Below are 72,089 nucleotides of genomic sequence, written 5' to 3' on the forward strand. Positions count from 1 at the left end.
CTCCATTGTATGTTTTTTGCTTCTTTGTCAAAAATTATTTGTCCATATTTATGTGGTTTTATTTCTGGGTTCTCAATTCTATTCCATTGGTCTATGTGTCTGTTTTTCTGCCAATACCATGCTGTTTTGATTATTGTTGCCCTGTAGTACAGGCTAAAGTCAGGGAGTGTGATACCTCCAGCATTGTTCTTTTTTCTTAAGATTGTTTTGGCTATTTGGGGTCTTTTGTGGTTCCAAACAAATCTGATGATTTTTTGTTGTATTTCTTTAAAAAATGCCATTGGGATTTTGATGGGGATGGCATTAAATCTGTATGTTGCTTTGGGTAGTTTGGCCATTTTAACTACGTTGATTCTTCCAATCCATGAACACGGAATGTCTTCCCATTTCTTTGTGTCTTCAATTTCTTTTAAAAATGTCTTATAGTTTTTAGCATATAGGTCTTTCACATCCTTGGTTAAGTTTATTCTTAGGTATTTTATTCTTTTTGCTGCAATTGCAAAAGGAATTGTGGGGTTTTTTTATTTCTTTTTCTGATTTCTGATTTCTGATTTCTGATTTTCTGAGATTTCATTGTTAGTATATAGGAATGCAATGGACTTTTGTATGTTGATATTGTAGCCAGCAACTTTACTGTATTCATTGATTGTTTCTAATAGCTTTTTAGTGGAGTCTTAAGGGTTTTCTATGTATAGCATCATGTCATCTGCAAAGAATGACAATTTAACTTCTTCATTCCCAATTTGGATGCCTTTTATTTCTTTCGCTTGCCTGATTGCTCTGGTAAGGACTTCCAACACTATGTTGAAAAGCAGAGGTGATAGGAGACAGCCCTGTCGTGTTCCTGAACATAGAGCAAAGGGCTTCAGTTTTTTACCATTAATTATGAGATTAGCTGAGGCTTTGTCATATATCGTCTTTATTATGTTAAGGTATTTTCCTTCTATACCTATTTTATTAAGTGTTTTAATCATAAATGGATGTTGTATCTTGTCAAATGCTTTTTCTGCATCAATTGATATAATCATATGATTTTTGTCCTTTATTTTGTTTATGTGATGTATCACATTGATGGATTTGTAGATGTTGAACCATGCTTGTGCCCCTGGGATGAACCCCACTTGGTTGTGATGAATAATCTTTTTAATGCGTTGTTGCATTCGATTTGCTAGAATTTTGTTTAGGATTTTTGTGTCTGTATTCATCAGAGATATTGGTCTGTAGTTTTCTTTTTTTGTGTTGTCCTTACCAGGTTTTGGTATCAGGGTGATGTTGGCCTCATAAAATGAGTTAGGGAGTACTGTCTCTTCTTCAGTTTCTTGGAAGAGCTTGAGCAGGATTGGTATTAGATCCTCTTAACACTAGATTTGATGTCAGAAATATGGCCTGGGCTGCCTCAGCACTGAGTGAGAACGGGTCAGAAGAAGGTGTGCTTCTGCCCATGACACGCTGGGTCACTGCCCATCCCATGGGAATAGACTCCCATTCTCCTTTCTTTGTGGGGACTCCACAAGCAAATTGAGCTCCCCTAAAACCCTCCTCCCCCTTCTTGAGTGAGACAGGCCTGGATGCAAGAATTGCTTCATTGCTGGGTCAGGCAGCATACACTCGCTCTGTGTCTCACGCTGAGCTGAGCTGTGTAAGAACAAAAGCAGAAGGGACTTTGTTCATGCCCATAGGGACTCCATGCAGAGACATGGAGCTCCAGAGGTCCCCGATGCAGGTTGAGGAGGGCTCAACCAAGTACCTGCGATTTTCTGGGGGCATCTCTTTCCAGGCTCAGACATCTGGTGGCCACTAGACATGCACTGGCTCCAAGAGTGGTACTGAGAATGTCCCCTTTGAGCCCAGAAAGGAAATGAACTTTCAAGATGTATGTGTTGAATGTTTAACAACTGGCTCTTGGGGATGGGGGATGCCCTGGTTTTGTACCATTTGCAAATTTCTGTGGTGTAAATAATCCCAACATGGCCAATTTCAAGCTACCAATGTGATATCAACTGGCTTACAAAATTCCTGAATATTAATAATGGGCTGTCATGAGTAATAGCCAGCGCTAGCTCACTGTTGGCACTAGCCCAACACAGTGTTACTGAGACTGACCTGAAGACACAGAGCACTGGTCCAGAGCCAGATAAATGTGGAGAGGCCTCCTACCCAGGCACTTGGGATGCGTGAGTTTCAGGCAGGTTACCTAATCTTTGGAGCCTTAGTACACTTATCCAGAAAACCAGCATGAATAGTAGTTATTCTTTCAGTTGCAAATGGCGGAAACCACCTGAAGTAGTTTAAGAGAAAAGGGGGAATTTATTGGTTCATGTATGCAATCAAAGGATAGGAGCGTCATTGGAACTTGCTCTGTTTCCCTGTTTCTCGGTATTTTTTCTTTCTTAAGGGGAAGGATTCATAATCCCAGCAATTTCAAACTTATATTCTCACAGCTCAGTGATCAAAGATGAAAGGCTCTCTTTCCTTGCTCTGCTTTGGAAAATCCCAGGGATGTCCACCTATTGTGTCATGTTGGTTCACACGTACGTTCCTGGAGCAGTTTCTGTGGCCAGGCTGATGGAAGACCATGATTGGTAGCCCCTACCTTGTGGTCCAAATGAATATTGCCCTGAAGAAGGGTGTGCCATTCTGAGCAGACATTACTCCCATTGGCCACCTCGCAGGTCATGTGCTGGTTTTGAGGGGTTGTTATGAACCTGGAAGAGATAATATAAGGAATGGAAAGGGCTGTACTGCAGTAGGTATTCGGGGAGTGTCAGTTCCCAGCTCATCCCGTCCTTCCTCGTCCTTCCTGCTTTCTCCCACTGAAGTCCCAGTGAAACTCTGACAGATGGAATGTGGGCCTCTTGATTGGGGTTCAGATCACCCACCTACCTTTTAGAAATAGTTCTTTGGGTTCTGTCGATGCAGTACTAAGGAGACTGGGCCAGTGCAGAACTGGGAGGTGCGAGGAGCTGGCATTTGTGCATACCCACCATCTTTTTCAGTATCTTTTTCTTCAGCCTCCTTGGCACTAATTTATATACTGAGTCCTGTTCTTAGAGGACTTCACTCTCAGTCATTACAATCTATAACCCCTCCTATGTGGATTACAGTCACATCTCCTAGAAGTGAGAAGTTGTAGAACACTCTGCCAGTGCCCTACCACCTCTCTTGGCTTGTACCAATCCATGTATACCGCTCCAGCTTCCAGCTGCTACCAGTGTGGTACTTTGCTGTCTAGGGGTTTCCCCTCACCACTGGAGCACCCTGCACTATCTGATGGCAGGTTCAGAGCCTCCGAGGAGAATCATGCAACCAATGACTGAGGAGCCTTGTTGATGGATGCCCTGACCCTTGCACCCTTCAGGTGAACTATGTCCGAGGGGTGTGTTTTACATGAATCCCCAGTTTCCCAGATGGGATGAAGCTCCATCACCCACATTAGCAGCTGGCTAGGTCCCAGACCCTTTATTAGCTGCCTTCCTTTTCTTGTCTCTCTTCCCATTCCATTACTGGCACTGTCTGCACCTCCCAGGTACACCATTTGCACTTGAATCCTTTTCTTAGGTCTCCACTTTAGGGGGGAACCCAAACAATTATAGGGGATTTCTGAACAGCCAAAAGAATGATTGTTGGAGAGTAGAATTCCAAATTCTATTTTCTGAACTGGAAATAGCATAGTCTGACACACTGACATGAATACGTAGGAACAATGAAACAGAATACAGCTACCCCCTGTATAACACGGTTGTTAGGTTCCTAAAAATGCCGTGTTATGCGAATCCATGTTATACGAAACAAAGACCTAGTACAAAAAAGGGAGTTAGATTCCAAAAATTTTAAAAACATACTATTATATTTTTGTAATTAAGAGAAATATCTTTATGAAAGTAATTTTCACCAAAAGTATAACATATTAATATATATTAAATAATGTTTTCTTTGTCATCACTACGAAGCACCATTAATCGAGGGCGTTTTCTTTTTAACAAGATATCTTCATCCTCTGAACTTAACACTCCATGAACAAAATGGATTTAAAATTCTAATAAATTTTAAAATTCTGCAGTCAAATCTGATATGACATCCAGCTCAAATGAAAAATTTCAAATGAGATATCTTTTGCTCTTACAAGCTTTTATTATGTTCCGTGTTATTTGGGGATTTCCCTAATTTCAAATGAGATATCTTTTGCTCTTAAAAGCTCTTGTTATGTTCCATTTGTTTGGGATTTCCCTAATTTCGCATGAGATACTTTTTGCTTTTTAAAGCTCTTATTACACTCTGTGTTGTTTGGGGATTTCTCTAATTCTCAAACCGTGTTAGAGTGAAACCGTGTTCTAGGATGCAGTGTTGTACAAGGGTTTTCCCCAATTCTCAAACCGTGTTAGAGCGAAACCATATTATAGAAGTGCTGTGTGATATGGGGGCTACCTGTACTTGAAATGGAAATTACCCAGCAAAATCAGACAGGTTTGGCTGCCATTCTGATAACACTTAATGGGAGAACACTTTGGGGTGGAGATGGTGCTCCAAGCCTCTTAGGGCAAAGGAAGCATGTGGCTTCCTATCAGAAGGCCAAGGTCGTGCAGGGGAGGACAACCCTATAAGACTTGGATCTAGGCCCCTACATGGTGTTAGTATTAGGATTCTCAGTAATTCTTTTCGCTTTTCCGTTCCCGAATCCCGAGATATAAACTGTTTTCTGTTCTCTACGACGAATCGTTTCCACAAAGTGACGGCTGATACTACCAACCACCTGGGTTCAAGGAGCTGATTTTCCCGATTTCCCAACCAACTTTTCTCGGGACTTGGGAACTGAAAAGTGAAAAAAATTTCCAAGAACAGGCAGGAATTCCTGTCTGGAAACCCTAGCAATAAATAGGAAAAATGTGTAAGAGATACGTTGTGAGTAATACGTTTATTTCCCATTGTGGGTATTACTGGGTTCAAGAAGCGGATTTTCCTGATTTCCCGACCAACTTTTCTCGGGATTCGGGAATGGGAAAGCGAAAAAAATTCTTGAGAATGGGCAGGAATTCCCGCCTGGAAACCCTAGTTACTATCAGCTCTGACAGGGCCTCTGGAGAACATTGTAACTCTCTCTCTGTGTCTCCCCAGATTCTTGAATAAAACCCATGTACACCTGGGAGCCATTCCCAGGGAGGGCCAGACTCCCCTTGTTGGGAAGAAACAGTTATTTCTTGGTAAGATGGAAGGGAAAGGAGAAGATGGGAATTCCGCTGCGAGTCTCTTTGCTAAGCCCCTGTGTTTTGGGTTTGTGCTAGGAGCAGGGAGGGATTTGGGAGGAATATGACTTGCCCTCATGGCATTCCTGGTCTGAGTGGAGATAGACAGGATATCCACTAAATGCAGAACAGAGTTGCATGAAAAACGTCCTAGGATATTTGGTCTAACAAAGTGCTGAGGGAGCACAGAGAGGAATGACCAACTCTGATTCATGGGACTGGAAAAGACATCCTGTATTTGTTGAACGGATGTTAATCTTCTAGCAGAAGGTCAGGTGCATAATAGGAGGCTCATAAAAATTGACTGACATCTAGGGTCCTTTCTGTACTGAACATTCTAAGCACCAGCGCACAGAAAATCTAGTAGATGTTTGATAAGTATAGCTACAATTATGTGCAAAATGAAAGGCAGAAAGCCAAGGGTGTATTTGTAGCCGAATTACAGAACACAGGGAGGGTCTGGCTGGTGTGATCTGGATTGGCTGTCCTTGCTGCCAGAAAACCGTATACAGTTTCCCACTCTCCATCTCACTTGGCACTGTTGGCTTTGGCTTCCTAATCCCAGATTGGGGGTGGGGGGCAGTGCAGGAGGTTACCAGGAAGGATCCAGAACACAAGTGTCATTTTTAGTACCAGTCTCTGCAGCCTTTGCTGCCGTGTTCACTGCAGTCCAGTGCCCTGCAGAAGGGACTGTTTTTAGATTATCGGCTCCTGCAGGGCAGACTCAGACACCAGACACATTGGCAAGGCCCCCTTTCCTATTTATGGGGGAGAGAGTATGCTGTGGTACCTGGTGGGTGGGAACCGTTTCTAGGGTATACAAGGGGATGGGAAGGAAAGAAGGAAGGGAAAATGGCAGATACTGTGAGCCTAAGTCCAGGACCACGATGTGAGGCCCTGTAAGGCAGCGTGATCCATCTTCATCTTGAGATTTAGGGGAGCACTTGCAGCCTGCACCCTGGGAATGCTCCCCAACCCTCCCACACAGCAGGAAAAATGCAATGTGTGTTTGCTGCCTGTCTGCAGAATATGGAGCTGTAGGTGGGTGTGTGGGAGTGGGGTGGGGGATGGTGGTGCCAGGGAGGGCCCTCTGAGGAGCCCAGAAAGCAATGATTTGTAAGCTCTGGGGTGTGTGTGTGTGTGTGTGTGTGTGTGTGTGAGAGAGAGAGAGAGAGAGAGAGAGAGAGAGAGAGAGAAGTAGGTCATGACAAAGCAACTTGGGGAAAATAGGCAACACTTGTCTTGAGTAACTTTTACACTAATCAAAAGTAATTTAATTCATTTCACAAATGTATTTATTTGTAAAATCTGATTTACTTATAAAATGGATTGTTGTTTTGTTTTTGTTTTGCTTTTTTCATTTTTTGGTGGGTTTGTTTAAGAGACGTTAGGGAATGAAAACATTCGCTAGGACAACCAGGCTTCCCTCCTTCCCCTCTAAAAGAAAAAAAATGCTTAGAAAAAAATTTTCCTTTCCTATCTCTTCCCACTATCCCACTACCTCTCATCATTGCAATTACTTTCTCTCCTTCCCTTTTCCTCCTCCTTGCCAATTTACTCTGTTTAATAATTTATTCATTTATTCCATTAGTCAGTCAGTCAGTCAGTTGGTTAGTATAGCTACATACGTCCAGCATTAGTATCTATGGGTGGAAGCTATTAAAGGAACAAAATTCAGTCTTCATTCAGTCTAAGGAAGAGTTTTCTAATAGTTAATTTCACTCCTAAATGGAATGCATTTTCCATCAGGGAAAACGGATCATTTGGGCCGACATCAGCCAGCGGGGACGCTTATGGAGGATTCTTGCATTCTGCCGGACTTGGCCATGGCAACACCTGAGGTGCCTCCCAGTGCTGAGATTCCACGATTTTGTGGTTACAGTTTTTAATGGAATTGAATAGACACCAAGGAAGAACCATGGTCACTAAATTGGATTTGCCCCCCTCAACTCCCAAGTGGTCAGTTTCTACAAAGTAAATGTCAGAGCGGGAGCCAGGCCTTCTCTCCAACATTTGATTGCTTGACGCCATCTACACTAAGCTGCAGACACCGAGAAAAGGGCAGTGTGAACCCCAGGGTGGAGACACGTTGTGGAGGGGTGTAGGGTCTGTGATGCTGCTGCTTGTACTATGTCCAGGAGTTGGCACCATTTGTTCCCCAAAAGGGTACTGAGTCCTCACTCATTAATGATGGGAAATGAAGGACAAGACAAAAAAGATAAAACTGAAAACCAGGCGATTTTCTAATTGGAGACCTGGCAGCCTCTGGGAATCCCACCGGGCAGAGTGAAGTGAGGGTTTCACTTCGGATCAACCAGATTCGATCTAACAGGCACGTCTTGTGCATCCCCACTAGATGAGGCTGCACTTAGGGAAGCTGAGAGGGTGAGCTCCACACCCTCCATAGGAGCCAGTGACCACCTGGCAGGGTCAAGATGACTGACAGCAGGGCTGCTGTGCATGGGGGGCAGAGGAGGGTCCTCCTGGAGCCAGAGACGTCTTCCCTTTCTCTTGTTACCATTCTAATCAGAAATAGGAAGATTCTGCCATACATTTCTATGATTAACAAGGAGAATAATAAATTCTGGCTTTACTAATCCTGCCACAGATGAAGAAATTCTCTGTGGAGCCCACCCTTGTCTAGACGTCTGTTCATGAGTTCAGTGTCAATCGCTGTCTCCCTTTTCCTCCCTGTCAGAGTGCCCTTCTGTAAAACTACTGTCAGTCAGGCAGAATTGGCAATGGAGTGTCTGTCAGAAAGACTGTTCTTACAATTGAGACTTGCCTGTTGGGAGTGATGAGGTAATTTCTTCTTAAGCTTCAGGTATCCAAGGAGGAAAAAGAACAACAAAACAGGGCCTGTTAATAAAGGTGTGTCAGCCACTGGATGTTTGCTGTTATTAAAGAGACCTCAAGGAAGCCTGCCTCTGGGCTGAAAGCAAACCTTTGTCAAGGATTTCATTTTGGAAGGTTCAAAAGACACCAGAGGGAGAGTAAGAACAAGAGGCAGGAAGAGGCATGCACAGAGAGGGGAAGAGATGAAGGGAGGCAGGAGGCAGGAGAGTCGTGCCTCGCTGAGATGTCACAGTAGAGAGTCACAGATACAGGCTCCAGCATTTTGATCACTGGAAAAATGACTGTTAAGGGTTGATGCAATGGAAGAGAAAAATTGCTGGATTTTTTTTAAAAAGATGTGCCTTTCCTCCTGCTGCTGTGTTCACCTGAAATGGTCTTTTCTGTCCACCTTTAGCCCATCTGTTCTACAAGGCTCAGCTCAAATTCCCCCTCCTACATGAAACCTTCTTGGGTATGTCTAGTTAGATGTATAATTGCTTTACCTTCTGCAGGTCAATAGTATTTTTTTACTTAAATTAAAAAAATTGTAAATGATGGTAAAATACACATAGCATAAATTGTACCATCTTAAATATTTTTAAGTATGCAGTTCAGTAGTGTCAAGTATTTCACATTGTTGTGCAACCAATCACCAGAACTTTTTCATTTTGCAAAACTGAAACTTTATCCTCATTACACAAGGCCTCCTCATTTCCCCCTCCCCATTTTACTGGCAAACACCATTCAACTTTCTGTCTCGATGCATTTGATTACTTAGGTACCTCATATAACTGGAATTATACAGGATCTATCTTTTTTTGTAATTGGCTTATTTCACTTAGAATAAGTCCTGCAAGTTAATTAACATTATAGCACGTGCCAGAATTTTCTTCCTTTTTAAGGAATAGTAATTTGATTTTATCTTTCTAATGGCATTTATAACATGCTGTCTTATTTTCAAGTGATGTGTGTACATTGTATTTCCCCTATAGAATTCTGGATTCCTTGAGGGCAGTTTGGGTCTCTCTCTGCTTTGTCCTATTGTACGTATTAGCCTAGTGCTTGGCAGAGGGTTTATGCTAAGTATTTGTTAGAAAGATCAAAGGACAAATCCTACCATATTGTCTTGAGTGGGCTCTTCTAGACCTCCAGGTCCCTTCACAACCACACTTCCCCAAAAACTCAACAGTGGGTAAAACCAGTCCACACCATCAAGTTGAGGCCAGCAGGAAAAGATTGGCATCAAGAGTTTCAAGCTTATCTTCTTACCCCACAGTCTTGAATCAGTCCTGTATCTTTCCCTGGCTTGAGGCTTCTGCTTCCTTCTGGGAGTCATCTCCTTTGGGACAGGAAAGTGGACCCAATCTTAAAAGACACAAAACCAGGGTGGAAAGAGTAAGGAGAGAGGAAGATGGTTCACATAAAAATGGAAGCTAATATTTAGATTGAGATTGCCCATCCTGTTAACTTTCTGATTGTGTCATCACTTTTTGTACATATCTTCTGATAAAGGTGGGGTGGTAATAGGGGCAGGGGATGTGAATGGGGTAAATACCCACTGCTTCGCCAGGCTTACCTGAGGATTCGATAAGACTGTGAATATTAAGTGCTCAGTCCGACACACTACAGTGGGAAAGCATGTGAGAATTTCCCTCCCTTCTTCTCTGGAGTTGACCTGATGGCCCTCTTCTCAAGGCTGTGGCTGAATTGGTTCCATTAGGATCCATGACTCCGCACCAGCCACATTCGCTGCACTGGCTTTATCTTTTCCTCAGCAGCCTACAACCCCCATGGAAACTCCATGGCAGTTCATCCTTTGGGGCTACCTGGACTCATTAGAGGACAGCATTTTTGTGGGCAATAGGGTTCCTTTCAGGTTTCATAGAATCTTGTTGGAAGATGGAATGTTCACACCCATAATAGAATTCTTAGAAGAACGAACCACCACAGTTAGGTTTATCTGCCAATTGATTTACCTCTAGCCAGGCAGAAGGCTCTGTACGTGCTGTTGGAGCTATTGGAACCTACCTTACAGAGGATCCTTCATTTTTCTGACCCATATTACCTTTGTTCTAGAAGCCTAGTCCCAGGGACTAACAAATGGATAGGTGCTCAGCCAGTCCATAACAAACGGAAATAGAGAGCAGTTTCTGTAAGAGCCTAACAGAGCTGGTGTCCTCATTGATCCAGGATGCCAAAAACCAATAGCTTGTTTTTGAGAAAAAAGTACATGAAATGTATTTGCATTACCTTGTTCCTGTTCATCTAAGCATCATTGCATTTATCTTCTTGAGCACAAAATAGCTGTCCTTTGTTTGTCACTTCTCCTCCTCAAACTTTTCTCCCTTTGACTTCAGAGAAGGAAATGACTACTTCCTACCTACTTCCTACCTACTTCCTACGAGGGGAAATTAGCCAAGCTTGCCTGGAGGTGGCATTTGAGTCTGGCTTTAAACGATGGGTAGGTTTGAAAAATGTAAGTATTTGAAAGCAGACATTTATGGCAGAAGGAACAGCAGCAGCAAAACACAAAAGTGAAAACTTATAGTGGCATTAATGGAGAATCATTTGGGGAATAAGATGTATGAAAGGAATAATAAAATAGATGACATTAATTAAACACCATGGTAGGCATTCTCTAAGATGGCCCCCAGTGAGCTCTGCCTCCTGACATCCACACTCTCTGTAACCTGTCTCCTGGCGTGTGTGCTGGGTTTATTGACTCATCTCTGATGAATAGAATATATCAGAAGTAATGGGGTGCCCTTCTGAGTCTAGATTATAAAAAAACTGGGGACGGACGGGTAGCTCAGTTGGTTAGAGCGTGAGCTCTGGGCAACAGGGCTGCCGGCTCGATTTCCACATGGGCCAGTGAGCTGTGCCCTCCGCAACTAGAATGAAGTCAATGAGCTGCCGCTGAGCTCCTGGGTGGCCAGATGGCTCAGTTGGTTGGAGCGTGTGCCCTCAACCATAAAGTTGCTGGTTCAACTTCCACAAGGGATGGTGGGCTGCGCTCCCTGCAGCTAACAATGGTGACTGGACCTGGAGCTGAGCTGCGCCCTCCACAGCTAAGACTGAAAGAACAGCAACTTGACTTAGATGGAGCTGATGAGTCCTGGGAAAAACACACTACTCTTCCCCAATAAAAAGTCCTGGAAATACGCGCTGTTCCCCAATAAAGTCCTGTTCCCCTTCCTCAATAAAATCTTAAAAACAACAACAACAACAAAAACTGGCTTCCTCCTTGGGCACTGTCTCTTGCTCTTGTTCTATCATGGATTCTGTGCCCTGAAGACAGCCAGCTGTCATGTCGTGAGGGAGCCCTATGTAGAGGACCACAAAGTGAGAGACTGGGGCCTGCCAATTACCAGTGCACAAGCCTGGATGTGTCCCGCCCCCATAGCCATGCCTGAAGGTGAGACCTCTTTGCTAGCTGCTTGACTGCAATCTCTTGAGAGACCTTGAGGCAAAAGCATCCAGCTAAGCTGTGCCCAGATTCCTGACCCACAGAAGTTGCGAGATAATAAATGTTTGTTGTCTTAAGACCCCAAATCTGGGGGTAATTTGTTATGCAGCAATAGATAACTAATGCAAGCACTTACTCTAATGTGCTGGACACTATGATACATATTTCATGTATCTGATGTAATTTCATCAACAATATTAGGTGGGTAATATTATCCCAATTTTTTTTTTCGGTTGCGAAGACTAAGGTTTAGATATCTTCCCAATACCTGCTACACATCTAGTAAGTGGAGGAGCTGAGATTTAAACCGTGCTATCTTACACCCATGTTGTGCTCTTAGCTTAGACACTATATATTCTACTAGGAGTCTCTGTAGGCTACAGTTTGGTCCACTCCCACTGCCCCTCTGGGTTTCTATGTCCCCCAAGGTCTACCCAGTCTTCATGTCTCAGCAGAGTTTGAAACTGGACTTGAGAATTCCTTTTAAGTTTTTTGAATAGACTCTCACTTTCTACACTCAGTTGACTCTGCCAGGGTGTGCCATCCACTTGTGGCTCCACGCCTTCTGAGAGCAGTAGCCTCCAGCCCCCAGGAAACCCAGACTCTTGTTCCTTCTCTTCTGCCACCCTTTCCCTGGGCACCACCTGTACTTTTAGAAGTCAAGGCTAGTGGTGCTACCCTTAGGGGGGCAACCTTTCTTTTGCCCTGGGCTGGAGGCTGTTTACTTGGAATCACCTCACATTTTTCAGGACCCAACAAATACAACTTATCCATTTAGTTATATCACAAGGCTGGGAGAACCCAGAGGGAGAACTCCAGGAGATGGAAAGCTCTCCCCTGTATGTCCTTCCCTATTCTCTGATAAGAAAGTAGAAGCTTTGCCCCACCTTACACTGTTTCCTCCAGTTAATGGGACACTGGTTTGTGCAGGGCATTCCTGGGAGATTTACACTTGCCACCGCTCATCAGTCACATGCGGTAGTCTCTCCTTGGGCATTTGCAAGGAGGCAGGAGGGGCAGATGTGTGGGCTTCCACGTGTTCAGTCCTGAGTGACTATGATACTCCTTCTGATCACAATATCTACTGGCAACTCAAAGAGACCTTTGACACATTGGTTGGGTTTCAAGAGGTCTGTAGATGAATGATTATCTTTGGCTAATATTAAAACAAACAAATGAATCAAACAGAACCTTAAGAGTTAGAAATGACCTTTCATGATTGATAACACATTCTTCACTGTTGACCTACTATTACATTGTGCCTTTGTGTGTTTTTGTGTTGTTGTTGTTGTTGTTTTTGTGTGTGTATGTAAGCTTATAAGCCCAAAGGGAGCCACTGCTCTGGAAGTTAGCCCCAGCCAACTGAACTTTATACCTCAGTTCCCTGTTAACCCTTGGTGGGAATGAGCAGGGCCCTAAGATTCAAGAAGAATGTACAGTGGTTATATCAAGATCCAAAGGCAATCTCTATCTGATGGCAGAATTGAGCTCTTGTCCCACCTCCACGACCTGCTCTCTGGGTGATCCTGGGCGGTCACCTCCCCTCTGGGAATTTGTTCCCTCGTACATTAAACCAGGATGCTGGGGCAGGTCAACCCTAAGTATGCTTCTAGTCTTGTCTGTGGTTTTATGGGGTTTTTAATTATTTCTAGGGCTGGACTACAAGCAAGGCACCCTACCCTGCTCTATTTCTCTTTCCTTTGCTCACACAGGCTCCCCAGTCCTGCTGCCTCTTCTTAAAGCAGTACTGGTTTATCTGAAACAGGATTTCACAAAGAAGTGCTCTGTGACTCAAAGGCTAAAGCACTTCAAGTCCAGCACCAGTTGAATAAAGGAACAAAATCTTGTGGCTTCCCAGATAGTCCTTAAGAAGCCAAGAGTTTCCTTTCAGAAGCAGAATGTACTGGCCACTAAACACCCACAATAGACCATTCCACACCAACTGGAAGGTGGGGAAAAAGGAGTATAGTGACTAACATCTAGCTGGCTCCTTCCTTCCAGGAACTGGGTGCCAGGCTGGAGACACACACAACAATCCCATGAGAAGGCTCCATTTTACAGAGGTGGAAAATCAGCAAATGCAAGAATTGAGATTCAAACTCAAGTTCATGACAGAGGAGACATTAATGAATTCCATAAACATTTATTAGTGTGAAAGGGACCTCAGTAGATCATCTGAGTTGGCTTAGAGGCAGTTTATCAGCAGAGAAGTAAAATAATTTACTCAGTCACATAGCTAGAGAATGCATTTGCTTTTCATTATGCATTAAGACAATATTCTCTAATAGGACGGACTCAGAGCCCTTTTAAAATAAGTTCAAGAAAATGTAAGTTGGAGCAGTAGGTTATTCTGCCTTCCCTCTAGTTTCTAGCAGGATTTCCTCTGCTTTCCAAAGGATATTCTTTGGCCTCCGCTCCAGGGGACAGGCCTGTTATTGAAGAGCCGAGAGTAAACACCCTTCCTTCTATCTTATCAAAATCCCTCTGGCCTGGGTTTATCAGAGGTGACTCACTCTCTGGAGCCCTTTGTAATGCCCAGGGCTGGGATTGCAAGGCTGAGAGGAACTCGCTTCTTTACCCCCTCAGAAAAGGACCTCTGAAACCTCCACTCTTCTCTATCTCCCCCAGCCGGAAGCTCAGCCACCTGCATTTGGGGGAGCTTGGCTCCACAAGCTGTTTCCAGACTTTCCCTCAAGCCCTTCCCTGTCAGTGACGTTTAGGGGCACATGATCCCAAGGAAATCAGAAGGCTGGGGCTACATGGGACCAGGACTGGTAGGTGCAGAAAAGAAAGCAAACTCTGTGAAATGGGAGCCAGATGGTGGGTACCCCACCTGAGGCAGGCAGGGTACACAAGTAACGTTTTCTTTCATTCTAGAAGTACTAGATGCTCCCACCTTCAAGAAATACATTTTTGAGAGTATGCGTAAGACAAAAGATCATTTGGTTCAAAAAGCTCAAAGCCCTTAATTTGCCTAGTATTTTCACCATGATCATGGTCTCTTGGCAGACGGGAAGAGCAGGCCAGGAGAAAGTCACACTGCTTTCTAGCTCCCAGCTGGGCAAGTGCAGGGCAGGTGCAGGGCAGCCGGCTGCAGCTCTTCTCCCTGAACAGGGCTAATGCATGTGTTCCTCCCCCTGCTTCTTTCCTTCCTTCCTTCCTTCCTTCCTTCCTTCCTTCCTTCCTTCCTTCCTTCCTTCCTTCCTTCCTTCCTTCCTTCCTATTGAGTGATGAACCCCTGCCAGACACTGTGCAGGGTGCAGGAAAGTCGTGGAAGCAGAGACAAAGGCCTGGCCCTGCCCTCCTGGCCCCTTCAGTCCAGTGCAGGACAGACATCATACTAAGACATGGCAGCTGTGAGGAATGCTGCAAAGGAGAGGTTCATGGGGGCCTCAGGGATGAAGTGACTGGTCCAAAAGGCCAAGACAGGCGTTCCCTAGGAAGTGATATTCAGGCTCCTATCTGAAGGGGCAAAAGGCGGGGAGGGAGTGGGGGCATCCCAGGCGGAGGGAAGTGCATATGCAATGGCCCTGTGAGAAACCTGCAGGGAAAGAAAAGGTCCAGCGTGGTCCAGGGCAGAGCTTAAGGGGGACGAAGGTAGGAGTCGGGACTGGAGGGGAAGGCATGAGCAGTGCCTCTGGGCTGTATCCACCATTTTCAGGGTCTTGTCTTTATGCTGAGAGCAATGTGAAGCTTGTGAAGGTATTGGAGCAGGGAGACATTCGGAGAACGGGACATACACCGGGGCACTGAGGCCTGTGAAAACAATGGACCCAGGTCTCTTCACCTTCCATGTCAAGCACTGTCAACAGTGCTCAGCCACCAAGCAGGGAAATGGAGCAGGAAATGGTGGAGCTGGAGGCAGGGCGGGGACAGATGGCAGGAGAAGGGGCCTTCAGCATGACCTTCTCCACCCTGTCCAAGTGAAGCCCAGGTCCTTCACCCCCAGCCCACTGAGCACTCAGCAGAGGCTTCCGTGTGCCTCCTGTCCCGGTTACACCCCAGGTACTGTGAGTCAACCCTCTGCATGGTGAGTCAGGGGAAGAGGTGAGAACGTGAGTGCTGAGGAGGCGGGAAAGGCAGGTGGGCACATGGCAGGCACCCAGCTTCCTGGGGGGGGCAGCCCCACCCCCATGGCCCCTCTCCAAAGGAGCCTCTCCAGAGAAATTCATTGGTTCCATCCCCTGCATGAGGCCTCTTCCCAGTTTCCCTCTCCCTTTTTCCTCTCCCCCACTCTCCCTCTCCCTCAGCTGGCTGTCAGCAGACAGCTACCATCACCATGGCTACGCTTGCTCCTGCTTGCAGCTCCACAATCAGCAGGAGTCAGAGCAGGGGGAGGGCAACTGGTCTCATTAGTCTTCTTGTTGAACTAGGTCCTTTTAAAATCAGCTCATGGCTGCATACTGCAGATTCAAGACCTAGCCGCTTACCTGGAGGGCTCACCTCAAACAAACACAAGACAAGAACAACTAAACAGAACATATACACTAAGGGACCTTATTTGCACCATGAAAGGATGCACTATGGCTTCACTTCTAAGCCCTGGCGCATAACAGTGTGTTAGACATGACTGATTACCCAAGATTTAAGGCCCACTCATTGGGTGACTTGAGGTAGGCTTGTAAGGCTTTGGTTGTTGAGGCAATTTGGGGCCAGACAGACCAGGATTGAAATCCTGACCCTGTCACTTATCAGAGGGATGAACTGGAACAAGTTATTGAAACGTGCTGGGCTTCGGTTTCCTCATCTGTGAAATGGGGATAATACCTACCTTGTAGGTAGTGGTGAGGATTAAAGATAATTTATGCAAACCATTTGGCACATAGTAGGTGTTAAAATAGTTATTGCGGCTCATGTTATCATTACAAAGTTTCGAGCACTTTGAGATGCTCCACATGTGTTTGTTGATTTGAGGGTAGCACCAAATGCAGTTTTTCCCAACACTGACTTCAAGGCTGCCAGGATCTTGAGTTTCACGATGGTGGGCAGAGCAATTTCTACTCCTCCTCAAAAGTCTTTTACATGCTGGGAGACATATGTAACCCTGAACCACAGTATACGAAGATAGTGGAAAGGTGAAGGAATTAGCAAAGAGGAGGAAAGTCTAACTGAGTGCCTGGGGGCAGGAGTGGCATACCCCAAAGAGAAGTAAGTTGCTATGGCCCATAGAACCTTAGCAAGCCTCAAGAATTGGGGAACCAGATGCTGCGAAAGCAGATGATGTGGGGTCTGAAAACAGAGGGGTGGTTTAGAAGTATTTATAAAAGGCAGGAAGACTTGGGGGCCCCAAACCCTACTTTTCCTGCAGAAGAAAGGTTTATTTTCCGTAAAAACTGAACCAGAGAGACTCTGTGCTAGTGACATTAGGTACAGAGGGAAGGTGGAGCAGAGTGAAAGTTTTCACACTGAGTGAATTCTTCTCCCTTCCCCTTTGCCCACCTAGCCTCAGAACAACAGATTCTTTCCTGCAGCAACTGACCCACTTCAGGAAAAAGACAGACATATATTGACATTTGGAGGCTCCTGGTGTAAACTCCCATTGTCTGCCTAGTCACCCTAGAATAAATCCCATCCATGTATATAGAACTTCCAGTCAGCTCATTAGGGCCTCATCTTTAAATATGAAGGGTAGTCAAGGACCGCCAGGGAGGAAAGCATCCAAATAAAATAATCACACAGGAAAACAAAATCTATGAAGGAAGCGGAGACAATGAACAAGCAGCAGAAAATGAAAATATCCATATTTTCAGTCTAAATTTCTATTCCCAGCCACACTATCAATAAGTAGGAGGATAAAATAAAGACATTTGAAAACATGTAAAATACAAAAAAAAAAAAAAAATTACATCTGATGTGCCCTTTCTTGGGAAGCTATTGGAAGATGCTCCACCATGATGAGGGAGTGATCTAGAAAGAGAAAGGCTTGTGATTCGACAAAGGAGAAAGGCAAAGGGAATTTCTAAGGTTCTGGTGAAGGGAAGTCCCAGGGTGACAGCGATGGTGCAGGCTTAGGGACCAACCAGTCCAGGTTAGAGCAGAGCCCTGAGGACTCCAGGAGGGAATCGAGACTCAGTTTACAGAGTTGTTGGAAATACAGAAAGGCTAAAATGTTTAGAAAAAACAAAGCAAATGCAAAATATGAAGGAACTAGCAACTCCAGGAAGAAGGAAATATTGCAAAAAAGAAATGTAATCTCAGTTTACTATTTGGCCCAGTAGTGACTAATGTTTAGTTTACATAATCATAATACTGAAAATACTACGTGTGGATCTAACCAAAAACCGATAAACAGTTATGTTGGAAGGATAAAAAGCTCATAAAGGGAGGAGTGAGTGTTGTAAAATATTCACTTACTATAGTGGAAAATATTTAAAATAAGTGACTCAAGAACTGTATACACCTATTATCTAAAAATGTGAATGTAAATACAAAAAAAGCTATGATTGTTGCAAGGGGTTGTCTCTGGGGAACAAAAGGAAGATCAGGTAGGAAGGAGGTCAAGAGGCTTTTACAGATGATATATTTTGATAAAATATAAATAAAAATTAATTAAAAAACCCAATAAAGGGAGGAAGGCTAAGCCTGCAATTAGTTAAATGATGGCTTTACCAACTCCAAACACACTGAGGATGCTCTTCAAATCCCTCAGTCATTGTCAGGAAAGACGACGTCAGTGGCAGACACATGCACCGTATGAGGAGAATTTCTGGAACTGGGACTGACATTCCTACCATGTCTCCCCGAAAATATGATCTAGCCAGACCATCAGCTCTAATGCGTCTTTTGGAGCAAAAATTAATATAAGGCCCGGTCTTATTTTACTATAACATAAGACCGGGTCTATAATATAATATAATATAATATAATATAATATAATATAATACCGGGTCTTATATTAATTTTTGCTGCAAAAACACATTAGAGTTGATGGCCCAGTTAGGTCTTATTTTCGGGGAAACACGGTAGTAATAAGTAAACAATAGTAACATCTAGCAAGGGTTCCCGTAGGTTTCCAAGGCACCCTAGCAAGTTAGGTACCATGTTATTCTCTGTTTTCCAGGAAAACACCAAAATTCAGAGAAGGTCAGGATTTCATGGAAGTCTTTGATATAGTAAGTGGCAGAGGCAGGACCTAAAGATAAGTCCTCTGTCACACATTCCCCGCTCTGGCTTCAGTAGGCAGTAAACTGAGAGGGTTGGACTAGTGTGTAGATTATATTTTCAAAGATGGATTAATCCCTCCTGCTCTTCTTCCACAGCTCCATGAAAATATGGAGTCTATTTCTCCATCCCTTGTATCTGGGCCGGTCTTGTGACAGCTTTGATCGATATAAAACTGTGTGAGTGATGCTGGGTGACAGTTCTAAGGGTAGGTCATAAGAATCATTGCAGCTTTTACTTTGGTTTTATGGGATGTTCTCTCTTGGACTCTCCCTCTTGGAAAGGAGCCGCCATCCTGGGGGACGCCTAAGCCATGTGCAGAGGTCATCTAGGCACTTTAGTTAACATCCCAGCTTAACTGGCATCGACTGCCAATCATGTGAGTGAGCTGCCATCTTCGACATCCAGCCCAGGTGAGCTTCCAGCTGACTCTAGCGCCAGTTAGTATCTCTCACACGAGAGACGCCAAGTGGAACAACCTGACTGATATATCAAACCACAGCTCTGGGAGAAAGTAATGAGATTATTAATTGACATCATCAAGTTTTGGGGGTGATTTGTTACATGGCAATAGGTAATTGGAACATCATCTGACACCAAGGTCCATATTCTTTCCTCATCACCACCCTATAAGTTTCTTAGCAGAGACATTATTGGAATTTGGGTGGGGGGATTTTTTATTTTGTAGGACTTCCCTGCATACTGTAGGACCCCTAACACCCCTGGCCCTTGCCCATGAATCTGATACCCCTCCCCCGCTATGTCATGTGGGGCGTCCTGCAGGGCCTCAGCTCCCGCTCCCCACACAAGAACACGATATGGTGAGGCCAAAAAGGAACACCCACGGAGCCATAGGTAGGGGAGTCACACCACTATAGTCTCACTGGAGGCTGGAGTCACACAATGTGCGACCTGCTCTCTGTTTTTCTGCCAAACGACCGACTCTCTGACTTCCCTCGACTCTCCTCGACTCCACTCCCCAAGGCAGCCGCGGCAGTTATATTAGTGGCCAATGGCTCAATGGTTACAGCTGACAGCCAGCCAGCCACAGCTAACGGCCATCTACTACCCAAGCCAGCACCTTTCCACGTGAGGCTGAGAGCCTGGAAACTGCTCTCTGGGGCTCTGTCCCCATACCCTAGCATGGTGATAACTAAAAATGCCCTCACTTTCCCCCAAATGACTCCCAAATACCATCCCCAGGTGAGATCTCCAAGTAGACAAAGTCACATTGGGATGGTTTACAACTGAATTCCACACATGCAAATGGAAAGACAGGGCAGTTCTGTTAGTGAGAAAGGCTAGGAAGGGAAAGCACACAGGGTATAGTTACCAAAGTCTAACGGTGAGGGGTCTCGGCAGCTCCCCACCCTGACATCTAAGTTGCTGGTTGAGACCTTTTTGGCCCTGGACTCCCTAAGCCTTGCAGTTTGGTGTTAATCATGCCCATGGTGGGAAAGGCTGTGGGAATGACAGAACCACAGAGCACTGATCTGGGAGGGAACCCAGAGATCAACTAGTGCAACCTCTCACCTTACTGCCTACTGAAGCCAGAGTGGAGAATGTGTGCCAGGACTACGCTCCAGGACCTCCCACTCCAAGCCCCGTGTTCTTTCTACTACTCAAACAAGGAAACGGTTACAATTGACGTTATTTAGATGGTAGAATGGACTAACTTATCTTAGGCATACAGAAAACAGTGTCCAAGTTGGCCCAACACCATTGCTGGTTGTATTAATTCGCCAGGGCTGCTGTAACAAAATACCATATACTGAGTGACATTAACAACAGAAATTGATTGTCTCATTGGAGGCTAGAAGGTTGTGATCAAGGTGTGAGCAGGGTTGGTTTCTTCTGAGGACTGTAAGAGAGAATCTGTGCCATGTTCTCCTCTAGCTTTGGGTGGCTTGCTGGCAACCTTTTGCATTCCTCTCCCTTCCTCTTCACTCCCTATGTGAGTCTGTATCCAAATTTCCCCTTTTTATAAGGACTTTAGTTATATTGGTTTAGGGCCCACCCTATGTCTGCATAACCTCACCTTAACTTACTTTTGCAAGGGCTCTGTTTCCAAATACTGGATTAAGACCTCAACATGTGAATTTCGTGGGGGACACAACCCAAACCATAAAAATGGTGTTTGTTCCATGAACTCATATACTTTCTGTTTCGCATGTGAAGTGTTACCTTGGATTTCCTAAGCATCTTGTTTTGACTCTTGGCTTAAAACTGAACAATGCTGTGGATTCACTGGAAAAATCGTCTTAACCATATGAGCCTGGGGATCTGTCTCTATTCCTGAGGCAGTATGTTGCAACCTGAGATTTGCTTTGGTAACTACAGAAAGTCTTTGATGAGGACTCTAACCTGCTTCTGTGGACACACAGCTGTGACAAGGTGTGAGTCACGTTTTGCCATCCAAAGGATCCAAAGAATGATTTTAGCAGGCTGAAAACACCTGGGAAATGTAGCCAGCTGGGGAATGAGGAAAATTCCAGCATGAGAAGCACAAGGTATTTATGACAGACCATGGGATATAAGAGAATATGAAAAAGGACTGATGTTATTGGAAGTCTAAAGGGAAGTATTCAGTCATTTATTTCTTCATACATTTTTTTCAACACATTCTTGTTCTTTTTTTATAAAGAAAAATGGGTTATATTTTTATCCTTATATCATACAGAGTTGAAGTATTTATTTCCATTTTGAAAAGTTTACTTTAGTAGCAGCATAACACATTTTAGGGGAAGTATACTTGAGTTAGACTTGTCCAACATATTCTTAAATGAGCACTCAATACGAGCCAGGTACTGTGAAACTTAAAATCTAGTGCAGAAGAAAAGTAAACATACAAGCAATTTCTGATGTGATAAATGATATGAAGGAAACAGTGTGCAACAATAAGGAACAAAAACGATATCTATTTTTTAAAGTAGTCAATGAGACCTGAGGTAACAATTAAGTTGAGACTGAAGGATTCAGGCAAGCGCCTTCCAAGTGGTGGGAACAGTTTGTGCAAAGGCCCTGAGTTGGTGATGAACTAGGTGTGTTTATGGAACTAAAGAGGCAGATGCGCAACAGATGGCACATGTGCAAGTGGAGACAAGAGATGAGGTTGGAGAGTGGGGTGGGTACCAGGTCGTGCAGGGCTTCGTGGGCCCCAACAGGGTGATCAGATTTCACGCAGGTAAAATGCAAAGCCACTGAGGAGTTTTAAGCAAGAGAGTGACATGATTCGATTTCTTTTATTTTGTTTTTAATCATTCTCTTTGCCCATCAGATTGGCAAAGATTAAATTTGAAAATACTCGATGTTGGCAAAGATGTGGGAAACAGACAAAGCTATATATTGCTGGTGGAATTATAAATCCTAAGGGGAGTAATTTGGCAGTATTTATCAGAATTAAAAAGGCACTACTTTATAAATGATGTAATACAGAATTATACACCTGAAATCGATGTAATTTTACTAATAATTGTTACCCCAATAAGTTAAAAAAAGAAAAAAAGGCACTACTTTGACTCAGCAATTTTATTTCCGTGAATTTATCCCACACATATATGCTTTAAAATCAATGTATACTAGATTATTCATTGCAGCATTGTGTATGATTGCAAAAGATTGGAAAAGGCCTAAATAGCACTAAATGCCTAAATCCAACAATATTAACAAATAATGGCTTGGATGATAAATCTTGGGCAACTGTGGGGCAGAGGGAGTTCTTTATGTACTAGCATGGGTCAGTCTCTGACATATACATGCAGTCAATTTTAAAAAGCGAGGTTCAAAGCCGAGTGTATAATGTAGCTATCATTTGAGTAAGAAAAGGGTGTGTGTAAGAGAGAGTGAGAGCGAGAGCGAGAGTGAGTGAGCGAGAGAGAGAGAGACAGAGACAGAGAGAGAGAGAGACAGAGAGAGACAGAGAGAGACAGAGAGAGAGAAAGAGAGAGTTTGGGTCCTCCAGGAAGCAGACACCAAAATGAAATTAGAAGTGCAAAAGATTTATTGAGGAAAACAATTTTAAAGGAGAAAAGGAGAAAGAGCAGGAGTAAGATAAGAAGAACTTTCATGTCCCAATGCCTGTCTGACTCCTGTGAAAGGAGAAGGTAAAGTAGGGAGGATTGGGTAAGAAGGGCCTCAGACTTCAATGCAGCTCTGAGGAAATCTCAGCCGCAGAGCAAAGGAGTCTTGTGTCAGTCAGAGCTGGTCCTGCTCAAGTACCCATTCTGGACCCTGTCATTGCCAGGGAACAACCTGGGAAACCGTGGCCTTGGCTTTACCGCTGCAAAACATCCCTAAGTTTAGCAGCTAGAGGCTGTCACCTGACAACACTCTTTGCAGAAGGTTCTCTCTGATAGATAGGTCTCAGATTTTATGCATGGAATGGTGAAGAAGGATATAAAGAAACTGAAATGCTTGTTACCCCTGGGGAGAGGGGCCCAGTGGCCAGAGCATAGGAGTGGGAGGCAGACTTTCACCGTATACTCTTGCACCACTGGAATTTTCCTTTTCTTTTTTAACTTTTAGTTCAGTGGCATGTAGTGCATTCAAAATGTTGTGTAACCACCACCTCTATCTAGTTCCAAAACATTTCATCACCCCAAATAAAACCCTTACCCTATTAAGCAGTTGTTCCTCATTCCTTCTCCCCCACTACCCCCAAGCCCTTGGTAACCACCAACCTGCTTCCCATCTCAATGGATTTACCTATTCTGAATATTTCACATAAATGGAATCATATAATATGTGACCTTTGGTGTCTGGCTTCTTTCACTTAGCATGTTTTTGAGGTTCATCCATGGTATAGCATGCATCACTTCATTCCTTTTAAAAAAAAAATTTATGGGAAATATTGGGGAACAGTGTGTTTTCCAGGACCCATCAGCTCCAAGTCAAGTCATTGTTTTCAATCTAGTTGTGGATGGTGCAGCTCACTGGCCTATGTGGGAACTGAACTGGCGACCTTGGTGTTATGAGCACCGTACCCTAACCATTGAGCAAACCGGTTGCCTGCTGGTGGCTCAGCTCCATGCTCAAGCTCTAGTTGTGGAGGGCACAGTTCACTGGCCCATGTGGGAATCGAACCAGCAACCTTGTTGTTAAGAGCTTGAGTTCTAACCAACAGAGCCATCCAGCTTCCCCTTCATTCCTTTTTATGGAGGAAAAATATTCCATTTTGTGTATATAACATCTTTTGATGGACATTTGGGTTTTCCCCACTTTCTGGATATTGAGATTAGTGTTGCTATGAATATGCATGCACATGTATTTGTTTTGAGTAACAGTTTTCAGTTCCTTTGGGTATATACCTGAAAGTAGAATTGCTGGGTCATATGATAATTTCATGTTTAATTTTTCAGGAAATGCTAAACAATTTTCCACAGCAGCTGCTGCATATTCACTTTCCCATCAACAGTGCATAAGGGGAGGATTTCCAGTCAAGATGGTGGAGTAGGTAAATGCTGTGTCTGCCTCCTCATAGGACCATGTCTAAATTATAACTAAACTACAGAACAACCATTATTGAGAATCTCCTGAAGTCTTGCTGAACAGAAGTCCTACAACTAAAGACATACAGAAGAAGTCACCTTGAGACTGATAGAAAGGCCAAAGACACAAAAAGGACTAGTCCCACACCCATGTGTGACCATTAAAAATTGGGAGAAATATCTCAGCTGAGGAGGTTCCCCCTGGAGGAGCGAGGGCTCTCAGCCCCACACCAGGCTCCCCAGCCCAGGGTTCCAGTGCCAGAAAGAAAAGTCCCCACAACTTCTGACTGTAAAAACCAGCAGAGATCGTGGCTGAGTGAGACAGAGGACTGCTGGAGTCCTTGGAGCTCCTCTTAAAAACTTGCTGACAGACTGACTCACTCTGAGTTCCAGCACCGAGGCAGTAGCTCAAAAGCTCTCAGCAACATAGGGGGAGGAAATGAATTGTCTGGCTACAGTGTGAAGGCTGGAGAAGCAGCTTTCTCCCAGACAGAAGTGCTTGTAGAATCCATTGTTTCTTTGTTGAGCCCTCCCCCAACTGAGCATGTAGATGCAGGTGTCAGCCATATCTAGGTCTCCATCAAAATGGCTAACACTGTTCACCTTGCCCTGGTGACTCCCTGAGGCCCTGCCCCACCCAACTAGTGAGCCCACTCAAGCCATTTCCAGTGACTTTTCCATACAAGCAGCCTGTCTTGGTTCAGGCGGTGAACTTTCCTAAAATCTCTTAAAGGTTCACAAAACACCAAACAAGCACCATCTAGCCTCAGTGTGCCCCATACATCTTGCTAAGCAACCCCATGCCTGGCACTAGGGGCCCATGGCTTCGATTTGCAGCTTGGTCTCTCAAGGCACCTCTAAGCCCATCGTGGGTGGTGGCCATCTGCAGATTGCTTTGTGACTCATTCCAGGTGGCCCTGGGCAGTGCACAGGCTGCATCTGAACTTGGCCTGCAGTGGGGCCCCTTCCAGGAGGCCCCAGGGCCAGCATGCCTGTGGCTGGCTTTGAACCAAGCCAGAGCATCATCTGATCACCTCCAAGGATGACACACCCAAAGGGCAGACTGGGTAGTCACCAGAGCCCTACTAAAGCAAATCCTGCTTCATAGGGTCAGCCCTTGTACAATAGCTCCTCAACTGTAATCACATCTAGTACTCATAACCAATCAGCCTCCCACTGATGTGCAAACAGCAACTAAGGCTCAAATATAACAGGAGGGCACACACAATCCACACAAGGGACACACCTGGAACACCTGGCTCAGGTGACAAGGGAGACTGTGCCAGTGAGTCCCACAGGACACATATTACATAAAGTCAGGAAACATAGCAGCCCAGCCCTACCTAATACATAGAAATAAATACAGGGAGGCAGCCAAAATGAGGAGACAAAGAAACAAACAAAAGATCAAAATAAAGCTCAAAAAAAGGAATTAAACAAAATGGCGACAAGTAATCTATCAGACACAGAGTTTAAAACTCTGTTTATAAGGATGCTCACCGATCTCAGTGAGAACTTCAACAAAGAGGTAGGAAACATAAAAATAGAGATAGAAGGGGTGGCCGAATGGTTCAATTGGTTAGAGTGTGAGCTCTGAACAATCGGGTTGCCAGTTTGATTCCCACATGGGATGGTGGGCTGCGCCCCCTGCAAGTAAAGATTGAAAATGGCGACTGGACTTGGAGCTGAGCCACGCCCTCCACAACTAGATTGAAGGACAACTACTTGGAGCTGATGGGCCCTAGAGAAACACACTGTCCCCCAATATAATTTAAAAGAAAAATAGAGATAGAAAACATAAAAAAAGCCAGTCAGAAATGAAGAATACAATAACTGAAATTAAAAAAAAAATACATTAGAGGGTATCAACAATAGATTAGATGAAGCAGAGGATTGAATCAGCAATTTAGAAGACAAGGTAGCATAAAACACTCAAGCAGAACAGAAAAAAAAAAAAAAAAAGAATCCAAAAATATGAGGATAGTTCAAGGGCCTCTGGGACAACATCAAGCATACCAACATTCACAACACATGACTACCAGAAGGAGAAGAGATAGAGCAAGGAATTGAAAACCTATTTGAGGAAATAGATATATAAGCCCAGGAAGTGCAGAGAGTCCCAAACAAGATGAACCCAAAGAGGCCCACACCAAGACACATCATAATTAAAGTGCCAAAGTTTAAAGACGAAGAGAGGATCTTAAGAGCAGCAAGAGAAAAGCAGTTTGTTACCTATAAGGGAGCTCCCATAAGACTGTCAGATAATTTCTCAACAGAAACTTTGCAGGGCAGAACGGATTGCTGTTAAATATTCAAGGTGATGAAAAGCAGTGACCTACAACCAAGATTACTCTACCCAGCAAAGCTTTCATTTAGAATCAAAAAACAAATAAAGAGCTTCTCAGACAAGAAAAAGCTAAAGGAGTTCATTACCACCAAACCAGTATTAAAAGGAAGTTACAGGGACTTCTTTAAGAAGAAGAAAAATATCCAGTATGAATAATAAAATGGCAATAATTACATACCTATCAATAATTATTTTAAATGTAAATGGATTAAATGCTTCAGTGAAAAGATAGGGTGGCTGAATGGATAAGAAAACAAGACCCTTACATATGCTGTCACAGGGGACTCACTTCAGATCGAAGGACACACACAGACTGAAAGTAAAGGGATGGAAAAAGATATTTCCTGAAAATGGAAACAAAAAACAAAACAAAACAAAAAATGCTGGTGTAGTAATACTTACACCAGACAAAATAGACTTTAAAACAAAGGCTATAACAAGAGACAAAGAAAACACAGTAATTTCACTTCTGGGTATGTATCTGAAGAAACCCAAAACACTGCTTTGAAAGGATGTGTGCATCCGTGTGTTCATTGCAGCCAATACATGAAGGCAGCCTGGGTGTCCATCAATGGATGAATGGATAAAGAAGAGGTGGTACACACATAAAATGGAATATTACTCAGCTGTAAAAAAGAATGAAATCTTGCCATCTGCAACAACATGGATGGACCTAGAGGGCACTGTGCTGAGTGGAGTAAGTCAGACAGAGAAAAACAAATGCCATATGATTTCACTCATATATGGAATCTAAAGAACAAAATAAACAAACAAACAAAACAGAAACGGACACATAGATAAAGAGAATATTTTGATGGTTGCCATGTGGGAAGGGGTGTAGGGTGGATGAAAAGGGTAAGGGATTAAAAAATACAAATTGGTAGTTTCAAAGTAGTCACAGGGATATAAATTATAGCATAAGGAATATAATCAATAATATTGTAATAACTATGTATGATGTCAGATGGGTACTAAACTTATCAGGGTGATCACTTTGTAAATTATATAAATATCTAATCACTATGTTATATGCCTGAAACTAATATAATAGCATATGTCAACTGCAACTGAAAAATTAAAAAAATTATTTTTAAAAAAGGAAAAACACTTAGTACAGTGCTTAGCACATACTAGATGTTAAAAATGGTTCTGTTATTGTTTGTGAGGATACCAATACCCAGAGAGATTATATGGAATGTATTGAGTAAGTGCAGGAGAAGGTGTTTTGGAGGAGATAATTTGGGGAATGGGGAGGCAGCAGTCTAGTCTAGTGGTAAATACCATGAGCTTTGGCACCTTCGTCTATTATGAGCTACATAACTTGGGTAGTGATAACATGTTTTGAGCCTCAGTTTCCTCATCCAAAAATGGAACTAATAATAATACCAACTTCACAGGGTTGTCATGAGAAATAAATGACATATAAACCATATAAAACACTGAGCATAGTGCTTCACACAGAGTAAATGCTTAATAAATATTAGATTGTTTTTAAATATCATGTTCCCTTTGGAATTTGACACCCCAAGTCAGAAGCACAACAGTCAGCTGGATGCCAAGATATTGGCTTGTGGAACATAGTACATACACTGTTTTGTTAGGGTTCTGCAGAGTTCTATGAACCTGGAGAGAAAGGAACCAAACTGTAAGATTCATCTTCCCCAAGCTCCTCAGTGCTCACATTCAGCGTGTTTTGTAGGAGATCAAAATAACTCTGTTTATTGCAGCGTTATTTATAATAGCCAAGACATGGTAACAACCTCAGTGTCCATCAATAGATGATTAGACAAAGGGGATGTCGTACACATATTCAATGGAATATTACTCAGCCATAAAAAGATGAAACATTGCTTTTGCAGCAACATGGACGGACCTAGAGGGTATTATGATAAGTGAAATAAGGCATAAACAGAAAGACAAATACCATATGATTTCATTCACATGTGGAATAGAAAACAAAAAAGTAACAAATAAAGAAACCAAACAAAAACAAACTCACAGGTTACAGACAATAGAATGGTCCTTACCAGCGGGGAAGGAGGGTGTGGGGAGGGTAAATTGGGTAAATGGGGTCCAATATGTGGTAATGGAAGGAAACTAGACTTTTGGTGGCGAGCACACAATAGAGCACACAGATACAATTATAATGTTGTAAATGTTGCACAGTTGAAATGGGTATGTTATTAACTAGTATCACTTCAGTAAAGTTAATTAAAATCTTTTTTTAAATAGTGCACAAGGGTTCCAATTTTTTCATATCCTTCATAACACTTGTTATTTTCCATTTTTAAAATAATACCCATCCAAATGGATGGGAGGTAGCATCTCATTGTGATTTTGACTTACAGTTTCCTAATGTTTAGTGACATTGAGCTTGTTTTCATGTGCTCATTGTTCATTTGTATATCTTCTTTAGAGAAATGTCGATTCAAGTTCTTTGCCCATTTTTTGATTGGGTTGCTTGTCTTTTTGTTGTCATTAGAGGTCTTTCTATAATCTGGATACTAGATCCATATCACCATTGGAATTTTAATTCATGTAAATATATTACCTCTTCCAAAGAGAAATACAGTTAAAACAGCAAAAGAACAAAACGCTCTTGGGCTACAGTGTGGATGACAGGTGAGAGTGGGGGCCAGTGGATGCAGGAGGAACAGTTCAGAAGCTGCCGTGGTGCTCAGGCTGGAGATGCTTGCGTGCTGGTGGGGGCAGCGGAGACAGGGAGAAGTAGGCGACTGTGAGATGGGAAAGCTGGACGGATAGAAGGGTGTGAAGAGAGAAATGAGGAATGAGGGACAGCTAGCCCCATTTCTTGCTTGAATTTCTGGACGGGGTGGGGTTCTATTTACCTAGAGGAGGGGAAGGCTTGGGATGGGGTGCAGGAGGGAGGGCACTGGGGGTCTGGTTGTGAACACATGAAGTACCCGTGAGTCATTGAAGTTGACTCATCTGTGAGTCTGGAGTTAAGGCTTCCTGCTTGATTCTCTCTCTTCAAAATACTGCCAACGTCTGTAAAGGACAACTGGCCATTTTCAAGGGATGAGAAGAGGCGAGGGCATGCCTGGCTGGGCAGAAGTGAGTGCTGAGGCATGGCACATGGTACTGGATTGAGATGCCACAGAGGGCTTATGCCTGAGAATGGCATGACACGATCTGCATCATAAAAAGATCTCTCTGGTGGTAAAATGACAGACAGATCAGAGGGAGGTAAAACAGAGCCAGCTAGAAAGTTATTGCTAGAATAAAGGAGCTGAACAAACCTCGCACTAGGGGAATGGAGAAGAGGCTGCAGCGCAGATGCGGATGGGATGTGGGGGTGGGGCGGGGTGGATGAGCCGAGAATAATTCTCAACCTTCTGGCTGGAGTGACTGCGTGAGTGGTGGGGCCATTTCCCAAAAGCAGATGTAGGAGGAGGAAGGGGGAGGCAAATCCTTAATTAACTTAAGCTTGACTCTGTTCCCAGAGACGGGTCCGGTGTGGTGAGAAAACTTTCTCGCTGCCTGTCTGTCCCCACACCGCACTGCAGCCCTGTGCTGGGAAGGAACTGCGGGAGGCTCTCATTCTGTCAGAACCAACTTTGACTCTTCCTCTGCTTGGCCCCCACCAGGTCCATCACCAAAGCCTAAAAATCCTGCCCTCCAACTATCTTGCTTCTGCCCTCGCCTTTCTATTCTTCCTGGGGCCTAACATGGCTGAAGATAGCCTAGGTCTCTCCGGACCTCTGGGGGCGTGTTGCTGGCTTACCAGAATTATCTTGCTGCAATAGAAGCTGTTGTGCAGAAGATGTTACTGCATGTCAAATCTATAACTATTGTTAGGAGCTTTCCTCGTAATAGCCTGATGACAAGCCCTCCGTTTCCTCTCAATAGATAACGCCGGTTAAATCTGAGGTCAGAATTCAGCAGAAATTCCTCTAACGCTTTGGAGCTAGGAAAGTCTTTTGATAAATGGCTGCCCAGTGACAGAGCTGCCCACCCCTAGCAAGAGCCTGACTACTGCACCCAGAATGTCTGCCACGGCGAGGCCTTGGTTCTGGAGGGCCTGCCACCCACCTTCATCACAGAGCTGAAGAGTACTTCAGCTCCCATTATGCAGTCAGGGATGTTGCCAAGTCTGCACCAACTTGGCCAGGTACCTAATGTCAAGGCTCTAGCTGGGAGAAACAAGGGGTGTGTGTGTGTGTGTGTGTGTGCACGTGAGCTCAGGTTGATTGTTCAGGATGGGGGGAGAACTCTGGTTTAGGAGTTAAGAGTCAGCTGGCCCTGGCTTAAGTCCTGGCTGGACCACTCACGAGTTGTGCAACTGTAGGAAGGTCGTTTCACTTCTCCTAATGCCACATTCATGAGCTGTCAAATAATGGGTTTGACGAGATGCTTCAGAGGCTTTCTAGTATAAAAAAACAACAACAAAAACTTCCAGAGTCTCAGTGATCCAAAGCTGTATTCAGACCACTACTGAATGTTTAGTATTGGCTGCTAAACATTGTTCGTGGATCTTCAGCTGCATTAAACTGAGTAGTTCTACGGTGTCTGGAATGGAGGTTGCATTTTGGTGACTTGGGGATTGAGGGGGAATCCTTTTCCTTCCAGCTCAACCTGTCTGGGTTCACTAACCTCCCTGATTAGGGTGTGAGTGGGTGTTGTGTGAGTGGGTGTGTTGTCTGAGTGTGTTACATGAGTGAGTGTGTGTGCGTGGGTGTGTCCGTAGAGTGGGGCAGGATGACAGGAATTCTCCCTGCCAAGGTCTCTGGATGGCAGAAAATGTGTACAGAAAAGGATACCCAGTGGCCCTGGGATGGGGAAATGGTCTTATGCTTAGATGTCCTGCTTCTCCTCTGAGCTGGTCACATCGGGAAGCAGGCTGGCAGCCTGAAGTGTTTCTCAGAATCCCCGCAAGGTGGTTTGGAAGGTGAGGGGGAGGAGGGCGTAGGTTTGCCTCCTCATCTGTTTGACTCATGGTTGTAACTTGTCAGGACGCTGGCAGGTTTTTTGTTTTTCAGTCAAATGAAGCTTTTGTTGGATTTTTGAGTGAAAAGCATGATACACTCACATAATCAAAACCCTACTGAGGGTGAGGGGGATCTGTCTTTATTGTACGAGCAATTGCATATTCCTGAAAGCCAGAAAGCATAATTTCAAGCAAAAAATCTAAATAGGCTTCTCTTGTTAGACTGCTTGAATGTGGTTTGTGTGTATGTCTCTGTGTGTATGTGCACGCACACGCATAAGGGAGAGGGAGGGAGAGGGAGAGAGAGAGAGAGAGAGAGAGAGAGAGAGAGAGAGAAGAGGTTTTTGCTCCTCCTCCACCCACCCTCTGACATGGGGTGCCAGCTCTCCTCATGGGGACAGTGCTGCTGTGCTGCTGGGCGGGGAGGCGCTGGGTAGCATGGGCTCAAGGTCTTCCACGCTCCTCCAGGGCCCGGTTTCCAGCTTCATCTCTGACCCTCCCAGAGTGTCCTGCGCTTTGTGGGGCACATCCCAGGTCCTGATGCTGGAGATACTGGTGAAGGAGTAACTCAGAATAGGACTGGCTGAGCAATGAGTGTGCATATCTGCAAGCTTTTGGGACAGCTGTGTGACTCTGGCCTGTCACCAATGAGCTTTCTGACACTTGGGCTGATCCATCAGGGTCACCTACACAACTAGTTGACCTTCGACGTCCAGAGCTGAAGCTCATGCCCTTGGACCATACTGAGGTACAGCCATCCACTGAGCCTGTGGTCACTCCCTTCATTTCTTCAAGATTGAGCACCTGCCTTTCTGTCACCCTCTCAACTTCCTCGACTGCAATTCTTGGTCCTTTTAACACCCTGTCCTCTTGCTCCTTGAGCTCCTCTCCCTCGCAGATGCCAGACTGTCCACTATTAAGAATTACAACGTCTCCATAACCTCTTTTTCAACCACCTCCTAACTTCTCAGCTCTGCTCATGTCTTCCAGAACACCTATCTCCACCACCCCTCAGCGGGACCAGGACCCAATATCACTGAGCCCACCACATGTTAAATGTCCCTCACCACCCTCATCTTTTCTATTTTCTCCTTATCCAACTTCAATTCCATGGCCAGTAATGCTAGTACCCATGAACAGCCCCACTCTTGCTTGTGGTACTCACAAAGCTTCAGCTCTGGCAGAATTCAGTCTTCTGTCAACGCCACACCTGTCCCACTCCCCACCTCAACTGCCCATTCCAGAGTTGAACATGGATGGAGAGAAAGATTACAAGCTGGTTGATTGGTATTATTTTAAACTTAAGTGAGCCCTTAGTGCTTCCTAAAAACTCAACCATGTTCCCTAGGCCATCCAGTCTCTCACTCTCCTAGATGACTGTTTCTTCACTCTCTGTCCTCCCATCTCCACCCTCACCCTCAGTTGGTGACATTGCTTCTGATTTCACTTGGGAAATAGCAAAATTAGGAGAGAACTTGTAGAGATTCCTGTTATCATATCTGTATTAGTTGGCGAGGGCTGCCATAACGAAATACCACAGACTGGGTGACTTAACAACAGACACTTGTTTTCTCACAGTTTTGTAGGCTGGAAGTCCAAGATCAAAGTGTTGACAGGGTTGGTTTTTCCTGAGGCCCCTCTCCTTGGCTTGCAAATGGCCACCTTCTCCCTGTATGCTCACATGTCCTTTCCTTTGTGTGCAACCATTCCTGGTGTCTGTCCCTCTTCTTATAAGGACACTAGTCATGTTGGATTAGGGCCCACTCGTATGAGTCAGAGAGCCTGCCCCCTACCCCAGCATGAAGGCTTAGCAGCTTTAACCCTTCCCAGATGCTGGAGCCCCTAAGTGCAAGTTTGACAGGCAGAGCAAACCCTCCCTCACCCCCTGCAGTAGTGCTTTAGTTTATTTTTAAACAGATTTGATTTTTTCCATCACGTTCCTAAATGCCAACAAAACGCAAAGAAACAACGGGATTCCTGAAAGGTCAGATGGTTTGCAATGAAATGTTTCCTTAGTGTTTGATGGAGGAGGTTTCTGCAGTTGTGCCTTCTTCCCTTAGCTTCTTCCTGAGGCAGGTCTGGAAGGCAGCTGGTGTACTCTCTCCCTCTATCCACTAAGCCTCAGCCTGCCTGGCTTTCAGACCCCCATAGATTCTGTTCCACAGCCCTACCCAGGAAGGCCCGGAGACCCTGCTCGCTGTGCCATTTGTCATGCGAGGGACCCTGCTTGCTGTGCCATTTGTCATGCAGGGTGTCATGCGGGGTCTCTGGTCCCGCTCCCCACATAAGAATGCAGGATATGGTGAGGCCAAAAAGGAACACCCACGGAGCCATAGATAGGGCAGTCACACCACTATAGTCTCACTGGAGGCTGGATCCACACGACCTTCAACCTGCTGTCCACTTCTCTGCCTGCCAACCAACTGACTGACTAACCAACGCAGCCGTGGCAGTTATATAAGTGGCTAATTGGCTAACTGGTTACAGCTGACAACCAATTAGCCACAGCTGACGGGCATCTACTACCCGAGACAGCACCTTTCCATGTGAGGCCAAGAGCCTGGAAACTGCTCTCTGGGACTGTCCCCACACCACGTCCCAACATTTAGGCCCAAAGGGGAGAAGAGCGCTGGGGCAACCTTAAAAGCTTACTGATAATCGCTTTAGGCACCTAAGTCAAATTGAGCCCAGTAACACGGAGCTCTTTAATTGGGAGGGCAATGAGTTTGGAGAAGAAATCAATTTCCTTGGGCTCTTTTGTATTTTTCTAAATTTCTCCTGGTTTTCCACTTCACTGTGGTGTTGAGAGAGGCAGAAGGAGGGAGGGAGAGAGAGAGAGAGAGAGAGAGAGAGAGAGAGAGAGAGAGAGAGAAAGAAAAGATTTTATTTTGTGAAGATTTTATTTTCCCTAATTTTAAGGAGGGAAGGAATCTCCAGTGTTTGTTTTTCAAACCAATAAACTTGCCCTGCTCCTGACTCAAATCACCTCGCGGCCCTGGCCCAGAAGACTAATGATCAATTAAAACGTGGAGAAGCAGCAGCAATGATTGGCGTGTATGAAAATCAAGGGGGGGACACAAATTGTAAAAGATCATTTTCTCTCTGGCCTGAGGCTGCTTCCCTTCCTTCAGGAAGGCCTCAAAGAATCAATTGCTTCGGCTTTTCTGAGGCGAAAAGGATTCCAGATTTTTCTTATTAACTCATTCCTCATTATGATGAAGGCTTTTCTCTTCACCCAGAAAATCTTCCCAGCTGCAGCTTCAGCATCAATATAAATTTGCTTTATTCAGTTTTCTCTCTCCCGAGTTAGCCTTTCTTAGTTAAGGTTTGAGTATTTTCCCTTTATTTTCTCCACTTTTATCATCATAATCCTTTCTTCACATGATTTTTTTTTTTTGCCCCCTCTCCTTTTCCCCTGTCTTTTCTCATCTTCTGACTTCATAGACATAGCACCAAATGCGCAGTGGATATTAAATAAATGTTTCACAGTGGATAGTAAGTAAATATTTCAATTAATAAATGTCATAGCACTTGATCTGTAGCAATAGCTCATACTTACTGAGCATTTACCACATGGCAGCTCTGGGCCAAGCTCCTACAAAGCATTGCCCTGCTGAAACCTCCAAGTTACCAGGTCGTTAAGAGGGAAGGGACTATGGTGAGGCAAGCCGGATGCATAGGGCAGAAGATTTAAAGAGACACTCTCAGGGTCTTGCAAGTGCAGAGTCAGTACCTGACATGCCTCACAATGCTCCCAGCCCTGGTCATTACTATTATCGCTGTCTCTGCTTTAACATATGAGGAAACGAGGCTTACAGAGGGTAGGGCACTTGCCCAAGTTCACAGAGCTATGGAATACACAGAATTTGAACACAGGTCTAGCAAACTCCAGAGCCCAAGCTCTTAAGAATTGTAATTAATATGTAGTTAGAGCATCCAAGTAGCTTTAAGGATACAATGAAGAGTAAGCCAAACATCTTCAGATATTTGAGGAAAGCCTCTAATACAAATCCAGACATCTAACTAAGCAAACAGAAAAAGAAATGCAGAAAATCCTAAAGCTGAATTAAGGCAGAAAGCAAAAGAACATTTCAAACTAAAGTTTATATTCTTGAAGAATTATAAGATGTTGCATCTATAAAAGAACAGGACAAAAAAAATAAACATTCAGAGGATAAGAAAACACTTGTAAAAATTAAGAAGTTCATAATACATAGAAATAAATATTTCGATAGAAGAGTCGAAAAGTAAGTGTGAAGAAGTCTCTCAGGAAACAGAATAAGACAAAGAGATTAAGAATAGGAGAGAAAAGATAAAACCAGAAAATCAATCCAAGAAGTCCATCAAACTTATAGGAGTTCCAGAAAGAACAGAGAGCAAAAAATGGAGAAGAGGAAATTATTAAAGAAGTAATAGAAGAAAATTTGGACCAAGCACCCAGAGAATTGAATAAAAACATACAAGTATTGTAAAATGTGAGTGCACCAGGGATAAAGACATGATTATGAAAACTTCCAGAGGAAGATAAAAAAGATCAGAAATCAGAACAGCATTCATATTTCTCACCGTCACCATGGTTAAGCAGAAGACAATAGAGCAATGCTTTCAATAATTTGAAGGAAATGACCCAAACTGCCAATTGAATGTGAGGATAAACTAAAGACATTTTTCAGATGGGCAAAAATCTCAAGAAATTCACTTTTCATAGACCCTTTCTTAAAAAGCTACTGAAGGATGTGCTTCAACAAATAAGGGAGTAAACCAACAAAAGTGACCCAGGAAACATCTAGTCCATCACAGGAAAGAGGTGAAGGGAAGTCCCAGGGCAATGTGAGTTCTCAGTTCAGAGCGGAGCACAGGATGGAGGCCACTGGACATCTGGATTCATGCCATAACAAGGACAAATGACCTGCTAGATTACTTCATGTGTTTGCCTGTATTGAGGAAAGTTTAACAAGAATTTAGAGGAATTAATGAATTAAGACATCTGAAAATCTGAGCAGATGAAACAAGGTGATTAACTCCAGGAAAAACAAAATATTGTACATGAAAGGAAACATAACTATAGGAAACTCTGAGGCTTAGTTATGAACAATATTCAACAATTTACTGAGGCACATCAACATAAATTCTGAGTATTAATTAATCCAAAAGAGGTGAAATACCACCTTGAAGAATGATTGTGAGTGTGCAAATGTGTATAAAATGTAAAAATGAAATTTTTCTCTGCCATTGTAGGAAGTTAATATTTGTCTAAAATAGAAAATAAAATGAAACCTATGTTGCTTAAAACTATGGAGGAAAATACCAGAAAAATGTCTAAAAGAGTTTTAAGTGCTTTCCTCTAAAAAGTGCAACTCGAGGCAGCAACAGGAGGGCTAAGGGGACCTCTGCTTTTTATGATAAGCCTTGTAGTACCCTTTTGATGTTTAAGTAAGACATATTTACTATCCTAATCAAAATTAATATTAAAAGTTAATTTCAATATTAGTTTAGTTACTTGTCTTTCTTTTTTCTTCATAAAACTAGAACCTAGAGTTGGGATACATCACCTCTTTGGGCATTTTTGTTCTTTGAACAGAATACACTGTCTTACTCCTTCCTCTATTGTTAATATTACAGAACACAGCAGCAGTTTTAATCACCCCAAATAGTACATAATCCTCAACCCAATATTTGACTTTGAGATTAGTTTTACAGTTATATTTGACTACACTTAGGTCATAAGTTATATTGTAAAAACCCGTATCGTGAAAAATTTAAAAGCTGTTCCCTTCTGCCTGCCTCCTCCTTCAGGCTGAAGCTCAGCTTTACTGTCTCTCTGATGGAACATACCAATTGCAGCAATACGAACCCCTCTTGCTGATTTTGCCCTCATCTGGGGTCCCACACCCTGCTTGGACCTGACTGTCAGATTCAGAGGTCCAAACCCTTCAATCACCTTTCAGTCACTAACTCTGTAGGTGTTTATTAAGCATTCCAGGATGGCCAATGCTGGCTTAGCCCTCTAGAGAGAGAAAATACCAGAAACCGTCCCTATCTTGAAGGAACTTAAAATCCAGTTGAGAGAGGGGATCACAGACAAAAAAAGCATCATGAACAAAGCAGCATTAAAGCGAGCAACTGTGAGATGCAGGAAGACATGCTGTTTGCATCCTAAACAGGGATGGTGGGAATGGCCAGATCAGGCTCCAGAGAGGAGGTGGAACCTGGCCTGTGTGATCAGAAGTCATGTCCTGTTTAAAACTACCTTTCTAGACTCCTAACTTGGCACCTCTCCCAACCAAAGTTAATCATACCTTCCCCTGGGCCAACGCTGTATTTTGGATATGCTTCTGGCACTGCAATCATCAAATGGCATGACAGTTATAACCATTTGTTTACCCCATTACACCGCGGGTTCCACCAGCTCTAGGGCTGTGTATTTTGGTAGCCCCAGCCCCCAACTCAGCCCAAGGGCTCAACAACGTGAGAAGAAAAGAGTGAATATTGTTTACGGCCAGAAGGAAAATGACGAATATGGGGAAGTGGGTCTCCCCTGCCCCCACACTGGCTTTTCCCACCTTGCCAGGTTTGCATCTGCACATGCAGATGTGGGGAGGCTGGTGGGAGAGCAGGTCAGAAAGCCAGACAGGACAGGGAGTTCTCCTTAAAGGTCATCGGAGGGGAGAGGCTGACCTCCAGCTGTGTCTGGTACATCGAAGACTCCCAGAGAATCCAGAGCCATCCCTTCCAGGCCCTGGGACTTCATATCCACCCTGTGAAGGCCCCGGAGGTTGACTGTCCTCTCTGGATTCCTCATAAACACAGAGCGAAACAGTAGCTAGGCAGCCTTGGTGGCGAGTGGCTCTGTGGGTGGCCAGCATTGAGTGGCCTCCCCAGATCTGCTGCTCTGCGGCCACCTGAGCACATGTTGTGAGACTGTGGAGTGGAAGAGAAGAGACACGAGAGGCTAGTGGGGCACATGGGGTCTGGCTGCTCTCCGATCACCATGGAGATACTGCTAAGGACACACGCCAGGTTGTCCCAGGCAAAACCGGTGCCAGTCTCACCTTGCATTCCTGGGCTGCCCCTGTAACAGTTCTTTGGCCTTTTCATTTGTCAAAGAGCCCTAATAACACGTCCTTCCCAGGGGTCCACCACGCCAGGAGAGGTTGTGCTGGAGCATGGCTAACACCGGGCCTGGCTCACCAACCACCCTTGGTGGTGAACAGTCATCATTTTGTTGTTACTGTGTCCCACCCCGTTACCGGAGAACCAGCTCTCACCTGAGGGAGATGCAGAGCACAGTGGTGGCCCAAAAAATGACAGGCGTTCTAACCATGACTTGCATTTTATAATTCTGTTTTCCTCTTGACCCAATTAAAAAAAAAAAAAAAGGATGCTTCTTGCTCTTTTTCCTCTTGGGCCCAGGGGTTGTGCTAGTTTGACCGGCTGGGGATGGATTGTGTCAATCAGACAGTGTGCAGGAGGGGCTCCGTGAGATGTCCCAGGAAGCAGTGCTATGCCAAGGTCAGAGTGAAAGTCAGTCTCCCAGACCTCTGGCCTCAGCTCCGCTGTCCTGGGATAAAGGAGGCTGGCGCAGAGAGGGAGGGAGGTAGCAGATTCGAGTGGACAGCCTCTCTACCCCATGCACTTTCCAGTGCCCTTCCCGAACAGCGCTGGCCATCCTGGAACCACCTGAGATGCTTTTAGAAATCATTCATGCCCAGACCCCACCTCCCCCTGGATTCTGATTCTGTAGGTCTAGGATGGGGCCCAGTCATTGGTATTGGTAAATCGCCCCACTTCTGATGGCAAAGGACAACCAGGATTGAGATGATATGGCCTAATGGGACTTGGCTGCTGAATTAACCCTTCTTGAAAAGTCGTCCTTGGATAAGCCATCTGCACGTGGCAGGAGCATTTGTTCAGGAATCAGGAGATGCCGATTTGCATCCTGGCTTTGCCACTTCCAGCCGTGTGTAACCTTGGGCAGGTCACCTAGCATCCCTGAACCGCAGTTTCTTCATCTATGCAATGGAGTAGGCAACAACAGGACCTCTGTCCCAGCACTGTAGTGGGCATGAAATGAGATCAGGCATGTAGTTAGCACAATACTTAACAGGCCATTACCGTCAATTCCTATTAATACTAATTATTATTATCATTTGGCAAAAACGCTCTTATTTTCAACCTAATTTTGCAGGTGGAGAAAGCCTTGGGATTATTCAAGGCACTCATCTAAGGGATTCTGCAAATGACCATGTGAATTGTGCCACCCTGGGCCAGTTCTTTTCTCCCCACTCTACCTGTAAGTTCCAGGAAAATCCCCCCAGATCTTTTTGTCCCGGTGACAGGAATGTAGTTCCATAATATACTGTTACAAAAGCATTTTTCATGCGTTATCTCATTTAACATTAGCCCCTGCCCTCATGACAATTCCACAGCTCTTCTCAGGCCGGGTGACAAACTGAACCACTTCGCTGGGTACAACAGGCACAGAAAAGCCACAAAAAGAGACAAGTTCGGCCCAGCTCCGGCCTTGTGAAGCATGAATCTCAGACACATGTGCACGTGCTGCCCGATCACTCTTGCTGTCACCTTATACCCATGCAGCAGTTGGGCTTAAAAAAGCAACTCTCATTTCCTCTCCAGGAAGGGGGCTGTGCCCTGGCTGCATCCTGCTCTCCCCCTCCAGCAGGTGGTAACAGGGGACAGGGTGCACGGAGGGTCCAGACGCAGGCACACAGGAGCAAGGAAATCATGGAGTCATAGAGCAGCGAGGGGAACACAGACCCCAGCCCTTCTATGGCTTCTCTTTGTCCCAGGGTCCGCATTCCCATAGTGTCTCTCCCCACTCAGCAGACAGATCTCAACAGCAGACTGCTGACTAGACAGTTTCTTACTGGGGACTGCTCCAGAGGAGGAGGGACACGAATCAAGGAACCAGGAAAGGTCAGAGGTCACTTCCTGAGGAAGGAAGAGGCCTGTTGAAGAACTGAAATGAGGCCATGTGATTGGCATGAACGAGGGCAAGAGTGGGGGCCAGAGAGGTAAGTGGGGTGAGCGTGTGGGCTTTCAGGCTGTGCACATGACCTTTCTTTACTCCCTAAGACAATGGGAAGCTACTGAGGGTGCTGGCAGCGGGTTTACCATGACGAAACTTGTATCTTTTATGTTGGCTTCAGTTCCACGTATAATCCCTTTGTTCTTTCCAAGAAAAGTTCCACCTAACAGAGCCGGCATCATAGGCCAGGCTGTGTGCTAAGTACTCTACCTGCATGAGCTCCCACTTCCATGGGACGCCACAGCATGTCCATGAGGAGGCTGGGGCCTTATTTTGTCCCTGGTCCACACCAGGTCTACTGTCCCTTTGCAATGAAGCGAGGGGCTGTTTTCAGCTCCCTTGGTGTTAGAGTGGGTGAGCCAGACTTACCCCCTTCTGATGTCACATTTAACATTCTCAGCATCAAAGTTTCTCCAAACCAGAAGAACCCCTGACATTCACCGTTCACACACGGTTCCCTGCTGCTTCAACACACTCTGAAAGCCCCCAGTGGGTGTCAGGAGGCCAGCGGAAAACACCCGTGTGGATTGAGTGTTTAGATGTAGTAGCCACAGAACTTTCCTAATCCTTCCCATCCCAAGTGAACTACTCCCCCCCCCCACTCAACCCAGATGGCAGACCTCCCTCCCCATGTGGGAGCTGAGGCTCCCTGGCCAGCTGACCTCAAGGGTGATGATGTCTGAAACAGGAACCGGGAGGGGCTAAGCCAGTTATGTGCAAGCCTGTCAGTAAATCGAGTCACCATCCCCACCTTGGAGAAGGTGAGGGGTGAATTCGTTCACTCATGAAGTCTACAAGCACCTACTTCTGAGCCCAAATAGGAATGAGGAAGGGCTGATGAAGGATGTCCCCTAAACAACCACCATATTGTTCAAAAACTACCAAGCACTTGGCACTTGATAGATATGGTACTTATCCTAATGACAATCCATTTACAGATGAGGAAACTGAGGCTCAGAGTGGTTATTTAGTTCCAGTCACAAGCCTCTTAAGTGGCACAGCTGGGATTTGAGCCTGAAGTGGTCCATGTTCCGGAGCCTATAATGTTCAGTGACAGTATATCCCTTTCATGGGTACAGAGTGGCCTGAGCCTCTCTGGGGAGCAGGAACCTGAAAAGAGGCATTGTTCCTATTGTTTAAATTAGTCAGCACTTACAGTCTAGCAGTTCAGCCCCAACTGGCTAAATACATTCCAGCAACTAATTGCTGAGGCAGCACTGTGGCAGTAATGTCACAGACGCCAAGAAACATTCCCTTTTCTGTTTACAACAAAGTACAAATTGTACCAGGGGCCCCCAAGTCTTATACAGGCAGGTAAGGCAAGCCTTGCCAGTACCAAGTTACAGGTCATCCAGGGCCCTACATTGCATGCAGTCACAAAAATGACTTAAATGATATTTTGACTTTCAAAACATGATCCCGAAATGGATCATGTAAAGTAGTGTACTGCATGTCATTGAAGAGTATCCAATAGATCTTGGGTGTTGCCAGAGATGTGGTAAAGGTGCTTCCCGGTCATCCAGGTAGGGCAGATTAGATGGCATCTATAGTCTGAACAAAACTAATGTAGGAACCAGTGTGCACGCCCATATGTGATTTGGACTGGGGAAAGGGAGGGGCAAGCTGAGTATCTGCGAGGGGCTCCAGATGTCCCTCCCTAACTTCAACTGTTACTATTCTACTTTCTTACTATAAATGGGAGGGCTTATGCTAAAAACAGTTTGAAAACCACTACTAGAAGGGAACGGTGAGTTAATGAAGAATTGTGAGCAGAAAAGTGACATGGTAAGATTTGTATTTTTGGAATATTGCTCTGCTTGCAGCGTGGAGGATGGATTGGAGGGAAGCAAGAATGGAAGTGTTAAGTCAATTGGGAGGAGACTGCATACTGATGGCAGCCAGAACTAAGGCAGCAGTGGAGAGAAGGGGCATCATACAGGGGTAATTTGGAGGTAAAATTAGACGGGCAGTTCCTGGAATATGCAAGATGAGAAAAAGGAGGCATCGTACATAATTTGTTGGTTCCGGTCTGGAAGCATGGTGGTGGGAATTGGGGCACACAAGAGAGGGGCAGTTTCTAAGGAAGGTGAATGAACGGAGGGCAAGTGGGTGTGACAGCTCTGTGGGACATTCCAAGTACAGGCGGTAAACTGGCAGCTGCATATTCAAGTCAAGACCTCAGTGGAGAGCTCTGAGCTCTAGATATACACTTGGGTTTTCAATATAGAAATGTCACTTAAGGTTACATGAATGGATGGGGTAAACTGGGGGGAAAGTATAGCTAGAAAGGGGCCCAGAAATGAGCCCTGAGAAACCCCAACATTAAGAGGAGGGTAGGAAAAGAAACAACACAGTAGTCCTTGTTAGTGGGTAGCTGAATTCAAGAGTCTGAAGCTCAAGAGAAAGAACTAGATTCAGATTTGTGAGTCATCAGCAGCTACGGTGTCATCGAAACGATGGGAGAGGATGAGAATGAAAAGAGCAAGCCTTGGAAACATCAGCTTGTCAGGGGAGAGTGAGGCAAAGAAGACCTAGCCGGAGATGGTGAAGGGCCAGAACAGTATGTGAATGAGGACAGAGTAGTCTCAGGAGCTGGATCGGTCAGGGTGCTTTGGGCTGCAAGTAATAGAATAGCTGACTAAAACTGGCTTAAGTAATAGGAACGTTAATTCTCTCACAAAAGGTCCAGAGGTAGGCAACTCCACGGCTGGTTCAATAGCTCGGTAAGTCAGGCGTCTCTTGGGCTTTTCCTCTCATTCGCAACATGGCTACGGCAGCTCCAAACCTCAGTTTTTCACCGATAAGGTGGTTTTCTCTTTGTGTCTCTCCTTCCCCTTAATCAGAAAGTAAATTTTGCCCATAATCTCTCCCAGCTAGACTCTCCCTCAGATCCCATTACCCAGTTGTAGCTGCAAGGAGGCTGGCAAAGTGGTAACTAGCATTTCAGTCACACAGTAGAAACTGAGCTCTCACTGGAAGAAGGTGGGAGAAGGCTGTCAGTCAGGGGGACAACCAATGGGGCCTACGAGTCGAGTGGTTCCAGAAGCAGGGGTGGTAAACAGTTTTCACTGCAGGAGCGTGGCTCAGTCCATAAACACAATGATTTAATAATACGGGGGTAGGGGATATTTTCTAAAGCACGTCTAATAGATTGAGGAAGGAATAGAAACCGAATTACAAGTGAATGGAGAAGTGAATGGGGATGAGACAGTGAAATAGGCAGTATAGACCAGTGGTTCTCAACAGGGGAGATTTTTGTCCTCTAGGGGACATTTGGCAAGGTTTGGAGACAATTTTGGTTGTCACAACTGGAAGTTGTTGACAACTATTACAAATGTGTGTGTGAGGGGCTGTCACAACTGTCACTACAGGTGTCTGGAGGCCTTCCCAACCTGAAAGGAATGCATCTCTAGGGTAGATACCAGGGATGTTATTAAACATCCTGCAGGGCTGTTATGGACTGGATGTGTGTGTCCCCGCCCGTCCCCACCGCTGCTCCAATTCATATGTCGAGGCCCTAATCCCCACTGTGATAGCTCTCAGAGGAAAGGCCATGTGAGGAGCTGGCCCTGCCTGCCCTTGCTAGGAGACAACCCACACTAGAAACCAAACCCTGCCAGACCTTGCTCTTGGTCTTCCAGCCTCCATAACTGTGAGAAATAAATTTCTGTTGTTTAAGCTGCCCAGTATTTTGGTATTTTGTTATGGCAACCCAAGCAGACTGACAAATGCACAGGATGGGACCAACAACAAAAAATACCTGGTCCAAAATGTCGACACTGCTGAGGCTGACACATCCTGGTGTGGACTATCCTTCTAAAAAGTCAGGTGGCGTGGGGAAGCAGAGTGAAAATTGCAGTGACAAGGAAGAGACAACAGCACAGTCCTGGGCTGGGGGAACAGTACAGAGGAAAGGGCTAGAAACTCTTAAGAGAAGGTTGATCATTGATGGGGTAGGATCCTGGAGAGCCAGGAGGTTTAAGTAACAAGTTGAGTTGAGGGGAGGCCTCAAACAGGAAGAATACCTGCAGCCCAAAGGCTGAGAGGAGAAAACACGAAGGGGGGCAGAGGCAGGTGTGGGGTGGAAACTAATGGTTATTCTTGTTCCAGGACCACGAGTGTCTAGAGTAAAAGGAGGCGAGGTCATCTTCTGAGGGTGAGAGGGGCAAGGAAAAGGGGAAGGGACAGTCTGGAAGTGTTTTTAAGGAAGGCCAAGTGGGAGGGCAAGCCAAGTGTGGGAAAAGGACCGTGGAGCCTGCTGAGAGCCTGGCTGAGGTTGGAGGCTGTGGTCTGTGGTGGCCACAGTCCTCGTGACTGTGTGACTTTCTCCAAAATGCTCGGCACCCAGAGTGGGCCAGGAGAAGGTGCACTATGGGACTAACAGGTAGGTCAGTGGCTGAATGTGCAAAATGCAAAGGAGCTCAGAGAAGGGACAGGAAAATTGTTCAGGTGATTGGCCTTGTGGCCTAGGCCCTGGGCAAGTCATTTAAACTCTCAAGCCCTCAGTTTTCTCATCTGTAAAATGGGGTTAATGGTACCGTTTTTCTCTATTACCTCATGGGGTGGTCATGAAGTTCAAGTGACAGGGTGTATGAGAGGCGCTTTGTAAAATTGTGACTCCTTCCCTAAACTCTATGCATTATTATTAGTCCTTGGAGGACTGGCTGGTTACCAGGACTTTCATGATCAGCTTCATTAAGTATCTGTTACCTCCACTGCCCTCTTCCACTCCTGAGTGTTCAACACTGAGGATTTCTGTCCTGGCATGACAGGTGGACAAATGAATTATCCCAGGACACACAGCAAACCTGCAGACTTTCTCTCTCTCTCTGGTGTCATGTCAGTGGCTGCATAAGAAATCCTGCTGCTGCCCCAAAACTTCCCTCCTCCTCCAGGGGACAGGTCTCTTTTTATTCTGTGTCTTGAGTCTATTGTGCACAACTCTTTGATGAGAACTTGGAAGGGAGAGGATGTCTTCATTGCCACCTGCTGCATAATTTAATTAGAGCTTCACTAGAGCCAAAGAGAACCATGGAAAGGGAAAAGAGGAAAAAGTGAGAAAAAAGGGGTGGGGAGTAAAGAGCAGCTGGAGATCCAAGGTGGCAAAGCGTTGGAACTAGACAAATATAGGGAAACTGGGCAAGGTGGGTGTTCGAGGAGCTTCTTCTGCCTCGCTTTGTGATGTGTGCTCTTGATCTCTCAGATTTGACAGCGTCTAGGTGACAGGCGGTGGGGAGCCCAGGCCAGGGCAGAGATGGGAGAAAGAAGGGCTGTGGACAACCAGGAAATAAAGGCACTGGGGAGAAGAATGGAGGGATTGGGAGAAAAGGAGGGTCATAACGGGAGTGCCTAAGACACCAGAAATAGAGTCGCCAGAGCAGGAACCGGTTTCAAAAGGAAGATCAGGTTAAGAATTGTTATTCCTTGTATTTTTTGGCTATCATTTGTCTAATAATAATAACAACTCCCATTTGTGGAGCATCTATTCTGTACCAGGCACATTACCTACGGTAGCTTATTTAACCATAAGCCATGAGGTAGCTGTCAGTATCCTCACTGCCAAGTGAAGAAACGGGGGCTGCCAGAGGCCACGTGACTCGCTCTGGGCCACACAGCCGGAGGAGGCACAGCCACTGGAACCCAGCTCGGAGGCCTCAACGACTGTGTCCCGGCACCTGCGTCACACCACGGATAATATTACCAACAACTGCTCTGCATAAACGCCCAGCTCCGTTTTCCTCTCCTTATACATCGGTTAGCTCTTTCCAGGCCTTAGGCCTCACCTGGACACCCCAGTGGCCACAGTGCATGGCCAACGACTGCCATCCCCTCAATTTCTTAGGGGCACTGTTGGAAGACAATCACAGACTAAAACTCAAAGGAAAACGTTTCAATAGCAGATTCACAGGCCCTGAAGCTATGAATAGAGGAAATCATTTTGAACAAGGGGCTTTCATGTCATTGTCTCTACAAGCCATAACTGCTTATTTTATCCGTCCCTCCCTCCGTCCCTCCTTCCGTCCCTCCCTCCGTCCCTCCCTCCGTCCCTCCCTCCGTCCCTCCCTCCGTCCCTTCCTCCACCCCTCCCTCCCTCCATCCTTTATTTATTGAGAATCACTGTAGTATAATGGTTAAGAACATGGACTCTCAAGACAGACTGTCTGGATTCAAACCTGGCTTCCCATTAGTGAGCTTTAGAAACCTCATCTTTTGTGTCTCAGTTTCCCCACTTGAAAAATGATACTACCTCCTAGAAGAGGTGAGGGTTCGTGGGTTAATGTACCTAATGCAGTCAGAACAGTGCTTGGCCCAATAAACACTAATCTATGCCAGCAGATACCAAGTCCAGTGGGGCATAGATCCTGCCCTGGACATGCTCACAGTTTAGGGAGGGCATCAGGACTGCTCTATCCATCCCACCTACCAGCCAGAACAAGGACAACATGAGGCCAGGGAGCCCTCAGCCTCTTCAAGGACTTTTCTTTCAGAGGCGGATGCTGCAGCCCAGGCTGGAGCCCAGAGGGCCAAAATGCCACCTTGGAGCTGGGCACCTATACCAGCCCTGCCTTTGGGTGTCGGCTCCAACCCCCAGGCACTAAGGCCTATTTGAGACCGTGCAGAAATGTGCATGCCTCTGATAACTTTCTTCTCTGAACCCAGAAGCATCTCGCCTGGTTGAGGCAGGAGAGGCTTTTAGGAGGCCAGGCTGGCTCTAACAAGGGTTCATCTCCCCAGGGAGGCTGGCTGATGAAGACGGAGTCCCAGGCTCAGAATGCTGACCCCGGGCACCTCACAGCAGAAGGCAGAGCCCAATCACAGAAGCCACCGCTGTATAAGTAGGGCACTGACCTGGGCTTTGTTGCCTGCTAGACATCCGCTGCCCCCAGTGCTTTGTGCCTCGGCTCCTGGCTGCTGCTCTAGCAAGGCGACAGCCTCTGATCTTCTCCTTTTGCTGCAGCTCAGGCAGAACGAGGCTGGAGTCTCATTTGTCTGTCTGAGATGGAGGCTTTCAGAGCCAGGCGGCTTGGAAAAATGAGGTGACAAAAGAAGCCGGCCAGCAATTAGGTAATGCCAGCCTGCCTGCTGGGCAGCCCCGCATGAAATCTGTCCCTGGAGTTCACTGAGAGACCCAGGGGAGAGTGGACACATGGATTCTGGGGTTGGAGGTGCACAACCCCGTGTTGGAGGAGTGGCCAGAGTTTGTTGGAACAAAAGGACCCTGGGAAACGGCCAGTGACCTCTGAGTCTCACCTGTATAACGGGGTGGAGAATGCCTCTCTCCCTGGGAGGTGCCTAATCCTATTGTGATGACAGGTGACATGACAGGTGGTCATTAATGCCCGGTTCTTTCTTTCTCTAGTATGACTTCTGGCCAGCAGCTTGCAGGCAGAGGAGCTAACAGCAGGCAAGCGGCCCCCAGGCGCAGGGCCGGGCAGTGAGGACCTTTCAATCCCCTTCTTCAGCCAGTCCTGGCTGGGAGCTGACGGGCTGGGCTGGGAACTGTAAGGAAGGGCCTCTGGAGATAGCGAAAGCTTCTCCCACACAACTGCAAATTCTTCACCTGCTTTCCTCTCAGCTTTTCCATCTTGGACAAACAAAATCCTTTGCTTACTCATTTCTCTGATTTTTTTCCCCCAGACTAGTAATAATGTAAATAATAATAATAGTAGTAATAATAATAATAATAATACTCGTTACCCAAGGCTGAGTTCTTCCTTCCTGCAAAATTCACTGCAACACTCTGACCCGTGGGGATCAAGAAAGCCCCAGGACCTTTTTTCCAAATATCCGAATCTGTTTATACAACTAGGTACTTATTTGGGTGATTGCTTTTGTTTTTTAACAAAACATCTGGGTGTTTTTTTGTGGGGGGTGGGAAAAGCCCAGAAGTTCTTTGGTCCTGCGTTTAAGTTCTGGCTTCACTATTTACCAGCTGTGCGGCTGCGGGCAAGTCACTTAACCTCTTTGAACCTCAATTCCCTCATAATAGTTTATACAAATGTTATCCCCACATGTTGTCTCAGCAGCTTTTCAGAATAGCCTGATAACAAAGGAATTATTAGAAAGTCCTATTTTACAGATGAAGAAACAAAGGCTTTGAGGAGGTAAGTTCTCTTAACTGTGTCTCTGAGACACACTGCTACTGACAGAGCCTTGACTTGACACTGAATTGCCCACTCTTTCTATAGGATCAGGGAGGTAAGGATCTATTTCCATTTTACTTCTCAGAGTTGTTGTGAAGGTCAAAGGACATCATCCATTAGTTTATTTAACAGACATTTGTTGAGGCCCACAAGTTGAGAACAAGTGTTCTCATGGAGTGAAGGTAAGCTGTAAGGAGCAGGGCAGATTCGAGCAAGGGTGGGGCTCCACCCTTCTAGGGGAGTCTGCCCAGCCATGTTGCAGAGGAACCCAGCCAGCCCCTAGCAGAACTCCTGGCCCAGGGCAGGGGCTATCTTAGCCCTTGACATGCCATTCCTTTCCCTCTCCAGGCCTCCCTTCCTAGGCCCTCGCAGTTCAGCCCCATAACACCCTGTTGGGGAGGTACCATTTGCCCCATTTTACTGTTGAAGGACAATGGACCTCAGTCTTGGCTGCATTTGAGAATCACTAGGAATACTTAAAAGCCCAATGCCCAGGCCGAATCCCAGACCACGAAATGAGGAACTCAGGCTGGGCATGGGCAACAGTGTGTTTTCTAAAACTGCCAGCCAATTGCAAGTGCAGCTGGGAGGAGAACAGCTGTCTCAGTGGCCAGCACCCACAGTGGATGCTGATGGCCTGGGAGTGGTCCAGGTTCTTGAGCCTTTTTTCTTTAAGGCAGTGGTACAGGGGAGAGATTGTGCATTTGGGGTGGACTGAGGTTCCCCTCCTGCCCACCTCTGACCCTTTGTCGTTGGGTGATCTTGGGCAAGTAGCCTTTGCCTCTCCACACCGGTTTCCCCAGGGTGTTGTGGGAGTCGCTGTGGCCTGTGGGTAAAGTAACTGGCACCTATCAGAGGCTTCATGGATATTGGTTACCTCCATTCCTCTTACCCTGGCTACTGCCCAAGTTTAGGTCATTTTTCTCTTTATTCACATCTCCTTCAGAGTAAGTGGAACTCAGATCAGTTCTCTCTCTTGTTGGCAGCACTGCCCAGAGGCTGGATGGACCATGGGAATCAGAGGAGAGAGAAGCTTTGAGGTGCAACTGATCTGTAACTGGCAGGTCCTTCTCCATGATAGGCCCAAGTCTGGGCATGGAGAGCTGAGCCAAGCAAAACAGTCTGCTCTGGGCCGCATGTGTCCTCCCAGCTTGCTGGGCGCTGGGGCTTCCTTAATAAGGTTGGGGACAGTGGTCATCCTTCTCTGTCCTTGGAAGGAGGTTTTAGAAGCAAGGAGTAAGGGCTATCTGGAGGGCTGGTTGGCCAGCAGGCAGCCAGAAATAACAGCTTCCTCAGGTATTTGTGGGCCAGAGGCAGTGTTACTCCAGGGTAACACAGTGCCGGGGTGTGGTGGGAACTCAGGCAATCCGTACCTTGAATTAGTATTCTTTGTGCTTTCCTTTCCTTTCCACCCTTCTTCCTGCCCCCACCCCATTTCTTCATGCCAGATTCTCCCCAAGTCTGTTAGAGGCATCCTTGCTGCCTCAGGAAGTCAAGTTTTTCAAATGTTCAAAACAAGCCTTTGAGAATTGTCTTAGTGAGTTCAGGCTGCTGTAACAAAATACCGCAGACTGGGTGGCTTCAACAACAGGAATTTATTTTCTCACAATTCTGGAGGCTGGAAGCCCAAGATCAAGGTGCCAACAGGGTTGGTGTCTGGTGAGAGCCCTCTTCCTGGCTTGCAGGTGGCCACCTTCTCACTATGTCCTTACATGGCAGAGGGCGCGGGGTGGGGGTGTGGGGGAGAGAGCACTCTCTTTGGTCTCTTCTTAAAAGGACACTAATCCCATTTAACTCTACCTCTCAAAGGCCCCACCTCTAATACAACTGCATCAGGGGCTAGGGCTTTAACATATGAATTTTGAGGGGACACAGTTCAGTCCACAGCATTCCGCCCCTGCCCCCCCAAAAAATTCATGTCCTTCTCACATGCACAATATATTCATTCCTTCCCAACAGCCCAATAGCCTTAATTCATTCCAGCATCAGCTTCAAAATCTATAGTCCCATCTCATCTCAAGTATCATGTATATCAGGTATGGTGAGGCTTGAGATTCATCCTGGGGCAAACTCCTCTCCCGCTGTGGACCTCTGAAACCAGATAAGTATCATGCTTCCAAAATGTGATGGCAGGACAGGCACAGGATAGACATTTCTGTTCCAAAAGGGAGAAATAGGAAAGAAGGAAAGGGCAATGGGTCCCAAGCAAGCCCAAAATCAGCAAAGCAAATTCCACTAGATTTTAAGGCTCAAGAATAATCTTCTTTGGTTCAATGCTCTGCCTTCCAGACCTACTGGGGTGGTGGTCCCTCCTCTGCTGGCCTGTTGAAACTGAGGTGGCAGCCTGATAACCTCTGAATTGCCTTCAGCTTCCTTCTTCCCTTTCCTTAAAGAACAGTCTGCGTTTGCAACTGAATTAGCTCTGTGGTCTGCTCCTGTAACATCAGAGAAATGAATCCAACAGGCTTCCTTCCTTCTGTCCTTTCTCTGTCCCCTTTAGCTGAAACTGGCAGCATCTTTGCTGGTATAATCCCAAATCTAATCCTGCCTTCCACTGAAAGGACTGATTAGATCTCTGGTCACACCCATGATCTATGAAATGGTTGTTGAGCCACACCCTTAGTGTTCTGTTCAGAACAAGCTTTCTTGTTTTTTGCAATATGACAGAACTTTCCAAATCTCCAAGTTCTGACTCCTATTTGCTTAACAATTCTTTCTTTAATTCATCTCTCTCTTTTTGCATTTTACTCTAGGGATTCAGGAGAAACCAAGCCGCTCCTTCAACACTTTGCTTAGGAATCTCCTCAGCTAAATATCCTATTTCATGGCTCACAAATTCTACCTTCCACAAAACACTAGAACGCAGTTCAGCCAAGTTCTTTGCCACTTTATAAAAAGATCACCTTTCCTCCAGTTTCCTGTAACATTTGCCTCATTTATGTCTGGGACTTCACCAGAATCACCCTTAACGTCCATATGTCTAGCATGCACCCCAAAACACAGTAAGAAGAGTGGCCACAGACGTGAGGGCAGTGCTGCATCAGGGCCCGGGTGGGACCCCCACAGTAGAGTCTCACCGTTACTTGACCTCCCCATAGCTTAACCATAGGTCATCCCCCTGCAGCTTGAGCTCGGAAATCCCGTCCCACCCAGTTCCCTGTTTTTGTTTTTGTTTTTTCCCCTTTCTCCCCTCTCCCGCAACTCCAAGTCAAGCTGTAGTCAAGTCGGTGTTTTCAGTCTAGTTGTGGAGGACGCAGCTCATTGGTCCATGTTGGTATTATGAGCATTGCGCTCTACATGGCTGAAGCAGTTGGTCGCCAGCCATCAGCTGGCCGCTCACAACAGCTCACAGCAGCTCACGGCAGCTCATGCCGGCTGCTCACAGCAGCCCAGCTCCAGGTCAAGCCGTTGTTCTCAATCTAGCTGTAGAGGGTGCAGCTCACTGGCCCACAGGGGAAGAATCCAGTGAGAATCGAATGACCTCGGTGTTAGTAGCACAGCGCTCCAACTACCTAAGCCACCCTACCCCAACTACCTAAGCCACCCGGCCGCCCCACCCAGTTCCCTGTTTTAAAAAATTACCCTGAAATTTATGATTAATACCCTTAGGCTTATTGATTACAATCTCAATGGTCTAGCATTCTTTCCAGGCTACGCCCATCATTGTTCCTGGGTTGCTGACTCCACCAGAGAATCCTATGGCCAGAGGGAAGGCTCCATGCAGACCCCCGGAACCATCATATATCCTCTGGAGGAATGCCCAGATTTTCCCTTAAATACCCCACACTGGACAGAATGTTGAGGCAGTTTGTGGAGGTATTTACTGGCCGCCTTCACAGACCACCAGTATTCTGGTAATAAACACTTGTTGCAGAATCCAAGACCAGAAAGAACCCAAGCCGCACTCAGAGAGTTAGGAAGGTCAGCTTTATTAGCAGGCGGGCTCAGCGGGACCCTTCCCAAAAGACTGAGCCCCTAGCAAGGTTCTGAGCAGGTTTTTATGGGTTGGGGACTTCCTTGAGTTGGGGAGGGGGTAGGTGTCGTCTGGTGATTGGCTCGGGGAGTGGCTTGGAGGGGGTTATGCGGAAGTGGGCTGGGGCTTAGGCTGGGGATTTCTCTCTCCAGTGGGGCCACCATTTCAGCTCAGTTCCACGGGGTAAGGAACCATTTTAGGTCAGTTTCCCCATCACACTTATCCTAAGACCCAAGTCCTGTGTTGCTCTATCGGCTGAGTGGCGCAGGCAGTATAAGCCCTGGACTCAGCTTCAGGAATGAGGAGGTAATGAAGAGGTGTGGTCAAGAGGAGGGACTAGGAGGGACAGGTGTGGGTGGATTGAGATGGGGTGACCACTCCTCTCTGAGCCTCTGTTTTCTCATTTGTAAAGTGGGAATTACATAAGATAACACTTAGCAAATCCCTTCTTACAATATCTGGCAGCAGGAAGTGTAAAATAAATCTTCACAACTACATTTTTAAATATGGAAACTGAGGCACAAAGAACTTAGAAACTTGCCCCAGGTTACCAGCTAGTAAGCTAGTAAGTGGGAAAGCTGAGATCTGAACCAAGGCCAGCTGCCTGCAGTCATCTGTCCACACTTCAAACAAATTGTTGAAAATATAATGTATTCATATTTTTTAATTAGGGGCTATTAACAAAATAAGATGACATTTACCAAACAAGGGAATAAATTGTCCCCTTGCGTAACCTTCTGTGAATTTTTTTCCTCTATCCTCTTTTGATAAGCTAGCAACCTTTGAAGTAGAGATTATATAAAAATCCATTTGAGCTGCCATCTACCTGGACATAACAGACTCTTCTGGGGGTTCATGCCCATTGCTGGCTGATTAGGCTAAAGCTTCAATGTACCCAAATCCATGTACCAAACTGGAATGACATCCCAACAAAATCAAGAGGTAACAGTGCCAGCTGATAATTGCTTATTTCAGGTGGCATTCAATACCGCTGAAGTATAAAGGAAGCTTTACAGCTCCCCGGGAGTCCCTGCAGCACAGGCTTGCCCTGTGCTCGTCAGTTACACAGGCGTGGGGGCCTGTGCACCCTGGTTTGACTCCCACCGCTGTCAACTGCTTGTTGTGTCTCTGAGGGTAAACCCAGTTTACCATCGTTCAGCGGTACCCACTGTGGTTAACACATCTACATCCAGAGGACTTGCTACAAAATCAGTGACTCTCAAAGTGAGATCAGCCAACCACCTGCTTAAACACCTGGGGCACTTGTTAAAATGCAGATTCCATGGCTTTACCTCTCATCCTCTGGGAATAAGCCAGGAATGTGCATTCCTGACAAGTCCTCCAAAGGACCTCAGGTCAGCCCTCTCAGCCTGTACCCCATATCTCAGGCCCGTGTGGAGCCCTGGAGCAGCTGTAGAGGAACCTTTCTGGGCCCTGTTGATAACAGATCTGTCGTGGAACTTTGCTCCAGCCTCAAAATCATGAGCTCTGTGGAGGTGGCATGCTCAGGGACAGCAGCTCCTACTTAGGGCTGTATGAGTGCTGGGGGTGACCTTGGTGATGGGCTAGCGCAGGGTGCAGGGTGCGTAAAGGGTTTTGTAGAATAGAAGCCACCTCCCCCTAGCTTTTGTCCCTTCTACCTCATTAGACAAGCCAGCTTCAGGAAAAGGATGAATTCTTCCGGGAGGGGCCCATGTAGCCACACACCCAGTAGTCACGCTGTGACTCAGCTTTGGAAGGCCGGCGCCTAGGCCTGGACTGAGCGGGACAGAAAACAAAGGACCTCCCAAACCGCCCTCCCCGCACCTGCCCCGGGGCCTCGGTCGCCTCCCCTCCAGGAGGCGGCAGCGGGGGCTGCTGTTGCCGGGCAGGATGGGCCCTCCGGGGCGGCCGTTGGCTGTCCCAGCCGCCCCACCCCTGCCCCAGCCCTCTGAGTCACCCCCTCCCCTCGCGAGCCGAGCGGGAGCCTCAGCCCAGCCCCGCGCCTCTGCGCCTGCGTGCTGCCAGCTGCACCCCGTTTGCCGGGCTCTGGGCTCTCGGCGCAGGTGGGGAACCGGAGAACTCACCCGCGTTGGCCTTGCTGGCACGTCCTCCCGCAATCGCGCCCACCGGCGGGGAGGAAACCTGTCACTGTCCGGTCACTGGGTCTTTCCCAGCCTCCCTGATGCTGGTCACACCCCCCTGCGTGGCTCTGCCGTGGGAGGAACGGCACCCACATTCCACAGCCTTCAGCTTTCCCCTTTCTCCTGCCAGTGGTTCGCCAAGGTTGCTGCCCGTTAGAAACACCTGGGGAGCTTTAAAAAAAACCCTGATTCCCAAGGTGCACCCAGGCCAATTAAAATCAGAACCACCGGTGTGGGACCCGGGCAGTACCATTTTGCAAAGCTCCCCAGATGATTCCAACGTTCATCCAGGATTGAGGACCACAGACTCAGACCGGGGTTTTGCAAACTTGCATTGGCATTGAAATCACCTGAAATCTTCTTAAAATGCAGGTTCCCTTCCAGTAAGTCTGGGGAGGGGCCTGAAAGCCTGCATTTCTGACAAGCTCCCAGGTGAAGCTGAGGCTGCTGCTAGTCTGAAGGCTACACCTGGAGCTGCAAGACACTAACTGCTCCTTGCCTCTTTCTCTTGTGTCATATTAGAGAAGACAGCATTGGAGCACATGGACAAGGGTTTGAATCCCACCTCGGCCGCTTCCTTGCTTGGTGAAATTGTACCCCAGTTCTTTGTGTGTCAAACAGTGGAGGTCAGCTGTATTAGGATGGGTCAGCTCTCCATTGGCTTTCATGGCAAAGTCTGCCAGGGAATGACAGACACATTCCAAGGTCCCTCTTCCCTGCCGCCCATCCTTATAGGAGGATTGGATTGGAAGCCAAAACATATCACTGGCTTGGGGGAGAGGGTGCAGAAAGGAAGGAGGGCCAGGCTATGGGAGCTGGAGAAATGGGGGGTGGCGGCAAGGAGGTTAGTGGGACCATTCATGCTGGTGGTGGACTCCTCCTTTGGTCTGGCTCTTCTGAGCCTACAGCCAGAATGTCTCTGCTAACCTAAAAATAAAAAGGCCTTTCAAAGTGAGAGGCAAGGAAGCATTTATTGAGATCAATAAGAATATTTATTCAGTAATCATTAATTCAGGCAGAAGCGTAGTGTTCTGATTAGGAGACAAAGACAATGGGTATATATGAGAAAGGGAGGGGGAACAATTACATCAGTAGAATGAAGGCATTTCTATTGGCACAGATAACACAGTGATGTGCATTCTAAACAATGTTTTTAATTTTCAGTTTGGTGGTCATCTGTCCAGTAGTCATGATAATTGCTTTCTTGTTATCTTTGCAGACAATTTTTTGGAGCACAAGTTTGCCTAGGCCCAATCTAAAGGTTATTTTGCCCTCTTTCGACATTCCAAAAAATTGAGACATAAGACATGCAAGGTGCGGCAGTTCTGGCTCCATTTTAAAGTAGCTTCGTTTATAGTGTTGTTTACGTCTCATCCAGTGAAGAGGTTAGAAGTCAGATGCTCTGGATGAAAGCTCACTGCCTCTCTTGGGACCCGTGGTGGGACCCATGTGCAAGGAGATTGTGCGTGTCATGAGATGTGTGCATGCTCTGTTAGAATCTGCCCAAATGCAAGGCCCATTTAGGATTTTCTCTTCTTGATGGCACATGAGATTGTAAGACTGCACTTCCTTTTAAATCCTAGGGTTCTAATGTAGCTCCAATGGGCAGCTCAGTAGGAAGGATTTTTTTTTTTCCACTTTTTTTTAAATTAGTTTCAGGTGCACAAAACAAAGTAATGGTTACACATTTATCATTTATATCCCTCACACTGTGTCAACCTCCCTCCCCCATCCGCTACCCCTCTGACATCGCACAGAGCCATTACATTTCCACTGTCTCTATTCCTGATGCTGTACTCCGCTTCTTGTAACTATACACACACACACACACACAAACACACACATAAACTTGTAGTTGACACTCATTATTGTTCAGCTTCAGCTTCAGGTGTACAGTGCAGTGATCAGGCATCTACATCTTCCCTGAGGTGGTCTCCCTAACAAGACAAGTGTCCATTGGATCCCCTGCAAAATCTTTACAACATTATTGATTACATTCCCCAAATTAACTTTCATATCCCCGTGACAATCTTGTGGTTACTGACTGTGCTTTCTAATCCCCTCACCTTCCCCCTTATCCCCTCCCATCTAGCAACGCTCAGTTTTTCCTCTATGTCTCTGAAAGTGTTTCTGATTAGTTCATTCATTTATTCTTTTCTTTAGATTTCACATATAAGTGAGATCATATGGTATTTGTCTTCCTCTGTCTGACTTATTTCACGTAACATAATGTTCTCTAGGTCTATCCATGTTGTTGCAAATAGTAAGATTTCTTTCTTCTTTATGGCTGCGTAATACTCCATTGTATAAATGTACCACAGTTTCTTAATCCAGTCATCTACCAAGGGGCATTTTGGTTGTTTCCATGTCTTAGCTATTGTGTATAGTGCTGTAATAAACATAGGGGTGCATAAATTTTTTTGAATTAGACTTTTGGATTTCTCCAGAAAGATACCTGGGAGTGGAATTGGTGGATCATAAGGTAGTTCCATTTTCAGATTTTTGAGATACCTCCATACTGTTTTCCATAGTGGCTGCACCAATCTGCAATCCCACCAACAGTGCACAAGCGTTCCCTTTTCTCCACATCCGTGCCAGCACTTGTTGTTTGTTGATTTATTGATGATAGCCATTTTGACTGGGGTGAGGTGGTATCTCATTGTGGTTTTTATTTGCATTAGGAAGGATTTTTTTAAAAACAAGCTTTCTTCCACAGTGAGCCCATGGACTCTGACAGCAAGGAAAATGGAGCTGAGATGTGGAGCTCTGGTCCCACCCTCTCGGCTCCCGCAGTCTGCTCTGAGCACTGCTAGCTCTGAGTTCCCCACATGGTTCTGTAAGCACTGTTTTCACATGCTTGTCCTCCCCTGGACAGTGGGCTTTGTGAAGGGCGTGTCCTACTCCACCGTGAGTTCCCATCAGCCAGCAGAATGCTGACACCTAATCAGTGCTTACTAAGTTCTCATTACCAACGCAAGAATAACTGAGCTGTGGGTGGAGACTAAATTTGATCTCTTAGGCTTCCTCTGGCTCTAATAATCGCCGAATTTGAATTTTTTTTCATCAGGTCATAATCCACTTTATTTTTCCTTCTCAGGTACATCCTACATTTGACCTTGATTTTATGTTTGCTTCTTATTCAGGTGGGTCAATGAGCTTTATCAAGTGATGGTAAATGCCCTGCGAGTTAAGGCCTGAAATTCCTTTATTTTTTCACTAAATTCTCCTTGGCTGGGCCATCCATTTTTTGTTAGAGGCACATTGGGCTGCTGATCATTGTGGGCTGATGGAGCTAGTTTTCTCTTCCCCATTTACCTTGGCAGCTTTTACAACATCCTTGGGCACCTCCCCTCTGTGTCCTCAGTGGAACCAACACCTCCTGCCCCTTGTTCTTTGCCTGGAGTTTTCTTGGGCACAGAGAATGTGTAGACTGCCCAGATCAAGGGAGTGCCACCCCCTCCTGATAGCATGTGATGTGGGCACTGGATTCAATTGGTGACACACGAACATCATTCATCAGTCACAGGATTAGATGAATGACACTGGCCCCCAACCCCTCTAAACTACTGTCCACATTTACCTCTTAGGGCTGAAAGAGTCAAAATAGAATGTACTTTCCAAAGGGAGTGTTTTCTCTTCCAGGAAAGCTACCACAGTGGGATTTTCTGTTGTTGGCCTAACGCTTGGATATTTGCCAGGAACCAGTCACCATGTGTGGTGCTGTCTGTAAAGATGGCCATGCACAGTTCGTCCCTATTTGCTCATGCTGCTCCTTTTATGAAAAGATGGAGTCTATTCTCCTCCTCTTGAATCTATGCTGGCCTTGGAACTGACTTGGACAAAGAAAAGGAGACAGAAGGAGCTCTGTACCAGTTCTGGGCCCGAGCCCTGTGCTCTCTTGCCACCCCAAGCCATCAAGTAAAGTCCAGGCTATCCTGCTTAGCAGACAGCCAGCAGTCAACCTTGAGGCCCCAAGTGTGAGAGAGGCCCCAGTCTGGCCAATGGCTGACACCACACAGACCAGTCCCGAGACGGTACTGCTGAGCTCTATGCAAAGTCCTAGCCCACAGAATCCAGAGCAGTGAAATAGTTTTGTGGTTTAAGCCACTCAGTTTTAAGGTGGTTTGTTACACAGCAATAAGTAACTGAAATACCATACTCTCTGGATCCTAATTTCTTCATTTGCAAAATGGGGGTCTGTTTTCCATCTCTGAGACCAAGCCAATGCCTCTTTAACTGTGTCTGACTCTCTCGCCATAAATAAGCCTTTTGACACCTGGTCCCCAAATAAGGGATTGAAATCAAGAAAACTGCCCCTGAATCCTAGAGACTACCAGCACTAATGCAACTGAAATTCATCAAGTAAAACGGAAGAACATACCATAGCAAAGCATTGGCTCTGGAGCAGGGCTCCCTGGCTTTGAATTCCAGTTCTGACACTTCCTGGCCTCTGATCTTGGATGAGTTTCTTTCTCCAAGTCTCAGTCTGCTCATCTGTAAAATGGGGATAATGATAGTACCTACTCCCAGGATTAATGTGAGGATTAAATAAAATAATGTCCATAGAGGCCGGCCCGGTGGCTCAGGCGGTTAGAGCTCCATGCTCCTAACTCCGAAGGCTGCCAGTTCGATTCCCACATGGGCCAGTGGGCTCTCAACCACAAGGTGGCCAGTTCAATTCCTCGAATCCTGCAAGGGATGGTGGGCAGTGCCCCCTGCAACTAAGATTGAACACGGCACCTTGAGCTGAGCTGCTGCTGAGCTCCCAGATGGCTCAGTTTGTTGGAGCGCATCCTCTCAACCACAAGGTTGCTGGTTTGACTCCCACAAGGGATGGTGAGCTGCGCCCCCTGCAACTAGAAGCGGCAACTGGACCTGGAGCTGAGCTGCACCCTCCACAACTAAGACTGAAAGGACAACAACTTGAAGCTGAATGGCACCCTCCACAACTAAGATGGAAAGGACAACAATTTGACTTGGAAAAAAGTCCTGGATGTACACACTGTTCCCCAATAAAGTCCTGTTCCCCTTCCCCAATAAAAAAAAAAAAAAATCTTAAAAAAGAGAATAATGTCCATACACTGCTTAGCATGGTGCCTGGAATGCTGAAGGTATTCAGTAAGTGGTAGCTATTCTCTTGTTTGCTCCTATAATATTTTTTGCTTTTACCTCTGTCTATAGAGGGAGTACAAATTAACCCAAATATGATAACTTAACATTGATCCAGCCAATAAGAAAATGAAATTACACATTACCAGGGGCACAAATAGCATCGGTGTATATTTATCTCTGTAGGTTCAGAGAAAATTAAAATGGTTTCTTTTGTGTTAAAAAAATACCGACTGCAGGGGAGGGGCAGAGAGGAAGAAGCTGGATAATGATTTGCTTTCATTTCTAAAAAGATAACTGCTCACTGAGTTTATGATTAGAGGAAGGTCGAATAAAAAGGATTTAAAAAATTAATTTGTGTTTTTTCGAAATAAAGCACAAGAAAGCGGCACATTGGTTATCACATTTTTAAAGAAAAACAACAGTGGAACAAGAGAAATCAAAACCTAACCTTCTACCATCTGCCACAGATGATTTTGTAGCTCCCTGTAAGAATCTCATTAGCATCTTCTAAGAGGCTGGTTGTGTCACCAGCAAAACAGTGATGGAGAAAGGGACACTCACACCCACGCAGCCCACATTCTCACCACTTGAGCCTGCTCTGGCAGCAAGGTGGCTAGACGGGAACTTGGCTCTCTCTACCCATTTCTCCTTTGTACACAGGAATTCCATAGGCAGACAGAAGCTCCATTTCAGCAAGGAGAGAGTTACCCTTTAAAAAGTATCTGCTCCAGGCAGTGAGAACAGTGAGGGGGAGTGACTGGCCCAGCAAAGACAAGAATAACACTGAAAACCCACATTTGCTTTTAGTTCTGGGCCTCCTGGGTTTACTCTCTCCTGGCTACATTTTTAAGTGCTTTATTTTCTGGAGCTTTTTAAAACCTGGGCCTGCCGGATTTGAGGTGCAAGGAAAATGCCCCCTATCCCCACTCCAACTCCTCAAATCACCTTCCCACCTTGCTTCCCAAAGGAAAGCAAGATAATACAAAGCTGTTCTCAAATGACTTTCACCCACTCAGGCGCTGTGAAAAGAACTTAGAGCTTTGAGATGAAAATGCCACAGGAGTTAAAGAGGCCAAGTCCAGGAGCTGATTCCCAAGGAAGTTTTAAGGAATTCTGATTTTTTCCACCATCTTTCTAATTCTTTTTTTCTGGAGAAATGTGTGAGGCTGAAATGTGCGTGTGTGTGTGTGTGTGTGCGTGTGTGTGCGTGTATACACACACGCACGCACACACGCACACACACATATATATACATGTGGATGAAGAAAATAATCACTCAGTGATTTACTCTCTCTAGGAATATTAGAATCTGTGAGATTCTGGAGATCCACTAAACCATTCAGGAACTCATGGTTCAACTAAACCCTTTTTCTGGGGCCAGAATTGTAGAAACCCAAGTCCAGGGGGCTGCTTTGATTGGATCCAGTGTGATTTCAGTCCAGAGTCATTTAACTCCTTTATCCGTCTCCTTGTCTAGAGACGTCTTACTTCCCCAGGCAAAGTATTGCCCATTTGGTGTCCCCTGGTTTTGAAACACTCTGACCACAAGAGCTGGGAGATCCTTTCTTTCTGGGAGCCCCCAAGAACTTCAGAGGCCAGATGGGCAGTGGGTAGGCTTACAAGGAGAGTGATAAAGTAAATATAGACCGCATAATCTCTGGTGGTCAGTTTATTTAATGCTAGAACTTGGGCTGGAAATTTTATCCTGCTAGTTTCATCATTCATGAAACTAAATAATGGCCACCGTGAATTACTTTTGGAGAGTATCAGCTATGGTTGTGAAAATTAGCTCTAGTTGAGCCTAATATGAATCAAGTAGTCCTTTATGTTTGTGAAAGACCCCAACTAGCCTAAGCAAACACAGGGAATGTATTGACTCCCATTAGTGAGAAGGGCAGGGGACATGGGCTCAGGCAGCACTGAGCCAGGGGCCCAGATGAAGCTACCAGAGCTCCCCATCTCTCTCTGTTGACTTTGCTCGCTCCTATTGCTGATGAGCAAAGGGAGGTGTGAATTCAGACAGTTCCATTCCTTTGTCATCACAGTTTAGCAACTCCTGAGGAAAGAAAGGAGGTTCTCCCAATGTCTGTAAAATTAAAGGCACTATTTCTGATTGGTGTAGCTTGGATCATGCATCCACCCTTTGGGTAACCACTGAGGATGGGGGCATGGGGTCTGCGAATAATACAGGGTGGGGATGGAGCAGAAACTCCAAGAAAGGGAGGTGATGCCATTACCAAAAGTATGGGACAAGGGACACTGAGCTGTGCACATAAAACAGGTGTTTGCCCCGTGTACATAAAATACTTAAACATTCACGAGATCTTTCTCTTCTCTTGCCTTTAGATTCAGCATTTACAGCAGGGTGCTAATTGGAGGAATCCTGAATCATGGTCTGATGTGTGTTTTCCAACACTACCAAGCAATTATCTAATTCTCAGCGGACTCTGACTGGGCGTCCCACAATTCAACTCAATTCTGACGCTATCTATCTGGAGATAGCATCAGATCCCACCGGTTAAGGGTCTAGTCCCATAAGACTGCCTCCACTTCAGATGCCACTGACAAGTCCAAATTGTCATCTGTGCTTCTGACTGACTGGCTACAAATTGGGGGTTCCACAATGTCCTTCTCAGGTTTGATTAATTTGCTAGAGTGGCTCAAAGAACTCAGAAAACATTTACTTACCTTTACCAGTTTATTATAAAGAATATTATAAAGGGTATAAATGAACAGCCAGAAAAGAGGTACATAGGATGAGGTCTGGAAGGGTCCAGAGCACAGGAGCTTCTGTCCCTATAGAACTTGGGTGCGCCACCCCCCTGGCACAGGGATGTGTTCACCAACCCAGAAGCTCATAAAATCTTGTTGTTCAAGAGATTTTATAGCCACAAACTCCCGCCACCCCCCCCCAGCCCTTCTCCTTCCACTTGGACTTTCTGGTGACCAGTCCCATCTGAGGCTCCATACTAAGTCATCTCATTTGCATAAACTCGAGTAGACTCAAAAGGCGTTCATTGTGAATGACAAAAGATATTCCTGTCATTCAGGAAATTCCAACGGTTTTCACGAGCAGAATAAAAGGCATTAAGCAGGGCTCCTTTGGACACTTCTAGGGCTAAGACCCTTCCTCACTTCATTTTGCTCCTGATGAACCGCAGAACCAGTTCGAAATAGTCCTATCCTGTTTAATGAGTTAATGAATTGCTTTTCAGAGATAGCAGACCAAAACCACAAGTCACGCAGCTGAAGCATGCGCAGAGGAGAGAACTTTGACTTCCAGCTGCACCCGGAACCAAAGTCTAGCCCCGACTTCCACACACATGGAACCAAAGGAAGGACCAGGACATAATCAGAATTCGAACAGTGGAACCCTTTCAGAAACCTAGGGTCCATTGTCTAGGAAGATCCGGTGTTGACGCCCCCTTACAATAAATGATCAAGTTCTAAAGTCTTCCAATTAAAACGTGTCCCACCAGTGCTTCCTCACAACAGTTCTCCCTAACCCCTTAAAAACTCTTAATTTAGTCCAGCGAACGAGATGGATTTGATGCACCATTAGGTCTTCCATCTTCTCTGGTGGTTCTTTCTTAATCAATACACCTTTCCTTACTCCAAACTCTGACGTGTTGAGTTTTGGCCTTTTGAAGAATCGGGGCACACAAACTTGGGTTCAGTAGCACTAGCATGAGCCCCTGTGACTTCTACCTGCAGCCCTGCCCCCACCCAGTTACCGACATGTAAGGCCAAAGTGCCACAGCTCACCTGCACGAGGGAGAAGTCCAAGGTTCATCCACACCCTGGAACCAATGGTTGGAACAAGTATAAAAGAGTTCTTGCCTGAGGCAGACCTACCCTCCTCAGACGTAGGTTGGTATCGCCCTGGCTGTGGCATCTCAAGCCCGGTCACCTGGCTACGCAGATTTGGCACCTCTATCTCCTATCATTTCTGAGCCCTGCATGTTCTTAGCCCGTGGCTGTTGTAACAATACTAGCTAATACCACTGTGTGCCAAGCACTGTTCTAAGCACTTTAATTATATTAATTTATTTTCTACTTACACTGTCCTGTGTGGTATGTATAATTATTGTTATTCCTACTTTACTAATGCAGAAACTGAGGCACCAAGAGGTTAAGTAATTCACTTGAAGTCACATGAAATCTAAGCGGCAGAGCTGAGAAACTTTAGATATTGAAGTGAAGTGGTTAAGTATGTAGACCCTGCAATAAGACTGGCTTTGTCATATTACGTGACCTTGGAAAATTTGTTTAGCTTCTCCGAGCCTGAGCAAAAATATCCAAACTCCTTTCCGTGATCCACACGGTCCTACTTAACCTGGTCTCTGCTTCCTTCTCCAAACCCTCCTGCCTGCTCCTTCCTTCTTGTCTATGACAGTAGGCTGTTCATCTATTTTGTTCACTGCTGAATCCCCAGAGCCTAGAACAGTGCCTGACACATAGCGGAAACTCAATATGTATTTCCTCCTTGAATGAATGCATGACTGTGCCAGCCTCACGAGCCTTCTTTTTCTCCTCCAAACCCACTGTGCTTTTGCCTGCCACAGGCAAATGCCATTGTTGTTCCTCCTGCTTCTGGCATTCTTCCCCAAGCTCTGCATGGCCACACCCTCCCCATCCTTCCGGTTTTGATTCCGTTTCAGCTTCTCAAAGAGACCTTCCCAGACCTCTGTGGCAGAAGCAGCTCCTCCCCCACAGTGCTCCTGCACATTACTGTGGTTTTCATAGCACATATCAGCACCCAAATTATCTCCTTGTGTATTAAGATTTCATTGCCTGCCTCCCCCATGAGAATATGTCTCAATGACAGGCACCTTGTCTGTCTACTCATTGCTAACCCCAAGCGCCTGGAGCAGTGCTTGGCACACAAGTGCTCAATACGCAACTGTGAGTTAACTGATGAACACTTAAGGTTGTGCGGAGGATTAAAAATATTGTAAAGCAGCTGCTTTGGAAAGCTGGCAGTTTCTAACAAAGGTAAACAGACACTTAGAAGGACGAGCAATCCTACTCTGAGGTATGTACACAAGAGAAACGAGTACATACATTCAGAAAATGCCTTGTACAAGAATATTCGTAGCAGCCTTATTCATTATAGTGAAAAACTGGAAATAATTCAAATGTCTGTCAATAAGGGAATGGGAAAATTGTGAAATAAGCAGGGCTTAACTGCTGGTGAATCTTAGTACAACATGGATGAATCTCATAGATGATGTGTTGATCAAAAGAAGCCACACACAAAAAGGATATACTGTGTGGTTCTATTTATATGAAACTCAAGAATAGAGGAAACTAATCCTGCCTGTGCCCTGTGACCGCTTTCAAGTGCTACTCACAGGTGGGGAATGACACACACAGCTTTTTTGATTTGCAGAAGTGAGACAAACTCGTAAGAAGGGGAAAGGATTTGCATTAACAAATGGTGGAGGGTCAGTGCGGATACTGTGGGTGGAAAGAATGCGAACGGCCTCGGTAATTTTGGAAAGCTATCTGCAAGGCTGCCTGGCCAAAAAGGTTTGAGGAACAGCTGGGAAAACACAAAACTTTCAAAGAACACCAAAGAGGATGCTGTGCCTTCACGCAGGAATCAGATCTCAAAACGTAAAGCACACAGTGAGTGTGACCCGAGCAGTGACCGTTGCTGCGGCAGGTGGCTTCCTGCCCAGACTGGGGGAAGGGCAGGAATGGAGGACGTGGGGGTGGGGGGTAGGGGGTGGGGGTAGAGTGCCATAGGCCCTTGTCTCCAGGGCTGCACAGGTGAAGGTGTTCCTCCATCTAGTGGTGGAACAAAGCCACTTTGGGGGCCCTTTTCAGTTCATCTGAAACTATGCAAAGTGTGGGCAAAACAGGAAGAGGCCTGTAAGGTGTCTACTTGATAAGCAAAAGATCAAGATTTCCTTTACAATAAAAGCCCCAGAGGCAGCACACACACAACAACAAAGGCTCTCTGTCCATCCCTCCCCTAGTAGCCACCCTTCAGCCATTTCCCCCCCATTTCTCATCTGCTATGTTGCAGCAATGACATTCGCTGATTGGGAAACACAAAGATCACCCCAAAACCTTGTGAAACCTAAAGTAAGCTGAATTCAGAGACTGTGAAATGACAGGACCACAGAAATAGACCACAAAGGATGAGGTCCTTGGGGATCCACATATGCACGGGAGGATCTGTTGGAGCCTACTGTTAATTACGTTAATTACTCAGGTATTTAGTGTGGTTTGTCTCCTCAAATACATTTCACTCAAAGTGATTTAAAAATTTTCCACTTTCTGGAGGGTTGGTGTGGGGACAGAGCCAGGAGAGCAGTTTCCAGGCTTTGGACCTCATGTGGAAAGGTCCTGGCTCGGGTAGTAGATGGCCGTCAGCTGTGACTAGTTGGCCATAAGCTGTAACCAGTTAGCCATTAACCACTAATATAACTGCCGTGGCTATGTTAGAGAGTTGGTTGGTTGGCAGAGAAGCAGACAGCAGATTGCAGCTCCTGCTTCCTGTGTCTTCAACCCAGCCACCAGCAAGAATATAGTGGTATGACTCCCCTATCTATGGCTCCGTGGGTGTTCCTTTTGGCCTCACCATGTCCTGCGCTCTTGTGCTGGGAGCGAGAACTGAGTCTCCACATTACAGTTGGGAATATGTTTTATTGTTCTCAATAAGGCCCAGTTTAAATAGGGAATTTAGTCAGTGTCATTCAGAACAAGTGGATTAGCACAACTGAGGATGTCATGTGTAATTCCAATCATTTTTCAGTTAAAAATAACAATGCGCTTTCACAAGAGCTTTTCCAACCTGAAGATAAGCAAGTAAACGACATGAGAGATCAAAAGTTCAAGGGAATGGAAACTTGGATTTCAGTTTGAACTGTACTACGTGTAGTTCTGTTTCTAAGGGTGATAGTATTGTTGGAAGATTATCCTGGAGTGAAATCAAGAGGGTAACATATGCCATTAGTCATCTGTGGGCATGGCAAGGAGTCAGTGAATAAGCAACTCCAGAGAACCACAAACCTGCAATTCTGTCCAGGCAGCCGAGAGACAGAGCAGGTATTGTACCAGCGAAGCAATAACCCCGTCACTTGCAGTGGTTAAGAGACACAAAGACACGACCCCATCAAGCCAAAATCTTACTGGTTAGGGAAAAACATTGAAGCAAATCACGCCAATGATAAATTGTATGAACCAAGATGCAGTGTAACTAGTTTTTAATTATTAGATGATATAGATGGATTTTTCCAGTTCAACCCTCTTAGATCTTTGAGAGAATTGCTTTGTCTCATCCGAGATGTTTCTGGTGCATTGTCAATCAAGATTCCTGTTCACAGGGGTAGGTTTGTACCCAGCCTTCAGCAACAGTGATTGGAATAAAAATGATGAGCACGGAACCCAAGCAGGACGAATCCATTGATATGTGAATGCTGGCAGAAAGAAGCTTTATTTATTTTATTTTTCCTATTGAGATCATTATGGGAGGATAGACATCTGAGGTCATAGTAGGAAGAGCTTTCTGTGGAATGAAACCAAGCAGAGAGAAGCAGAGATGAAAGACAGATGAGGAGAGATTCTATGGCAGTTTGCAGCCTTGGCTGCACGTTGAAATCACCCGGGGAGCTTCAAAAACTGATGCCCGGGTCTAGCTCCAAAGTTTCTATGTGATTGGTCTGCGGTGATGCCTGGGCCTCAGGATGATTTTAAAAGCCCTCTGGATGATTTTTATGGGTAGCCAAGGATATGAACTGCTTGTCCAGAAGCACCACATCTGATTCCCGAGACCGTGATTCCTGCAGCTCTTCCTGATTCTGTAACTCATCTCAGTGCCCTCAGCTGGGCATATAGTCATGGCTGCCTCACCCTGTACCCCCTAGTTCATCCCTGGGCGGTGGGAGAGAGAACCAAACCCACAGAAAGTCCCACTCAGGAAAGATCCTCCTCCACCCTACCCCTGGGGGTGCACTAAGGTAGATTAGCTCTCTTCAGGGCTGAGGGTTTTGTGTCCTTCTGTGGGCAGTACTTCCAGCTTAAGTTCCTTCCTAATAATATTTCTTTTGCCTCTTAAAAGTGGGGAGGACCAGCTGCTTCAGGTAAAGACGCAGTAAAATGGGCAGCAGGAGGGCGGCCCCAATAGGCCTCTACTGGTACATTTAAAACAAGTACCAAAATATTAAAACCAACAGAAATATTAAGAGTATAAAATTTTTTTCACAAAACCAAGTCATCTGTAGGTAAGGCCACCGGCTTTCCACCCTTTATGACGCAAGGCAGGGGGTGATTTTTCTCTCCATTCCTAAAGGGTGTAGCTTTAGCATCACTGTATAGAGAACTGCAGAAAACCAGGACTCTTCATCTCAGAGACCGTTTGTGGCCTCCAGAGACCCAGGGGCCTAAGACCCCAAATGCAGAAGATGCCTGGCAGCCACAGGGCCTGGAGGTGCAGGCACTGGGAGCAGAGAGCAGGCACCAGCTCCCCAGACCACGGCAGCCATGACTGCATGCCCAGAAGTACCAGGGTGGTGACTTCTTTCAGCCTGAGGAGCAGCTGAGGCCACGGGAGACCATAGTACTTGCTCATGACCATCCATTTGACAAATATTTATCACTGAGTGTCTTCTCTGTCAGCCACTGTTCCAAGTGCTCAGATAGGCAGGGCTGTGATCAAAATGGAATGTCATGGACCTCTGCAAGTACGTCTTATAGGTGTGACATTTTTTTCTTTATACTTTTCTATGTACAAATGGGCTTGTGTTCTTTTAAAATTACAGTCAAGGCTATTAAAGTCAGTTATTCAAAATTGTTTTTGAATAAATATTTGTGAAGGAAATACAAATATGAAAAGTCAATACCAGGTAATTTACACATCTACAAGAACAGTGGACTTTGGACCTTGAGGAGGCCTTAGGAAATGTGGTCAGGAAATCAACACCAGATGGTTCTAGATAAACTGATTCTAGCTGTTATTTTCAAAGAAATCCAAGGAGAAGAACCTTTGTGGTTTGTTGTTAGTCTGGTAATGTTTCATTCATCCACTTAATTATTCATTTAAGGAATATTTTTTGTACTAGATTATGGGAATACAGAATTGAGCAATCACCATCTTGTTGCCTAGGATCCCACATTCCTGTTGAGGGACAAATAAGTTAATAGCTACAAATAGTGGAATGTTAAAAGTGCCATTGGAGAATTGGTGAAGGGTGCAGAAGGGATCACAGAGGAAGGCAGGCACTGGGTACATTTGGCCACCATTTTATTTTGGCCTATAGCACAGAGCGTGTTACATAGTAGGTGCTCTTTGTACATCACTGAACAAAGAGTGTTTAGACTAACCTTCATGGATATGGTACCCTGGTAACCTGAGCCTTGAAAGATGATGTCTTTGCTTATTGCTTCTGTTCTGGTTGCCCTTGTTTCCTCCTTGGTAACATCAATGATTTTTTGGTGCTGTCTGACCCACTGCTAACTTCACTTTCATCACATTCATCATATGTCATTACAATTGTTTTTAAAATTCTGCCTTCATTTCATTTAAACCTATTCTTTTCTCATCATTTTTTGCCCCACTTCAAAAAGGCCATGTTGTTGTGTCCTAACGAAGATACAAAACAGTTTTCTAAAATTCTCTTCTGGTTCCTAACATACATTGTTTTCAGAAATATATTCTTCCTCTAGACTTCAGGATAACAATCCATTTCCTTTAATCTGCAATATTCTAGAACTTATCCTGCAATGAAGGGAGATCTGTTTAGATCTACTGGTTGCCAAAAGATACAGTGTGATTTTCTCTTGGCTCCTCTCACTGTCCATTTGGATGTCGATGGAATCCTTTTCTCAGATATTCAACTGGAAGACAGTACAATGTGCATAGTTTAGTATAACTCCCAGTATCAATAAATTATTTATTCCTTTAGCATAGCTTTATAGTATTGACTCATAATTCTCTCCATGTAGTCTATGGCTAGTTGACATTCTGAATAGATAAAATGTATACACACACACACACTAGTCCCCAGAATATACTATAACCAGAACTCTTCCTGTATCCGTCATTATCAAAAGCATCATATTTGTTGAAGCATCATATGCTTCCCCCTGTGTAGCCCATTTAGCATTAGACAATGCCTAACCACCCTTTGCCGCCATGTACATATGTACACAATTTTTTGCACTATTGTTTTCTGGGAATTTATTAAACTGGGACTTAAAGTTTCTAAATAAATGCGGAAAGCGAAACCTATTGATGAGGTCAGGAAGAAGAGAGTGAAGTTCTGTCTTGAAACACAAAACCCAAGTAATTGAAGAAAGTATTCCCAATATTTTGGTCAATCCAGACTTTAGGCTTCTAGGCCAGAGTATAAAAATCTAGAGAGAAATAAAATGTCTAGCTTCCTTCCTGCTCCATTTGAGGTGACGAAGCATACACTGTCCCTGACTTTAATTCCCAAGTAGGCTGTATAAGACTTAGAACTACTCTAAATTTCTTCTAATTTCAGGAAGTGGATTTTGCAATTATCTTAGGTTCTGGTGAGGTTACAAGTTTTTACTGATTTGTGCATCCCAAATAAATATTTTAGCAGAAAGTTGACAAAGGTACTGATAAATTCCATTTAAATCCAGAAACCCTGACTTATTACATCTTTATTCATTCATTGATTCATCTAAATAATATTTATGGTGTACAAATGATGGCCCTGGCACTATGGTAGACACTGATAGTAAAAACCCAGTCCCTGTCCTCTTGCACGTTATAGTCTAGAGGGTATTTCAGACCCCGAGGAATTACAATACAATATGATATGTGCTTCAAGATAAAATACAAGAGGCTCCTTCTCTACCCTACACTCTGGTCCATGAATCAGAGATATTTGAAAGAAACGCTGAAATGCGAGCTGGGGCTTGATATTGAAGGGTCTTAAACATCAAGTTAATACGTTTGTTTTGATGGGGAGCCAATGAGGAATTTAGTGCAAGAGAGTGAGTGACCTATTTAAAGCCGTGATTTTGGAAATGACTTCAGTAGCCAAGTAAGGGATGGACTGAAATGGGAAAAGAGTAGAGCAGGAAGGCCATTCCAAGAGGCTAGCCCAGTCAGACAGTACAGATGCCTGAGAACTTGAATGAAGTGTAAGAAACAGAGAAGAGCAGACCTGTTAAAGGACCTGGTGATTGCATATGGCAGTGAGGAGCAGGAGCGTTGGAGATGACGCCAAGGTTCTAGGAACCTGGGAAGATGGGGGCATCATGTACCCAAGCAGGAAAGCCAGGAGCAGAAGCAGCACTGGGAGGAGATAGAGAGTATGGCGCTGGACTTGAGAGAAATAGTACCCACCTCTCTACTCTTTCCTTCACCATATTAACTCCATTTTTAGGTTCTAACACATGAGGTGTTGAAAGGTTCTACAAAGAAAAGTCCAAATAAACCACTTGAAGAAGATATCAAGGCAGAATCAATGTAATTATGCTAACTCATCACTAGATTTCATATGCTTTGGGGTCAAATGTAGCAAGTGGGTGCTTTTTATCATCAAAATGTCCCTCCACACCAAACCAAACAATTAACTTTCTTTGCCATTCCAAAGGGTAGGCATTAGTTGTAATTTTCCATATGGAGCCAGTGGTGGCAGAAACCACAAAGAGTGTCAACTGTCAGGGGAAAAACGGGGTTCTAGAAATCTGATCATTCAGTCTTAAATAATAATAATAAAAACTCATTACTTTGAAGGGAGAGGGCGAGAATAAACTTGACTCCATTTTAGATTTATCAAAATCTGCTTCTATTCTTCAGTATTTGGGTTCTCAGTAAAATTCCACTCTGATTTACCAATCCCTTAAGTCTATGGATATAACAAAAGAGAAGTCACAGATCAGTTCTGATTAATTTTCATCATGAAAATCAACTCTTGCTTTTCACAGAGAGCGTAAGGAAGGAATGACGTGGATAATTAAAATCCACAGATAGTACAAACACCCAATTTAACTAGCAATGTCAAATCCTCCTCCACTGAATTTTGTTTTTTTCTTTTGCATTAGAGGTGCCAAGTAGCAAGGCTCAGCCTACCTTTTGGGGCTGTATCCAACAACATGTGAACTCATCAGAAGGCAAGCAGGTGGGCGTAAGAAGAACAATGAGAAGTTGGGGACCGTTGGCCTTTCTGAAACTGAAAATCATCCACTCTTGCTCACTCTGTTGGTTTCACTTGGA

General features: G+C 45.3%; 1 long non-coding RNA gene across 1 annotated transcript; it reads right to left on the minus strand.

Moving 5' to 3' along the window:
* Positions 1-1,248: 1,248 nt before the first annotated feature.
* On the minus strand, positions 1,249-54,896 carry LOC117033954 (uncharacterized). Its single transcript, XR_004424988.1, has 3 exons — positions 54,716-54,896; positions 9,345-9,440; positions 1,249-2,705 (listed from the first exon to the last, which is right to left on the minus strand). It is a non-coding gene; the product is annotated as an uncharacterized LOC117033954 (long non-coding RNA).
* Between the last annotated feature and the right edge of the window lie 17,193 nt (positions 54,897-72,089).

This window comes from Rhinolophus ferrumequinum, chromosome 14 (genome assembly GCF_004115265.2).
Source record: "Rhinolophus ferrumequinum isolate MPI-CBG mRhiFer1 chromosome 14, mRhiFer1_v1.p, whole genome shotgun sequence".
Classification (NCBI taxonomy): domain Eukaryota; kingdom Metazoa; phylum Chordata; class Mammalia; order Chiroptera; family Rhinolophidae; genus Rhinolophus; species Rhinolophus ferrumequinum.